The sequence below is a fragment of the Olea europaea genome, chromosome 11 (assembly GCF_002742605.1).
Source record: "Olea europaea var. sylvestris chromosome 11, O_europaea_v1, whole genome shotgun sequence".
Classification (NCBI taxonomy): domain Eukaryota; kingdom Viridiplantae; phylum Streptophyta; class Magnoliopsida; order Lamiales; family Oleaceae; genus Olea; species Olea europaea.
The window spans coordinates 33,260,431-33,322,543 of NC_036247.1; the positions used below are offsets into that span (position 1 = coordinate 33,260,431).

General features: G+C 31.2%; 3 protein-coding genes and 1 long non-coding RNA gene across 11 annotated transcripts; 2 read left to right on the forward strand and 2 right to left on the reverse strand.

Annotated features, from left to right (window-relative positions):
• Positions 1-14,104: 14,104 nt before the first annotated feature.
• LOC111404138 lies at positions 14,105-16,544 on the reverse strand. The gene is made up of 2 exons (XR_002704659.1): positions 15,139-16,544; positions 14,105-14,997 (listed from the first exon to the last, which is right to left on the reverse strand). It is a non-coding gene; the product is annotated as an uncharacterized LOC111404138 (long non-coding RNA).
• Positions 16,545-41,847: 25,303 nt separating this feature from the next.
• LOC111404987 (probable xyloglucan endotransglucosylase/hydrolase protein 32) lies at positions 41,848-43,715 on the reverse strand. Its single transcript, XM_023033706.1, has 3 exons — positions 43,356-43,715; positions 42,989-43,206; positions 41,848-42,456 (listed from the first exon to the last, which is right to left on the reverse strand). Exons 1-3 carry the CDS (start codon positions 43,656-43,658, stop codon positions 42,090-42,092), a joined length of 888 nt encoding a protein of 295 aa, XP_022889474.1. The 5' UTR covers positions 43,659-43,715; the 3' UTR covers positions 41,848-42,089.
• A 5,928-nt stretch (positions 43,716-49,643) lies between these two features.
• On the forward strand, positions 49,644-57,615 carry LOC111404139 (FAD synthase). Of its 8 annotated transcripts, none has more exons than XM_023032889.1 (18): positions 49,644-49,890; positions 50,013-50,077; positions 50,161-50,288; positions 51,353-51,398; positions 51,500-51,669; positions 51,835-51,952; positions 52,062-52,144; positions 52,767-52,826; positions 53,092-53,340; positions 53,936-54,032; positions 54,161-54,211; positions 54,356-54,436; positions 55,208-55,402; positions 55,844-55,906; positions 56,434-56,586; positions 56,747-56,804; positions 56,896-56,948; positions 57,328-57,615. In XM_023032889.1, exons 3-18 carry the CDS (start codon positions 50,188-50,190, stop codon positions 57,403-57,405), a joined length of 1,656 nt encoding a protein of 551 aa, XP_022888657.1. In that variant the 5' UTR covers positions 49,644-49,890; positions 50,013-50,077; positions 50,161-50,187; the 3' UTR covers positions 57,406-57,615. The 8 variants fall into 8 exon arrangements, with proteins under 8 accessions (XP_022888657.1, XP_022888658.1, XP_022888654.1 ...); XM_023032890.1 differs by having other exon boundaries at positions 50,164-50,288; XM_023032886.1 differs by lacking the exon at positions 50,013-50,077.
• Positions 57,616-58,095: 480 nt separating this feature from the next.
• On the forward strand, positions 58,096-59,091 carry LOC111404140 (thioredoxin-like 3-3). Its single transcript, XM_023032895.1, has 3 exons — positions 58,096-58,407; positions 58,505-58,530; positions 58,694-59,091. Exons 1-3 carry the CDS (start codon positions 58,261-58,263, stop codon positions 58,911-58,913), a joined length of 393 nt encoding a protein of 130 aa, XP_022888663.1. The 5' UTR covers positions 58,096-58,260; the 3' UTR covers positions 58,914-59,091.
• The last annotated feature ends 3,022 nt before the right edge of the window (positions 59,092-62,113 follow it).

The following is a 62,113-nucleotide window of genomic DNA, read 5'->3' on the forward strand; positions in this document are numbered from 1 at the left end:
TCATTCGAATCATATATTTTTTAAACGATTATTTTAAAATATTTTCATAATTTTGCTCTACTTTTAAATCACACACCATCCAAAAGAAAATTATTTTTCAAATAATCACTTTCATGAAAACACTTAGAGGGTATTTGGCGGGGATTAAAATTATATTTTTGATAAAAGTTTTTAAAATGTGTGGTTGAAAAGTTGTAAATCCCGTGAAATATGTGATTAAAATTTAATGTTAACTTTGAATTGAGATTTTAATCCGAAACAAACAAGTGCTTAATATCATTTTATGCATAAACTTTTTGGCTTTAACTTTTGCATCATCTTTAGCAAGATTTTATAGTGTAAGGTGTGACAAGTTGTGGGAATCAAGTATCAAATTTTACCAAACCTATCCGTAATAAAGTATTTTTCTATTTTAAATTTGTATAATTGTTGTCTATCATTCTATAAATGAAATAACGTGTAACTAGAAAATTTAGAGGAGCTTAATACATATTTTTCGGGTAGGCAATAAAAACATAATTTTTCAAATCAATAATAAATTATTTGTGGAAAAAGAAAGTTACATCCGTATGCTGAGTTCGAAATAGGGTGAGTTTTTTTTTTTTTTTATTGAACTTATTTCCTTTTAAATTTTAGCAAACATCATTTATCTGGAAAAAAGTGAGCACCTTAGATGATCAAAGTAGATTTGACCGTCTATTTCCCGTCTGGGCACAAAGCAGAGCATTTTCTCCAAGCTTGAGCCTGGACATGTCTAGATGGACTTTTAGAACACTAATCTTTAGTAGCGTAATCTACTATACCCTTTCTTCGTCTCATTTTCTAAGGAGAAAATGAGAAATATTTATTATATTAGAAGAAATTTCTTTTATTTATTAGCCAAATAGAGAGTCAAATTGTAACATTCTCATTGCCCTTATTGCTTTTCTCGTACATGTTAACTTTTTACTAGTTAAACTTTTATGTCTGCGTTAATTTCGTCAAGGTTGATGAGCATGATGACAAAAATGAAGAAGGCAAAAATGATCTCGTCAAAGTTGTTAATATGATGAAAAGGCAAAAAAACAATTCACTATTTAAATAGTTAAATATCTACTAAATTATTCTAATTTATTATTTGTTTATACCATAGTTATCGTATTTTATTAAACAATATATATAACTAATAATTTAATTGACATGTCTCTCATTATCCATAATATTACTAATAAAATATATCGAACAATGTATAAATTATCAATTGAATAGATTGACCATCAACAACAATTATTTTTAATTCACACTTGGGCATCCATTAAATACATAAAGAGAAACATAAAAAATTGCATAGTTGGAAGCTAAAAATTGGGAAGAAGATATAATGTGTATAAATCTATACATACACGTGTATCACATGATTTATGCATTTAGCATGTGATATGAATCATAACCTAATCTTACATGCATCTTCTTATTCAAAATTCATTGGAAGATAATAAATGCAGAGTATAGATATAATTAATCCTTCAATAAAAGTATGAATTTACATATCATTGAGCTAAATAAATAAAAAGATACTATTGAAATAATTTAAAAATTCGGATACAATCGTCCATAAAATTATTCTTATGCCATGAGCTTTTAACATGTTAAAGATATTAATAAGTCATGTTAAGTATTATTAATGATTAATTTATTTTTTTCTACGAAAAAATGTAAAACCTAATTCAATGCATTTTCCAGTTTGGTGAACTGTATGTGCAGAAGTGAAGGGTTTTGGTCGAAAATAGACACGTTGTTGCACATGCAAGGAAAGAAAGGATTGCAAAGTCGGATTCACTTTGAACAACATGATATTACAAGTGACAGTAATAATTTATTATTTAGTATTATCGAATCTGTGTTTGAAATATGTTTACACAAGAAAGGGAATTGTGAGGAAACGAACTACAAAACTAAGAAATCTAGGAAAATAACGAAAAGATGAAGAAGGTCCTAACACGCAATCGTTGTCCTCAAACGATATTTACCGACTTCAGATTGAATAAGATGTTTAAAATGATACTTGGCAAATGATTTGCAAGAATTATCAACCCTTGAAAAGGATTAATCACTCAAACATTAAGTGAAACCCTCCAAAACTTAAGAATGCAAAAGAGAGGACTGAATATGAAGAAGGAGATGGATGATCTTTGTGGAATGGGAATGTAATTTTCAAAATTTGTTTTTCTTGTGTGTTGTTATAAATGTCAATCATCGATTTATAGGCCTCATCAAGATACCACGAAGGGCCAAAATAGGTTGAAGAGCCACCAAAATTCAAACGATGGGCATAAATTGCCATTTTTTGAACACTATGCAATCGCATTGGCCAATCCTATATGACTGCATAGTTAATATTGTGGCAAGGCCTTTATGCCCTACAAGTGAGTATGCAACCACAGGTCGTAATGGCCTATGCGGTCGTATAGATATATGGTTTTGCCTTCGGTTCCATTTCCCTTCCATGCACGTCTCGTTTTATTGATTTCAAACAATCATACAACAATTCCCCACTTATTCAAAATTTAATAAAACCCTCATATTCAAAAGTATAAAATACTCACGCATCAGAATTAGATATCTTTCGATTTGAATTTAACTATAGTGTAATCCAAACAAAGTAATGTTGGAATCAAAGGTGGCATTGAAGTTTTAAACCAATTATTCCTTATAACAATACCAGTAAGAAAACACGCATAAGTATCATGTGTTTTTAAGTTTCTCAAACTCGCTTATCGCTAATATGGCTTTGCGCTTATTCTTTTTCACAAACTTTTAAGAGATAAACTCTAACTCTCTATTGAAGTAGCACCACCTCGAAATTTATCTAGGTGAAGTTCTTACAGTATCTTTGTTACTTTTCGAGTATGTTTGATTGCCAATATTTTCTACGGAAAATGTATTTTTTCAACCCAAATTCCTATTTTTGTATCGTTTGACTGATATTTTTTCCATGGAAAATATTTTTTTACTTTTGATCATTTAACCATATTTTCCTCAAAATCAAGGAAAATATTGTTTTTAGGGGGATTTTATTTTTCAGGGAATTCACTATTTATTTCTCTTTCTCATCTGCTCACCAATAAAAATCGGACAAGTATTATATTTTCTATGTTGAAATTAAATCAATCAAACATATTTAATTGACAATTTCTATATAAATAAGTTCTAGGCAATTGAATTACCTTTCTTTCCATACAAGTTTCATATTTGCAATCAAACACATCCTTAGAGATACTTGTACTTAGTACTGAATTTTATTAAGAGTTTCAAACTCAACCCTCATTTCAGTAACAACTAGCCTTATTTAATTAGAATAGGGATATTGCGAATTCTATAATGCTGAAACTATACGAAATTTGAATAATTTGTTGTTACCCTTTAAACCCGTAAATTACTTGTTAAGTCATGAAAAGTAGGGTTGCTATTATTGGTAGACCTTTTATTTCAAAAGTTTTAACCTCATTCTACTCGAAGTAAAACGTCACTAAATCTCTATTTAGAGGTTTAGCTAAAGGATCCGCTAAATTCTCAATTGACTTAACATAATTCAGGGAAATTATTCCACTTTTGATTAATTTCTCTATGCAGTCATGTCTCAAACTCATATGTCTAGATTTTCCATTGTATACTTCATTTTATGCTTTTGCTAACATGGCTTGACCATCACACAAGATGGTTATTGAAGATGTGCTTTTTGATCCCAAATGTATCTCATATAGTAGATCCTTAAGCTACTCAATATCTTTCCCAATTTCTAATAATGCTACGAATTCGAATTTCATAGTCAAGTGTGTTATACATGTTTGTTTTTTCATTTCCAAGAAACAGCTCCTTCTCCAAGCATTAACACCAAACCTGAAGTAGATTTACTTTCTCCCGTACTAGATATCCAACTAGCATTTGTAAATCTTTCTAATATTGTTGGGAATCTAGTATATTGTAGACTTAAGTTCTTGGTTTTTTTTAAGTATTCAAGAACTCTTCCAACGGTCTTTCCATGTTCATTGCTCGGATTTCTAGTAAACCCATTAAGCTCGTGTTTGGTTCTCATTTTTTCCTCATTAAAATAAAAAATATGACCGTTATCCATCACATCAAGCTACCAAATTTGAATTTCTATCTTTTGTGTGGGACCCGTAACGGCTATATTTTTCATTCTCATTTTTCCAAAAATGAGAAACAAACGGGGGCTAAATTTATTAATTGCAAATGTTATGTCTGATCTAGTGCATTGAACTGCATACATTAGACTCCCTAACACTTGCGTACTCCAATTGAGCAACTACCTTTCCATCATTTTTCACGAGTTTTAAACTTGGATCAATAGAGTACTATATTCCTTTATGTTCAAATTTTTGAACTTATTTATTACATTCTCAATATAATATGATTGACTTAAATTATAATCTCCACTATTTTTAATAACTTTGTTACCTAGAATGATATTCACTTGTTCAAGATCTTTCATCTTGAATACTTATAATAACCAACACGTGATCCTTCGTTTCTTCCATTCCGTTCATTTGATTACTTATAATCAACATGTCATCAACATACAAACAAATAAATATCACATAATTGTCACATAATTTAGAATACATACGTCTATCTAAACTATTATATTTAAAACCAAATGATATGATAGCTAAGTCAATTTTTTCATTCCACTTCTTAGGTATTTGCTTCAAACAGTATAAAGACTTCACCAACTTGCACACCTTATGTTCATTTTCAAGCAGAGCAAATCTTTCGGGTTGTTCTATATAAACCTCCTAATCGAGATTCCCATTTAAGAATGTTGTCTTGACATCAATTTGATGAATATACAAGTCATGTATCGAAGCCAATGTGAATTATATCATAATTGATGTTATTCTAGCTATTGGTACATAAGTATCAAAATAGTATATTTTTTTCCTTTTGTCAATAATCTTTAGCTACTAGTTTAGTTTTGGAAGTATTAAGAGAACCATCAATATTATACATTCTCCAAAACACCCATTTACATCAAATAGGTTTGGATACGGGTGGTAAATCAACAAGTTTCCATGTATTGTTTGGCATAATTAAATCTATTTCATCTTTAATTTTTTCTTTCCAAAAGTCGCTATCAAAAAAGGCCATAGCCTCTCTATAAGTCTTAGGATCGACTTCCACTTGTAGAACAAAAGAAATTGTTCTAACAAAATTCTTCTCATTTCCCTCTACTAAGTAAAATGAAATAAGTTGAGAATCAATTTCATCCGATTCTAAAGTCTTTTCAATTCGAGTTCTTTTGCTTCTTCGAGGTTCACTAGAGTTGTTAACATCTTTAGAAGATGTTTCATCGTGCATTCCACCAAAGCTTGGAATTTCTTTGTGAATTTCCTTGAATTCATTATCTGAAGATAGTGAATCATCAAAGAATTCTACGCCGTTGGATACAATAATCACATTGGTCTCCAAATTTAACAATCTATATGATTTACTATTACTAGTATATCCAACAAATGCACATTTAATGCATTTTGGATCCAAATTGGTCCTATTTGGGTTTGTATTCTTACAATAAGTAAGATATCCCACACTTTGAAATATCCAATGTTAGGTTTTCTACCTTTCCATAATTCATGAGGTGCAACCTTTGTAAATTTTAAAAGAATCCTATTTAGTATTCTACATATACTCAACAAAGCTTCACCCCACAAATCAAATGACAACTTAGCATAGGTTAATATGGCATTTATCATTTCAACTAAAGTTCTATTTTTTTTCTTTCAACTAAATCATTTTGTTCAAGTGCCCTAGGTGCTGACATTGATGGATAATTCCTTATTGTTTACAAAACAAGTTAAAATCACTAGAAAAATACTCACCTCCTCTATCATTTCTTAGAGTTTTTATTTTCTTACTTAAGTGATTTGCAACTTCATTTTTATATACCTTAAACATGTCAAATGTCTCATGTTTATGCTTTATCAGATACACATATGAATACTTAGAGAAAATATCTATAAAGGTAATTAAAATACCTATTTTCACTTTTAGTCAACGCGCCGTTTAATTCAGATATGTCCGTATGAGTTAATTATAGAATGCTAGATGTTCTTTTCATACTTTGATATGGCTTTTTAGTCATCTTAAATTCTACACATGTTTTTGCATTTAAATACATCATTTTCATGGTATGAAATTAAATCACATTAAAAAAATAATAAATAAATAAATTAAATCACATACATTCTTTTCATGGTACTTTTACTTATGTGATATGATCTAGCATATCACAAAGTAAATGAATCAACAATGTAAGTAAAATCGATTTTATTATTATTTAACTTGTCAATGGTACATAATTTGACAATTCATTCACAAGAATAGTCTTTACCAATAAATTTTACGTTTAGAGATAATACAAGTTTATTGGACTCATAAACATATTTGATGCCTAGTTTACCTAAGAGATTATTATTAACCAAATTCCAATTCATGTTAGGAACATACAGCACATTACTCAAGGTAATGGTCTTGCCGAAAGTGAAGATGATCTATATATTTCCTTTCCCAATTACTTTGAATTGAACTTCATTATCTATCTGAATCTCTTGTTCTCCATCCACATCATAATATGTCTTGGATAATGACTTATAATATGACACATGTATTGTTGTTCATGTATCATATTACCAATCAGGAACCTTTCCCTTGATAGCGTTGATTTCTCTTACGGTGGCCACAATGTTGTCTTTCTTGATGGAGTTCACCTTTCCTGATGGAGTTGTTTCTTTTCCAGTGTCTACATTCCTTTGTATAATGTACATATTTTTCACATACGAAACAGCCACCTTTGGTCTTCGTTTTGGACTTGTTAAAGTTCTTTGAAGGATTTCTTCTATTGGATTTGTTAGAAGGCTCAATCTTCTCCATGGCATTGGCCTTTGAAATGCTTTTATAAGAATTTACGTTCTTATCTCTTGCCCTAGATTCTTCCCCTATATGAAGATATTTATGTAATTGTTCCAAAGAGTAATCTTTAGAACTATTCATAATCTTCTTTTGATATCTCTTCCAAGCCCCCAAGAGTTCTGCAATAATTACTTCCACTTGGAAAGTTTTCGGGATTTCAATCTTGACTGCCTTTAACTTGTTGACAAGGACTTGCAACTCATGTACTTGGAGAAGGAGGGGAATGTTATCAAGAAACTTAAAATCAATTTTTTTGAAATAAAAAATTTCTTGGTACTTTTTTCTTCAGCTTTGTACTTACTTTCCAAAGCGTTCTAGATTTCTTTCGCCGAGAATGTGTTGGTGTAAAGATCATACAATTGATCGGACAATGCATTGAGTATATAGCCACGGCATATGAGTTCATCCTCTTGTTGCTTTTGTCTTTCAGCTTTTATGACTTCGATTCCTCCATTTGTTGGTTCCGATAGTGACGTCAATTTTGGATCAAGTATGTAGTATATTTTCAGCACCGTTAATAGAAACTTCAATTTATCTTGCCATCTCATGAAGTTGGTACTGTCAAAGATATCTAGTCAAACAAGATCTTGATTGTTTCATTCTCCATTGCGCAAAATATCGTTTGAGATTGTTAGAAATATGTTTACACAAAAAAGGAAATGGAGAGGAAACAAACTACAAATCTAAGAAATCAAGGAAAATAACGAAAAGATGAAGAAGGCCCGAATACGAGATCCTTGTCCTGAAACGATATTTGCCTCTCTAAAATTGAATAAGATGCTTAAAGGATACTTAGAAAATGGTTTGCAAGAATTATCAAGTTTTGAAAAGGATTAATTATTAAAGCATTTAGTGAAACCCTCCAAAATTCAAGAACACAAAAGAAAGGATTGAATATGAAGAAAGAGATTGATGATCTTTGTGGAATGGAAATATAATTGCCAAAATTTGTTTTACTTGTGTGTTGTTATGAATGTCTTCACCTATTTATAGGTCTCATCAAGATCTCACAAAGTGGTGCCAAAATAGGTTGAAGAGCCACCAAAATTCAAACAACAATGGCCATAAACTGTTATTTTTTGAACACTATGTGATTGTATAGACCAATCCTATGTGACCACATAGTCAATATCGTGGCAGGGCCTTTAGGCCTTGCATGTGAGTATGCAACCACAGGCCGTAATGGCCAATGCGGTCACATAGATATATGGCTTGGCGTCGGTTCCGTTTCCCTTCCATGTACATCACGTTTTATTGATTTCGAACAATCATACAACAATCTGCATTATAAAAAAGTAATTAATCACATGTCGATACTAACATTATTTTCACTGATAACAAATAAGAGATTGAGAAGAAGGCTTAAATAAATATATCCAACACAAAAGTATTTTAAAAGATAAGATCAAATTTTCATCAGGATCGTGAAAGGGAACGTTAAAATACTTTGTTCACAAGTATAGTGCAAGATTGATGTAAACCTTCTTGGCTTCTTGCTCATCGAATTGTCTGGTGCCATCTTTTTTTTTCTTAATTTTTATAATTCTTAGAAAAATAACTTTATAGAGAAAGACAAATCAATTATTTCTTTTGCCCTTCCAACAAGCAATGAACCGAATTTGATAAACATGATATTATAAATTTACAGTTGTCAACCCTCCACTGTTAATTTTAAAAAATAATAATAATAATAAACTAGACACCTTTAGGTAAATAAGTGGTAAAAATTCTCTCTCATTGAGAGATAGCAAAACTACCAAGAAATTGGAATACATATTACATCCACCACAATTATTTTACTATAATCAGTACAATAATTATATGTAATAAAAGGCACTGTGACAAGCCCACCATTAAATTTATCTAATGCAAATAATAGTTGTCATGATGTGCCCTTTGTCCACTTGCATAAATAGGACAAAAATTGCAATGTCACGTTTCGCTTTTCCTAATTTTTTTTGACAAATATGATATTGTCTAATGATTTGTTTAATGCTTAATTAATAATTTATCATCATTGTGACTAATAATATTTTACAGGGGATTATATACCTTGAACGTCTTAGCCGATTGACAAACCAATTAAAATTAATTATAATTTGCATATAATTCAATTAAAATCGGAATAAATAAAATGATACACTTATTTTATTCTTATGTCTATAGTTTTATAACTTACCATAACTTGACCCGAAATATCATGTTAAAGGATTTTATTTGCTTGTTAAGTAAATGCAATATCAATAATTGGTCAACATATTTGAAAATTGGTCATGTAATTGAGCAAAATTTGGTGCCTTGAATTTGTTTGGCATTGACACTATAATGAGTACATTTTAATTAGCATAAATGAATTCATAAAATAAATGCCTAAGAAGGAAAATGAAACTTTCCTATGGGGGAAAAAATGTCCAACCATTTTCTTTCTCCCCCAATATTATATTTTCCATAGCGAATCCAATATTATATTTTTCATAGCCAATGATTTTTCAAAACTTCATTTCTATATGTGAAAAGAAGCATAATATGTGGGGAAAATTTCATAAGTAAGAGCTTAAGTATGGCAAATTACAAAATTAAGAAAATAAGTTTCAAACTTCAAAAATAAGATTTTTATTAAAATTTATTTATAATTTAATTAATTATTTTATTAATTAAATATATTTAAGTCACATATCTATACAATTTGGTCACAAGTTAACAATTTAATTAATCACTTATTATTTTTTGATCACAAATAAGAAATTTTATATCAAAAATTATTTTACGATCACAATTCAAAAATTTTGTAGGTAGAGGTTTGTTAATCGGTTACAAATCAAAAAATTAATTGGTCATAACTTATCAAATTATTGTCAGAACTTATTTTTCGATCACAAATAAAAAAATTTATAGATCACATATTATTTTCAGTCACGAATAAAAAAAATTCATAGGTCACAGATCACAAATATTATATTTCAAAACTTATTAGACAGTTACAAATTATTAATTTTTTAGGTCACATATTATCTCTTGGTCACAATTTATCATCTTCATTGGTCACATATTGTTTATTGGTCACAAATTAACCAATTCACAAGTCATAATTAATCAAATAATGTGTGACTATCACTAACACTTACAACCACCACTTCAACACTGCCTCCAACAGCACCACCACCACTACCACCACCACTGTGAAAACCACGACCACATTGACCAAAACTTTCAATCCACTAATAAAATCGTTACAAACACCCACACTCAAAACCGCGACCACATAAACACCACCCGACACTGCCACCTCATAAACACCATCACCGTCACCACCACTACCACACAACACCATACAAAACACCATCAACACACCTAATTTCAGAACCTATACCAGTGGTTGTGACCAACAAAACCATCGCCTAAACCACCAACAAAATCAACGCCACCACTACAACCACCAACAAACCCTCAGATATGGCGTTCTAAACATCTATTTAATTAATATTCGGCAAGGGTTCCGGCAAGAATGGGGTTGACGCTGCTGTCAGCTCTGGGGACGGAGATCGCGATCCCGATGTGCGCACCTCATGCAGCGTTTCCTTTCTTTCGATTGTGAATGTCTTGCCGGAACACGTCGGGGGTTTATTCTTTGGGAAGCAAAAACGGCAACAATAGTTCATCGAGGAAGAAGAATTGTAGCGGCCGGAGAAAGGCAACAACGCAACTTCCTGCTATAGCGGTCGAAGAATGGCATAATGAGGCGTCTTCACAGCGGTAGCGAGAGGGTTGCGTTGTCACCGAAGAAGAGAGAGAGAGAGAGAGGAGCAAGGGAAAGGGAAGGAATGGGTACTGACGGCTAGGTAGTGGGTGCAGGGTTTTTATTTTTTTGATAATTAGTTTATTTAAATAATTAATAAAAAAATCTGATTTATGAAATATAAAACTTTCTACCTGATTTGGGAATTTTGAATACTTAAAACTAATTACACTAATATGTACCTTCTCCTTAAGGTTAGCTAGCCTTCTTCCCCCTTTTTTTTTATGCGTGATACATTATATTTTAATGATTAATACATTAAACTTTGTTTAACACCGTGTTTTAATAATCTTGATATATTGTGATCATTATATATCGGTTACATAATTAGTATAATGCTTTTCATGTATATGTTAATTAATTTAATGATTTTGATACTTTTAAATTATTCAATTCTCTAAAATGATTTCAAGTTTGTCATTTGATTTAAATGAAAAATTTTAGAGCAAACAAAACTGAATTTAGTATCCATAAATTAATAGTTTGTATCATCCCCAAATTATTGTTCTGGTAGACTTTATTAATTTAGCACTTGAATAAAGTGAATATATAAATGACGTTGAAGTTTTGTTAGCAGACATTTATTTACAAGCATATTAAAAGAGTGGTATTAATATGATTTTCAATGTTATTTATAATATTATCGTTTTGATGTTATATTACATGTTTAATAAGACTGATAATGTACTATTAAATTAATTAACTGAAAACAATATGCACTCATCGTTGTTCCTTTGCCAAAATAAATAAAGTACATACCAAAAGTACCTTGGATTAACATGTTCTATAGCTATTGTTTGGTCCTTGTGCATTAATTTCTAAATATTTTAGTACTTAAGTGTAATAAGGAAATTATATTTATTTGATATATTATTATCACAATATCTTTTATTTCACAAAAACTCGTATAGTCACATGCATAGTTTAAGTCAGTCGAAGTTGGGTCATTAATAATTCGTTTACTATTTGTCTTATGTTATTAGAATATTGGTTATGGAAAAAAAAAAATCCTCCATACGTTAATTATATTCTTGCCTTGCATTTTAAGTTGGGTGACTAATCACTGATGATTAAAAGAAAAAATAATAAATAATTATACACATATTGAAGGTTCTTAATAATTAAGTGATAATACTTTCAGATTTAAATATCTAGATTTGGGGGTGTTACAGAAATTGTAACAAACCCATCATGGTATTTATCTCATGCAATTTTCATAGATTTCCACACCCTTCATTTTACTTTTGATTAAAGAATGGCAACATTGAACGTTGGGACATGGTACGAGATGTTGGCCTTGTACTAGAAGAGTAGATATCCAACTAAAGAAAACACAATTTATATCTCACATCGAATTACTTATGTTGTTTATGATTAACTAAAGTTAAATTGTCCACATGTAACCTTTTGTAGTTTCAACGTCCAGAAAATAACTTATTGCCGTGATTAAATGTGTAAAATATTTCAATCCTCTAGATTCTGAAGTGATTTGATTCAAGATGAGCAACAAGCCTTATGATATGTGTATTTTATACACTCATTCAAGAGTATAAACTTGATTATTTATTGAATCAATTGGAGTGAAGAACATGATTTTGAGTTTAATTGAGTTGATTCGGAGCATTAATTCTCAATTAGATTGCATTCAATCAATACGGAGAATTAGGAAAGCAATCGGAAAAAATTCATAAATTTTAGGAGTTAAATTCGACATTTGAAAACTTATGATATGTGTATTTTATACACTCATTCAAGAGTATAAACTTGATTATTTATTGAATCAATTGGAGTGAAGAACAAGATTTTGACCTTAATTGAGTTGATTCGGAGCATTAATTCTCAATTAGATTGCATTCAATCAATACGGAGAATTAAGAAAGCAATCAGAAGAAATTCATAAATTTTAGGAGTTAAATTCGACATTTGAAAAACTTAAGGATTTAATTACAACTTCCAAAACTTGCAAGAGATCGATTCGGACGATTGCAGATTATAAAGATCAAATTGTAAGATTGAAAGATGAGGGACCAATGATACAAATAGACAGGAATTCGAACTAAACCAAAAGAGGAAGTCAAGAACCAACTTGTTGATGTGTCACCAGAAAGCAAATAACTCATACTGTATGATTGCAACAAATTACCTTGTCCGATCGCATGATGTTATCCAACCAATTCAATTCTGTTTCTTAATTTCATTCAACGTCCACTTGGAAAGAAATTAGGGAACGAGTTTTGGCCTAGTTTTGGGACTATAAATACATGTCTTCATCTGCAATTAAAGGAAGCTCTTGCTCTTGGGGGTTTTAGAAAAAATAAAAAATAAAAATCTTTTTTACAAGCTTTGAAGGAAGTTTTGATACAAAACATTTATATTCATACATTTTCGCTATGGTTGAAGAAGATATTCAAGGAAAATTATCAAGACATTTTTTCATGTTTTCTCTCAATCTTTAATTTAGGGTGATGTTGTATCATCTAATTTGTGTTTTTGTAATTATATCATGCTTGACTAATTGTATACATATTAGGACAATATTGAACCCTATGTTTTGATGTTTTGACATTAATTTCTAGATTGTGTGCTACAACAAAAGCTTTTTACGGCATACTGTTGAACACCATATAAAGCCATGCCGTAAATACTCACATCTTTTTATAACATGTATTGCATGCGGTAAAAAATCAAAAGTACACCCTAAATACTAACTTTTGTATGGCATGCATCTACGCACTGTTAAAAAGATGATATTTTTCAAAGCATACTTTAATGCATGCCAGATATGTCCATCTAATTTTTATAAAATATATATATATATATATATATTTGATCACCAAACACAAATAATTAAAGAATATAATCATATATCAATACATATATAAGCATGTTTTTCATAAATTCAATGAACGAAAGTATTGAGTATGGTTCAATACAATATGCCAAAATGTAGATTACTATTCCAAAATAACTAGTTAAACTATTACAAAATAATTATTCCATATATCAAGAAATTTACTTCTTTGATCAACATTTAATTAGCTATCTCAAATATAATCAACTCCCTGCACATCACAAAAATAAGTAATATACTTAGATGTATTTTCACTCATTTTGTCAAAATTTATTCAAAAAATGTGTGAAGAAAACAACATACCAAAAATTAAATCTAACTAAAAATTGTATATATGTGTAGCTTCACAAAAACAGGAACGACGAACTTGCTTCTTGACATGAGTTGAACATCACTAATGAATAGACATAATATAATGATAAACTAATTTTACCAACATAATCATAGATTTCCTTAAACCATATCCTCCTTAAGTAATGATCAACTAATTTTACCAACAAAAAGGACGAAAACTGCATGTAATAAAAGTGTCTTTGGCTTACAAATTAAACATGTGCTCAATTGCCTAAGGACTCAAGAAAGTGGAGACAGAAACTTCCATTATAGAAGTGTTTCGCGCGCGTGGTCGCTAACAATTAAAAAGGGATCAGACGATTATGTAAGGAACAAACCTCTTGAGACAAAGTCCCAAAAAGGAATGTTTTATTGGCGATGACTTTACAATTGGAACTAAACAGAATGCCTCCAAGTGGCGCAAGCACACGAGTACTAAAAAGAAATGTTTAAGTCTAAATTAAGAAATTAAAATTATATATTCTCTGTTTGAGAGTGTTTGATTCGGGGACCTTTCGCTCTATGTCTTTTCTTCCTTTTATATTCCTTTGATGATCTCTTCGTGATCAACCACTTAGAAACCGCTTAATTGCTTTATAACTACCCACTTTCTTCATGTTGGCGAACTTATCGTGGAACTGCCGTCTCTAACTGCTGTCACTACTCTTTGTCGTTCAACCGTTTTCAACTGAACATCCTTCAATCGTGGAACGTGATAAAATTACTTAATAACTGCTTCGATAACTGTACTTTTGGATAATCATAACATCTTATATTTGCTAAGATCTTGGGCGATTCGAAGGTTTGGACGAGAACAGGGTCATAACCCTAGGCGACTGCAAGGCACTTCATTTGCTCAGATCTTAGGCGTCTTGCAAGTTTGGGCGATGGTGTTACTGCATTCGTGGGCTTCCACTGCATTCATTAATAACCCTATTTGGGCCTTTATCCTGAATTGCCCAGTTGGGCTTCATTCTTTGGACTATTCGATTTGGGCTGCACTTTTGGCGTGTCAACAAGAAGACAATCAAGTAGGAAAGGATGGAAACTACATTCCAAAGATAATGAAATTGTCAAAAAAACTGAAATTGTCAAAAAAACTAAAAAAAGAAGAAGTTACTTATAGTATCTTAGAATGACAAAATATCATTACAAGAAATATAAAAATTCACTAAAACATGGCAACTACCTCGTCAAGAAGCCCATGGAGCCATCATGTCCCTGCTTTCTAATTTCATCACCTTACAATCTAACAATCTACTTAAACCATTCTAACATTACAATCAACAAATACATTGATCAGAATTTAGCCAAAAGACGTTAAGATAAATTAATAGCCAATGTCAAAACAACATAACAATTTTAGTTTCAGATGTAAAAAATTTCGAACCTACTGGAAAATTGGTGCCCCACCATAAGCAACCACAACCTTTACACTAGATTGATACGAGAACTTCTTTGCTTCTTCATATATCTAGAGATTTACAACACAAACCCGATCAAACAAATCAATGTTGAAATCATTAACATTCTAGTGAAATGTCATCCATCGTACTGAAAATTACAGTAAAAATAAAATCTTCACATATAATACAAATCATTACCTCATTACAAAAATCATAATTGATAAACCCAAAAAGAAAATGAAATGAGAAAAGATAGCCCTAGGAATTTATCATTATCCTAGAGTCGAACTAGATAGCATATTTGTAACCACTTTTCCTATAAAATGTAAAGAAACGTCAAAGTAAGAGAACGCTCAAGATCCAAACGAACAAATTCAACAATTTACCCACCAGAACCCACAACATTTTCAATGGAGTTTGAACCTTCACTTTATTGTAGATCTTAGATATTCCACTGCAACCAATAAATGAATTGATAGAAACCTAATAAATGAATTTATAACAATCAAATAACCTAATTTGCATTTCACAATATTTCCCAACAAAATCGATAACAACCCAACAAATAAAAACCAATAATGATACCTCTAAGTTGTCTCTGGCACTAACTTGGATCTTTAGGTTACTGGGATTGACGGATGATTGCTGATTGAAGGTAGTGAGACAATAATCTTGTGGCGCGTCGGAGTAGAGAAAGTTGAAGGGAGAAGAAGAAAGAAAATGTGGAGGGAGAAAGAAAAAGTAAAAGGAAAATAGGAGAAAAAAAAACAAGAAAGGGGAAAAAAAAGGAAAGGAAAAAAATGGAAATTATCTTTTCACTTCAAATATACATTTTGTAAGGTACTAAAAATAAAAATTAAATCGAAAATTTTCCATTAATTATTAGTCTACAAACATGTAAAATATTTCTGTAGGCAAACGATATATCTTGCCCATCAAATTTTTTGTCGAGTAAAAACACAAATTTTTGTAGGCACAAGTCTTTGGACTATTGAGAATTTTGAAACAAATTATAACCCTACAAAATGTCTTTTTTTTTGTGGGGGAGGGGGGAAGGTGAATTCCACCCACAAATTTGAATTTGTCTTCCAAAATTTTGTAGGCAGAGTACAAATTCCTTTAGTGAGGGACGATGAGGGGTTTGAGTGGAGGAAATAACAGGGAAGGAGGAAGAAGAAAACGTGGAAAAGAAGAGGAAAGAAAAAGAAAAGGAAAAATAAAAATCTGTAGGAGGAAAGAGAAATAAAAATAAAAGAAATTTCATTTTTTATGGCATGCTCAAAGGTATGCCGTAAAAAATCTTGCTTAAAAAATTAAAAAAAAAAATACCATTTTTACGGCATTCTTAAATGTATTGCACTTTTTATCTTACTGTTTACGGCAAGCAACATGTATATCGTAAATATATTTTTTTTTAATACAAACAATAAGAAATAAAATCATTTATGGCATGTTTGAGAATAATGCCGTAAAAATAGACTGTTTATGGTGTGCTCTAAATGTATGCCGCAAATACTTTAAGTAATTGAATTATTACAGCACATATTTAAGGCACGCCATAAAAGCAAACTTTTTATGGCATACCTAAAATGTACGTTGTAGATAAATTTCATAAAAAACAACTTTTGTTGTAGTGTGACACAAAACGTTTGCTTGGTTTAAATGATTGTTGTGATCTTAATGATTTTCAATTATTTGACCAATAATTAAATTAATATATGATTTTTATTGACATTCGGAAGGAGGAATACGAATTCAGTACGTAGAAACAATCATTATAAAGTTTGATAAGGAATAGAAATACACCGCTATTGTTTATATATGATCCTATTCAATATTCCTACGAATTAAAACATCTTCATCTGTTTGCAGTTAAAACAGGAATATAGTATGCTCAAATGTGAAAATCGAATTAATTCTACTTGAAAGATAATTATTAAATAAGATAGGAAGATTGACTTTCAATTCCAAATAAGTGTTGTCAAATAATGAAATTGGTATTAAGATTGAATGATATAGGGAGACTTAAAGTCCTAGAACTATCAATTAGTTGAGTTTTTTAAATACTTCCCAACGGATTAGATAGATAACTAGTTTAGTTACAGGTTTAATTAGTAAATATAATTCATCTCTCTATATAATTTTGCTATTTGATTAAGGTTAAGTTAATTAGAAATTGAAATTGATAATTAATACTCGTAAGATTGATACTTAAATTTATATTCACTTGATTATTTGTCACGATGTCATTCACTTATGAGATTGTCATGCGACACCTTACCTTTTTTTATTTTTTCATTAAAATAATAATTAGGTCTATTGGTACAATGTAATCTTGACAATTTCTAGAGGTGTTAGTTTGATATTGGTCTATTGAAACCCTTTTTTTTTTTTTTTTTTAATGTCAAATTACATTTAGCTTCTGTTTGATGTGATCAAAATATAAATTTTAATCTAAATGAAAGTAAATAATTAATTTTAGCTGCATGAATTTTATCCATATATTTTATTAATTTTTATAAAAATATACTAAAAGTCTGTCCTTTTTGGTCCACATTAAACAATGGTTTAACATCGTTGAATACATAAACTCAATCATAGGACACTGAACTCATGGTGCTATAAAATCAATTTAGGTAACTAAGTGATAAATTAATTTACATGTAGGAATATATTACTCATTTAATTAGGCAGATTATTATATCCCTTAGGCATTTGTTCGAGCACATTTTTCAAGATAATAAATTTTGTAAGAGTCATTTTTTAAGAATGTGTGGTCAGAAAATAAGATATTGAATTTACGTATAAAATTATTTTATTAGGAGAATGTGTAGCTAAGAATATGTAATTAAAAATTAATTTTTAAATAATGGACTCAAGTACAGACTTAATGTCATTTATACGAATATTTTAATATCACTGATTCTAAATAGCAATATTTAATACTTAATCCATGGTTCAACGTTGAAGTCACCCCAAATTTGGAACCAATCACTTGCTATCAACTGTTTTAAAATGCATTAAATTGTTCCTTAAAAAGCCTTTAATAGAGGCTAATCCACTTGCATTTCGCATGCCAAAACACCATAAGCTCCAAGATGAAATTTCGTGGCCGAAACGAATTTGAAAATGAGAATCACCCACTTACTAGTAGATAAGAACTTTGCCTAATAAAAGTTTTGGAATAAAATCTTGTTAAGATCACAAGTTGCTTTCCAGTCCTATATTTTCAAAGGCTCGTTTTCATGGATGGACTATTTTATTGTTTGGTAGAACTAATAAAGTGGTAGTCTCGGTCTTGTTTAGGATAAATTATAATAGGATGATAATGAAGATGAATACTGAATTTTACGAAATGTATGAATGATAAAAATATCTTCAAAAGATTATTTATTTTTAAAAAGCATCTTGACCATACATTCATAATAGAGAATGTCTTTAAAGTTAAAAATATGTATTTTGTACATATCAACAAACTCTTTATTTTTTGTTATTTATGTCACCTTTTGGAACAATTGTTTATTATTTTTCTGTCATTTTTAATATATTTATTCAGATGTCAATATTTCCAATATTGAATATAGTATGAATAGCTTAAGTAGTTGAGCATTGGAACTTGTAATTTTATTAAATGTAATAGTGATAAAATATAAATAAATAGTGGGCTTGATTCTCTAAATGGAGAGACCTTTTAATTGAAAGAAAAAAAAATCTCTATAAAATAGAGAAAATGCTTAAAAATATATTTCAAGAGACTTTCTATTTTTAATTTTTTAAAAGCATCTTCAAAAGAAACTTTTTATTTTAAATAGCATCTTTAATTTAGAGAGTAAAACGTTATACACTCCAACAATATAATATATTTTGATTCTTTTTTTAGTTTTTTCAAGAAATATTTATTAATTCTTCTTGATTTTTATTTAAATTATTTTATATATGTAAATGAACAATCAATTAAAATACGATTTAAATAATTTAAAATAGGGAGTGTGCTCTTTATAGATAGACAGTCTTTGCTCCAAAGTCAAACAGATTATCTGTTTTAAAAAAGTTAAAACAAATAGTTTCTTAGAGATGCAAGTGTGAATAAAATTAATATTTAGGGCTTGTTTGATTCCCATTTTTCTAAGAATGGGAATAAAAAATATAATCCCTACTCAAGAGATAGAAAATCAAATATAATGGCTCGATATAATAGATAACGATCATATTTTTCATTTTTGTGATCAATAAATGAGAATCAAACTGGGGCTTAACTTTAACATCAAATTATAAAGATTACATAACTTTTCATAAACAGGCAAAAAAAACCTAAAATTGCTCTTCTACAAAGGCAAACTATGGTGCCCGGTGAAAGGTTCACACATAGATGGACTAGTTGGGCCAGGTGTTTAGATAGGCCGGATATGTTTTTAAACTTGGGAAAAAGTCAAATTTCAGGTTTTATGTTTACCCAATTCAAAAGTCAGGAAATAGTTTGAAAATTAAAAAATCGGGTATGTATTTAATTAATTAAAAATATTTATTAAATAAAGATAATTAAGTCGCTGTTGGAAGATCTATCTCATGTCAGGTAATGCATGGTTCCCCTTTGCAAGAGTTCTTAATGGTCACAAGTTCATAATTATAGTTCACAAATTTATTTACTGGTCACATATCGTCAAATTAGTTGGTCACAGATTATTTCGTAGTCACAAATAAAAAATTTTGTAAGTTACAGATCATTCAAATTACAGGTCACATTTTATATGTAGATTATATAAGTCACAATTTATTGGTCACAAATTATTTTTGAGTCACGAGCATTTATTATTTAGTCACAAATCAGCCACATAGTTGGTCATAGACGCCTAATTGTTGGTCACAGACAGACACCCCACCCATCATCGTCATCGCTATCGCGACAACCACCACTACCATCATCAACAACACAACAACAGCTGGGCACCACCGTCACCAACACTCCAGCCACTTGCGACCACCCTCACTAGCACCACAACACCACCACCACCATTATCGTCATCTCCATTGTTATCTGCCACCACCACGATCAACACCTTTACCTGTACCGCCAACAAAACCATTACCAATGCCTCTACCTCCACAACTAACAAAAACACCTAAAACCCCCAACACCACCAAAACATCCCCAAGCCACTGCCTAATTCAATAAAACCTACCCAACTACTAGATCAACCACCACATCCATCACCACAAAACCCTCACTATACAAACGCCATCACCTCTACAGCAGTGTTTGCTGGTGAAAATAAAATATTACAAAAATTTGGCAGATCCAGTTGACTAATTCAGTAAATCGAATTATAGGAATTCTCTTCTCACAAATCCAAATAAGTAATTCGGTAAATCAAATTACAGAAATCCTCTTCTCATCGCTGCACTATGGAGGTGGTCTCCGGCAGTGGACTGCGATCTCCAGGAGTGAAGCATTGACAGTTTGGGTTCTTCTCCCCTATGTTCTTTATTCTCTTCTTCACAAATCGACAAATCAAATTATAGAAATCCTCTTCACATTGCCGCGTTGCATATGGAGATCTCCTAGAGTGGACGACGCCACCTAAGGAATGGGTTAAGTAGGGAGAGTGAGAAGGGAGAAATGAAGAGAAATGAATTTGAATTTTAGGGTTTATAATTGGATTGGGATGAGATAGGATTGATATATTTTATATTGATATTATTAATATTAATAGGTAAATCAATATCTGAATTGTGAATGAAAAATTTATACACCTTATTTTTGCATTGTGATCTTGAAAGTCTGGGATTTTGTAATTTCCTCTTTAAACTTCATTAATATTTCCTTTTAGGTAACTAATCATACCACTCAAATGTCTTTGATTTAATGTATAATTATATCTCATAAGGAGATTTATCGAAAAAGTCATGTCTGATTAAGTACAATTTGCAAAAATAGATTAATACTTCAATTGCAGTATTAGTGTATGGTATTTTAAGATCAATAACAATTTCTCCATCTTTAAGTAGGTGAAATGAATCTTTTTTTCCCACCAAATGATCGATTGATCATATGTAATGTCAGTGGATATGCTTTATCTATATAAAAACATTTTCATATTTTTTTATACATGAAGATTGATGAACATAATCTTTCTGAAAAATGTACAATTTGCAACCTTAGATAAGAATCGATTTTTATTTTTATTTTTTCAAATCTTTCATCTCAAATTCATTTTTCAACTAATTTAAAATTTTGTTGAATTCTTCAATAGAACTTATTTGATTTATATCATCAACATAACTAACACAATTGTGAATTCAATATTTGTTTTCTCTATGAAAACACAGACACACATTCTCATTTTATGATCATCTTTCAACAAGTAATCCTAAGACGATTATACCACACATGTTTAGATTGTTTTAATCTATATAATGGTATTTGCAATTTGATTGAATGCAAAGTTTTGGGGAACGAATTATTTACTTCTGGTACTTTAAATCCTTCAAGAACTTTCATGTATGTCACTATTATAAGATAGACAACTACTACATCCTCAAGTCTCATATGTAAGGCATGCAAATTATTCAAATATCAAAATTTAATGACATCCATCACAAGAAAATATTTTCTAGCTTTTGAATACTTCAAAATTTTCTAAGAAAAAGTCATTTGAATCATTAAGGAATTATATTTAAAATTTTCGAACGAACTACGGATCTAAATACTTTGTTTTACTCCCTAGAATTCAGTTTCTCCTACAGAGCTTCTTTTGTTTTTGGCTAATAATTTCTATGTCGCATTCTTTGATTAATATTACTTCAATATCTTTGCTATCATCAATAATAGATCAATATAAAACTTTGTCGATAAACATTTCCTTTCTTTTTCATTTTTTCATATACTAACATGACTTTATCGAGATCTCTTTGTTTTACAAGTTCCTGGTATATGAACTGTAAGTATTATACCCTAGGTCTAATAAATTTTGGACATAAATACTTTTGATATATAATTAATGCAATTTAATGGCAGATCTATTATTTAATTAATAGACAATTAATTAATAAAGTCCGTAGATTTAAATCTTCGTAATTTGTTAATCACAAGGAGTTGTAATTGTGAGATACAAATTACATCTGACTGAATCTTAAATCGTCCGTGGTCGTAAGTAATAACGAGATACGGATATCGTTATTACGGATAGACCATCACGTGTGATATTTCTTACTTATGAAGTAAGTAGCTGATCTCACAAGCTAAAGTGTGATGACACTTAAATGAACACTTGGATGTTTTGTTATAGGACAAAATATTGGAGACCCACCAAGAAATTTCACGTGGATAACTATTTGAGTGTCAATGATTAATCTCTAACGTTTGGTAGCGGAATTGGTCCTTTGACTTGAGGTCGTCATGGTACCTTATATGAGGACAGTCATACTTTGGCTGTGTTGGATGTTGCTCTGCAAAGGGCCGCTAATACGATATCGTTCGAGTACGTCAAGAATCGCATGAAGGTTGTGATTGACCAATAAAGGATTCGTCACTCTTAGATAGTAGGAAATTATGATCTGCGTTTCATTCAATTAACTCGATAACGAAATCTTTGGCCAAGGTGTACTCATGTGTCGAAAAGGAGTTGTCGACTTATATTGACTTAATAGTGGAGTGAAAGATATAATCGATATTCGGGATTGACACAATTCCATATCTCGTAATTGATCGGATCATATTGACGAAGGGATTATAGTTTCACGGTAAACAAATGAGTTCGGTTTTGTCATACCACATAACATTTTTCGTCACATGTATTGCCCTAACACATTGCTAGATGTCAATCTGAGACAGTGAATGTGAATTGATAATAAATTAAAATGGTGTTTTAATTTATCAATTTTGATTAGATCAAAATAATATTTTACGTCGTTAGGTATCGTAATCGGGAACTTGATGGGTCGTACACAAAAGAGAATTGAAAGATTGCAATTTGTCAATTAATTAATTTAACAATCGTTGGATTAATTAATTAATTGATTTGGTCATTTATAAGCCTGAATTAATTAATTGGATTAATTAATTTACGGACCGAATTTAATTAAATGGATTAATTAAATATTGAACCGGACTAGGCCAGGCCCGTTTGGGTTTATATAAATACATGGCTAGGGTTTTCAATCCACGTGTTTTTTTTCTCATAATCATTCTTGCTAGCACAAGAGGAGAAAACCCTGGTAGCTGCAATCTTGTTCTTTGTGTAGATTACAGTCGGAGGCTGAACAATTGGACAGCTGTGGGTGGCGAATCAAGATTGCTGGAACGAAAAGAATAGCAAAGAAGTTTGCAGATCTGGAAAATGTACAATCTTATCACAATTTCTATCTAAACATAAAGGCGATTCTTGGTGGGAATCAAAATCTATTTTAATTTTCGTTGTGCATGTTAAATAGATTCCCAACAATGATATCAGAGTATACTTTGTGTTTGTTGGAAATTGTTTAACATCATTGTATAATCAAAAGTTGATTATTTTGTTTCTTTTTCTAGTTTCTAGCAATTAAAGAAATTTAATTTTCAAAATTTTGAAATCTGATTTTGCATAGAAAATATTTTGGATCCGAATAAAATAAAAAGGGTTTTTGGTGGATCTACCGGCGGCAATAGCAGCCGTCGGCTAGCTAAAGGGGCGGGCGTTGGACGTCGTTGCACATCAAAGCAACGTCCGATGTCCCTATAATCAGCAGCGACAAGTCGCCGCTGCTGAATTGAACGGCGCCTCGCGCTGCTGATATGGTAGCAGCAGCACGGGGCTATGTAATAGCACGAGGCAGTGCCGGAATGAGGCACCGTCGCTATCTCTCCATTCGCGGTGCACGCCGTTGTATTGCCATCGATCGGAGTTGCAAGGAGAAAGAAGGGGAAAAATTTTAGGGTTTACAGATCAGGCTCTGGCGTGTTGGAGGTAGGGGCTTCATTTACAATTTACGAAATTGCAGGCCCTTGCCTGCAATATGATATTAGGGGTCCATTTGTTAAATTGTTAAATAAGGGTTATTTTTGCAAAAAAAAAAAAAAATTTAATATCAAGGACCCTGCCTGCAATTATATATAGGGTTTTCTGTGCAATTTTGAAATATCGGGGGCCCTTGTTAATTCAAATTTGGGTCAAAATGCAATATCAAATTTGTTTTGAATTTGAATTTGAATTTTAAAATAGTTTTAAAATTATATTTTAAATGGGTTTGACCCTAAATTCAAATTTAACCCATTTAACATTTTATTCAAAATTGATGATTTTTTATATTTTCGTTAAAATATGATTTTAATTTAAATATTAAATTTGACCCTAAATTGAATTTTATTTTATTTAGGAGTGCTATCCTAAATTAAAATATTGATTCAATTTAAATTAGAGTAGGACTCTAATTTAGAACGTAATTAAATTTTGATTTTAATTAATAATTCACCCTAGCATTTCTTGAATTTAGAATTGGATTCTAATTTGACATTTAATTAAAATTTGATTTTAATTAAATTATCTCTCCCTAAATTTCTTTTTGGAATTAGAGCTGGACTCTAATATGGTATTTAATTAAAATATGATTTTTGATTAAATAAATTCGCCCTAACTATTGGAATTAGAGTTAGACTCTAATTTTGTTATTTAATTAAAAATTGATTTTAATTAAATTCAACCGCCTTAAATTTTAAAATTAGAGTTTGATTCTAATTTGATATTTAATTAAGATTTGATTTTAATTAAATTATCCTGCCTTATAATTATTGAATTAGAGTTGGACTCTAATTCGGTATTTAATTAAAATTTGATTTTAATTAAATATGCCCGCTAATTAAATTAATTAATTAATATGATTAATTAATTATTTAATTGTTCCGATCCATTTGTCTAAAAGAGTTTAGACGAACTTGATGCTAGAAACTTGAAACTTGTTTGCATTTAATATTAGATATTATATAAGAATTCATTTATGTGATAAATGCATTATTAGTGGATGATTATGAACCCGACCATATGGATGTGTTGAATGATTTATTTTTTTTAATCTTGTCGTTTTATGAGTCTGCGAGCTCTTAATTAATTTTGGGTTTGCGAGCTCGTTATTGTTGTTATTATTATGAGCCTGCGAGCTCTTGATCATTTTGGACATGTGAGTCCATTATTATTATTGTTGCTATGGTTCTGCGAGTCCAATTTCATTTAAGTCTGCTTGCCAATTAGTATAGGATACAGGTTGTAGCTGGACTAATTGAAGAAACAAGAAGAGGAGGAGACCATAGAGATGGTGCATTGATACTGTTCAATGCTATCCTCCTAGGAATTGACCAACTAGTCTTCCTTATGGCTCGGGAAGACTAAATAGTAAAAGTCCATAATCGTCCACACTATTATTATTATATTATGTATATATGTTTATTTGTATGGTAGATGTATAATAAAATATATATGATTGTATCGTTGTTGATGAAGCTTTTGAATGCAAAAAAAAAAAAACCTCAATAAAATATTAAGTCATATTTTACTTTCGCCTTCCATCATTATAATGAAAAATCAGAGTCCCAAATCGTCTCAACTTGTTGAGTACACTCAAGGCTGGTCTATTAGGGATATGTTTGACACTATGAAATATTGGATATTTCTGAATGATGGGTTCAACTTAACTAAAGTTTATCTCTTGTTGAGTACTTAAGGAGATAAATTTTAGAGGCATGTTAAGCTAACACATAAGATATGAAATGACAAAGAGTTGTTAGCTTAACAATCTGGGAGTTGTATGTAGATGCAATTGATAATAGTATCTACCCAAATGTTTTATTAAGGTTTGTTGAGTACATTCAAGGTCTTAATTTAATAGATGGGATCCCAACCTACTGGGAGTCAAGTATGGACTCTATAAATTTATGTAAGAGGATCATAAATTTTAGTTAAACAATGGGAGCATAATTAATTTAATAAAAGTCTATGTTAAATTAATTGATGCATTTTATATATTATTCTTTTTTCTTTTCGTCATTTATATTTATTGAATCGTGAGTAACCATGTGTATTTGAAAGGCATATTGGATGCCAACAACCAAATTAAATCTTCTTGATTGACACTGCAATTTGAGAATTGTTCTCAAGTATTAGAAAGTTTGTTGTCCTTAAGTAGCCATTTTCCATAGACATTTGGTGATGACTCGATTAAGGAAGAGGTAGCTGCTATAATAAACGCAATGATGACAATAGTACTGCAACGTATATGATACCTGCAACTATGTCCCCTAAGTTACAAAAGTAATTTGAGAGTATAGATGTTAACACATAATTGTTTATTACAAAGAATTGTATGATAATAATCATGTGTGGAAGGATATGAGACTTTCAAACAACTATACCGATGCAAAGTGACAAAAGAATTTTCAGTCAATTCTCATGTACTGAAGATGATTGACATGAGAAGTGTCTCAATTGAGTTCAATCATTAACTATAAACTAAGTATTGACTTAGCTCTACAATCTCTGTCATAGAGTTATTCATACTAATTATGAATTATGATATGAATAAACTCGAATGCATACTCATTAAGTTACTTGACATGCTTAGGACTGTTAAGCCCTTTCTCAAAGTTGGTAGTCGGCAAACCATTGATTCCTCCAAGAGTGTTAAGAGGAAATCTAAAGGGGTTTTGAGAAAGCACCCAATATGGTTAAGACAGTCTAAGCGAAGAACAATACCAAATCTAATGACCTTTGGTTTCATTATAGAATGAAAGGTCATTGGAAGGAATATTGCAAGGCTTATGTCTATTTCATTAGCTTCTCAAGTATTAGATAATAGATGTGGATCTCATATTTATACAAATATGGAGAAACTAAATGGAACTAGGCCATTGCAAGTGGGAGAAGTTAATCTACGCGTTGAAGATGAGCAACTGTTGCTGCATTGCTTGTAGGAACATACTTCTTGTTGTTGCATTTTGACTTAGTAATGGAATTAGAGAAATGTTGTTTTTTACCCACCATAGCTGGAACATTAAAATGAATTTCATGTTCAAACATAAACCATTTTAATATTATGGACAATTGTTGTTCCTGCATATCTTGATTAAGATCTTAATAGTTATGGTAAGTTACAAAATAACATTTATATTCTAAATACTAAGGAGTCTATAATGAGTATAAAAATTATAAGGCGTAATTGCGATAATCTAATTATTACCGAAATCTGGTATGACAGACTTTGTCATATAGATGAAATGCAATTCCAAAGTTACATTAAGATGTATACTCAGGATTAATTGATTTTGACAAGTACAAATTATGCATGTCTGGCACAATGACCAAATCTTCTTTTTCATGAAAAGAAGAAATGTCAGCATAATTACTGGTCTAATGCATAGTGATGCATATGGACTCATGTCAATTGATGTCAGGTGATATTTCTCTTATTTCATCAATGATCATGTATATTTGATGAAACTCAAACATGAAACTCTTGAAAAGTTTAAGGGATTCAAACTAGAAGTAGAGAAACAAATAGGTAAAGATACCCTCACATTAAGATTCGATCAAGTGAGAGTATCTTAAAGATAAAATCTAGATTATCTAAGAGAAAATGAGATTCTCTTGCAATGGACTCCTCCATATACACTGCAGCATAGTGATGTATCTGAAAGGAGAAATCGTTAACTATTAGATATAGTGCGATTAATAAGAAGTTATGCAGATCTCCTAAAATTATTTTGGGGTCATGCATTGATTGCAGTGTGCAACACACTAAATCATGTCACACCTAAGTTGGTTAACAGAACTCTATACGAGTTATGGAAAGGCAGTAGTCCCAATTTATCTTATATGAAAGTTTGGGGCCATGACACTTATTTGAAGCGCCTTGAATCGGATAAGTTTGACACTAAATCTGATAAATACGTATTTGTGGGGATATTCAAAAAAGACATTTGAATATAAATTCTATTATCATGAAGAAAGTCTTCGTCTCACGACATATCGTCTTTTTAAATAAAATGCTTACTCTAGGGAGGACAGTGGAAGCAAAATAGAACTTGAAAGAGTTCAAAAGTCCACAGATATAGTTAACCAAGTAGATAAATCTGAGTTTTATCCCATATCTGATATGAGACATACTCTTGGTCAGGAACTAAAAACTCCTGAGGACATATCAGCTCTATGTGAATCTAGAAGGATCTTCGACCTTTAAGAAGGTGCGAATCCATAATTACTAATCAAGTATTACTGATCCAAGATATTGAACCTACTAGTTACAACAAAATAAAGTTAAGTGTTAACTTAAAAGAGACAGCAAGAGGCCATGAAACTCGAGATGAACTCGACGTATGTGAACAAGGCTTGGACCTTGGTCAAGCCTCCTAATGGAATAAAACCCACAAGTTTTTGTAAATAGTTTACAAGGAAAATGTCGATATGGATGAGAATATCCATATATACAAAGCAAGGCTAGAAGCAAAGGTTTAAGTGTTGAACTTGGTGAAACCTTTCTCTTGTAGCCTTGTTGAAGTCCATTCGAGTTTTGCTTGCAACAGTTGCATACCGTGACTATAGGTTAAGAGAAGTCTCTTGGAGCTGAAATCTTAGATTTGATGAAAAAGTCAAAATGTTTGATTTTATCAAATTTGAAGACGAATTGTGTGTTTACAAGAAGATAGTAGGAGCATTTTCGTATTCCTAATATTATAGAAAATGACATCCCTATGTTTCAATCGTTGAAATAATTGTTGTTAGAGGATTTATTCATGAACGATATGGGAGAAGCAACTTCATCTATAGAGGTAGATCTAGAAGATTGCTCAACTCATCCCAATTTACATAGATGAAATCTTGAGAAGATTTCATATGGAGAAATTGGTTTACTTTTAAGCGGTATGTTGGAAAGGTTCCAAACGTGAATCAACCGTTGATTCAATGGTAGAAACCTAATGCATGATTACTTCAGAAGTAGTAAAGAGTTGCAATCTGAATCATAATATTCATAAATGAACTTGGAGTAGTTCCTGATATTGTTGATCACATGCCATTGTATTGTGATAACAATAGAGCCATTGCGAAAGCGAAGGAACTAAGGTTTCATCAATGATCCAAACATATATTAAGGCGGTATAATCTCATTAGAGAGATAATACCTAAAAATGACATAAAGAGAAGAACAAATTCCAACATTTAACAATATTGCAGATCCACTGACAAAGATTTGTCGTAGCATAAATATGATCATCATGTAGACTAATGATATTGGATACATAAGTGATTGGATCTAGTTCAAATGGGAGTTTGTAAGTATTATGCCCTAAGTCCAATCAATTTTGGACATAAATACTTTTGATATAAAATTAATGCAATTTAATAACAGATCTATTATTTAATTAATAGGCAATTAAATATTAAAGTCTGTAGATTCAAATCTTCGTAATTTGTTAATCACAAGGAGTTGTAATTGTGAGATACAAATTACATCTGATTGAATCTTAAATCGTCTGTGGTCGTAAGTAATAACGAGATACGGATATCGTTATTACGGATATACCATCACGTGTGGTATTTTTTACTTATGAAGTAAGTAGCTGATCTCACAAGTTAAAGTGTGGTGACACTTAAATAAACACTTGGATGTTTTGTTATAGGACAAAACATTGGAGACCCACCAAGAGATTTCACATGAATAACTATCTGAGTTTCAGTGGTTAATCTCTAACGTTCAGTAGTGGAATTGGTCCTTTGACTTGAGGTCGTTATGGTACCTCATATGAGGATAGTCATACTTTGGCGATATTAGATGTTGCTCTGCAAAGGGCCGCTAATACGACATCGTTCGGGTACGTTAAGAATCGTATGAATGTTGTGATTAACCAATAAAGGATTCGTCACTTTTAGATGGTAGAAGATTATGATATGCGTTTCATTCAATTAAATCGATAACGAAATCATTGGCCAAGGTGTACTCATAAGTCGAAAAATAGTTTTCGACTTATATTGATTTAATAGTGGAGTGAAAGATATGATCGATATTCGGGATTGACACAATTTCATATCTCGTAATTGATGGGATCATATTGACGAATGGATTATAGTTTCACGATAAACAAACAAGTTTGATTTTGTCACACCACATGACATTTTCCGTCACATGTATTGCCCTAACACATTGTTAGATGTCAATTTGGGACGGCGAGTGTGAATTGATGATAAATTAAAAGGGTGTTTTAATTTATCAATTTTGATTAGATCAAAATAATATTTCACGTCGTTAGGTATCGTGATCGGGGACCTGATGGGTCGCACACAAAAGAGAATTAGAATATTGTAATTTGTCAATTAATTAATTTAACAATTGATGGATAAATTAATTAATTGGTTTGGTTATTTATAAGCCCGAATTAATTAACTGGATTAATTAATTCACGGATCGAATTTAATTAAATGGATTAATTAAATATTGAATCGAATCAGACCAAACCCATTTGAGCTTATATAAATATATGGATAGGGTTTTCAATCCACGTGTTTTTTCTCATAATTATTCTTGTTAGCATAAGAGGAGAAAACTCTGATAGCTGCAATCTTGTTCTCCGTGTGGATTATCGTTGGAGGTTGGACAATTGGACAACTGTGAGTGACGAATCAAGATTGTTGGAACGAAAATGATAGCAAAAAAGTTTGCAGATCTGAAAAAGGTACAATCTTATTACAATTTTTATCTAAACACAATAACGATTCTTGGTGGGAATCGAAATCTGTTTTAATTTTCGCTGTGTATGTTAAGTAGATTTTTAACATGAACCTCTTATAGGATTTTACAAGAAGTTAAGTCTTATGCTCTCTTGAAGACCATTTCTTCAATGGGATCATCTTAATTATTTGCTTCATTTTCTGCATTTCAAAGTTCTTTTTTTTCTTCTCTCTCTCTCTCTCTCCCGTTTGGAATCGATTTGTGTATGCATTGTTAGATTTACTAACTTTAATAATAATAAACTGTCCAACTGAAATATAAATAAATAAAAATTGAAACATTTATAGCTGTTTTATGTAGCTCTGTTAGTATTGCTTTGACAATTGATTTGCTATTATAGTGAACTTTTGGTTCACATTACCATGTGAAGTGAGAGCTATGGTGTTATTTATGTAATTTTTTTTTCCGGCTATTCAAGTTATCTTTTTAATAATAGGATAGTTGTATTATAAACAATGACATTCGACTAATCACACCATAAAATATTACTTTCCAATGATTATTTGTATATATGGGATTTAAGACCCAAGATATAATGTCATTCTTTGAAAAGAAAATGAGGGGCTAGCTAAGCCTAATTTGAAAGAGAAATTATTTGAAATTGATCCACATTAATTTTATATTCCAAATAGATAATACAAAATCATGATCTATCATTATCTTTAAGGTGCCTCTATTTACATACACAATTTTTATATATTCATCCCGCTCTATATCCATCCTTATTAAAATTTTAAAAAAATATTATTTTCATTCATGTCACATTTCAATATTGTTCTTATTAAATTCATTTAAACATTATAAATCCACACAAATTTACATATTCATCACACTCTAAATATATCCTTAATACAATTTCAAAAATTAATATTTTTATCCAATCACTATCAACATCTAATCTGAATCTTACTTTTCCTTTTCTATATTGCCATGCCGATGCCTTAATGTTTAGTTGCAAAGGTTAATGAATCTCTTTTCTTATATTTTTTAGATTCTCTTAAGATTACATTGCTCACGTAATCAAACATCCCTCATTGAATCATATGTTGGTCTCGTCTTAAGTATGTGATTCGTTCTCATGATTTGTAGTCAAATTACCTTTGTTCTATAGTTTGTCGCAATCCCTCTTAATGTGTCATTTCTTCCTACAATAATACCAAATCTGATTATTAAAATTTAACCTCAACTTGCCCCTTCTCAGATCACCATGAACAATAAGGCTTTCTCCATCTCTAACCTCAAATCCAATCAGATGCTTCATCTTATCTTTTGAAAACAAAGTATTATACGAATCTTCAATGTGCAAGAGTATCACAACTATACAAGATTGCATCTCTAAACGCAGTGGACAGCGAACACAAAAGGATTAAGGCCAAATCTTTTTTATCGTACTTTACCTCTAAAATCTCCAAATCAGCAATGATCCTCTTGAATATAGCCAAATGATCTTTCAAAGATCCACTTTCTACCATGCGATGAGAATACAAGCTCTCTTTCGAATGCAATTTGTTTGTCAGACTTTTACTCATGTATAATTATTTCAATTTCAACCATAACACAGCTTCTGTTTTCTCATTAAAACATCCCCAAGAATATTGCTAGAGAGATGAAGATGAATGTAAAAGTGCCTTCTGATCTTCCATTGTTTCTCCTCCATGTCCAAGTTGTGGACATTTTGTCAAATCTCAATAATGTATCGTCCAAATCCATCTGTGTAATACAGCTCCCATCTTCATTTGTCATAACAAGAACTTGTATTGCAATCAAAGAGCAAAATGTCATACTTCATAGCTATCATCAATAACAAAAACCTTGAACAAATTACAATCAATAACTCTGATATAACTTGTTAGGAAATGAAACAGATCGAGATAATATATATGACATGATATGAAGTATATGATCGTAAATAATCAATAAGATAAAAGGCAAAGAAACGAAGTATTTCATTCAATTGACCAATATGAAAAAAACAAATACAATAACTGTGCCTACACAATTATTCTATATTTTAATCATATAAAACTTGTGATAAGAGTCTAGTACTTACAAGGATCTCAAGTCAAACCTAAAAAATACTATAAAGATGGAAACAAGATAAAAAAAATTACGTAGAATGAATGAAAATATATTTTTGTCAAAAATTCAACATAATTTGGGTCAAAAAATCCAACACAAACGATTTCGACATTTAATTGAAGTGTGATCAAACATGAATCTTGAATTATTATTTGGATAGCAATTGCTTCAATCCTGTTCTTGAATCATGCATATTGATATTCAAACTTCGAGCTTCCAATCCTCAAAATTTCTTCAATATACTTTCAAAAAATAAATTACATTTCGGGAATAGGTGCCTCAAGAAAAAATAAATCAAGAACACCGACATTGTAGAATCAGACAAGAAAAGAAGATACCAAAAAAGGTTGAACCCCAATCTTGAGGGCCCCCACCGCCCCGCTCCTAAAACTTTGTGAGGGAGGTAAATTGTCGGATGTGCCCCAAATCTCTCTCTTCTCTATAACGTGGAAAAGCCTACAGCACCGCCCTACCCTAGCCATAGGCTACGTCTTGTTTTCCCCATTCCTTGAGTTTTAAGTAATATCTACTTCTACTTTGCCATTTTTAAGATGTAGGTCCTGAATTATTATTACTTATGTAATTAGGTTCAGAATTCATACTAAATCTATCAAAGGGACCTAATGGAACTTATATAATTTATGCTGCTATAATTAGAGTACAGTTGTTCTAATAGGGCCAAGTCGGCCCTGTTCGAATAGGTGGGGCACCACATCGATCCCTTGGATAGCATGATTCGCACTAATTATACATTGACAAGGAAATCAAACTATCCCATATTATTTTTAGTTTATATTATTTTTTTACTAATGACAAAAATTGAACTTATAAATTAATTTTATATTCAAATCGACTCATCATCTATATCTATTACCCTATTGAATATTGAATAATTAGATAAGGAAAAATGACTATTTTCCCCTTTTACTCATAGTTGCACTTGCAACTTGTATTTTCTTAAATTGTTTCTTCATGATACGATCACAAAATTAATGATTTGAGCCTTCCCAAATACATAGCTCAGATTTAACCTATTATATAGAGAAAACAAGAGAACGCATTTACTTATTGAACCAATTGATAAAATTTGAATGCAAATTCGTGCTCTATACTTCGATTTCTATTGACTTCTAACATATCGATGTGATGATCATAACTAAATGATATCATACATTTTCATATCAAAAGAACTATAGTTCATGAACAGTAACTATTATCCAGTAATAAATTAATGTAATTCATAAGATAGCCTTGTGTTATTAATTTTTTAGCATGGATCATTATAAACTAATTAACAATTTACTCGATCCATTGTCCTAGTGTATTGTCGTCATTTCTCTAAAATGGACAAACGACATGGTTAAAAGAAATCGTGTTTCCCAACTGGCAAAGTAACCATTCAATCCGGAGAGTGTCAACCTCTATAAGTTGGCCTAGGACAAAATCTTTTTCGTTTAAAATATATTAAATTTTCTGTATTTTTTTTACGCAAGTACATAACTTAAATTGTCACAAAGGTATTGATTGCCCTTAATAGCTTATTCAAATATGCAATGAGCAATTAAATCAAAATAAACAAAATAGTTATTTATAACAAATTAAACATAATATTATAAATTAAAGTTTGGTCCTAACATTATTGGGCACTTGTACCAACAATAATTAAGGTCATAATCCTTCATAGCTGATTATTGATTAAAAATTAGGAAAAATTGCAACAGCAGTCCCCAATGTTTTCAATTTTTGTAAACTTTATAATAACCTTCAATTTGTGTTAGTGAAGGTCTCGAATCTTTTATAAATATGCAGTAGACGTCCAAATGGATGAAAAGCGTCCACCTGACCGTTAGTTAATGAAAAAATTAAAAAGCTAGAAGCCGGTAGCTTCTTTCCCAGCTCTTACCCATAGCGGTGGGCACAAAGGCCGGTCGGCATAGCCGCCGACAACGTGCGTGGGCACCACCTCTCTAAGGCAATTGCCACAACCCAAATATCAAAACCAGAAGATCGATTCAAACCCAACAGGAACTGAAGAAATTGGAAACTCATTTGTATGTAGAATGGGTAGAATTTGAAGCCAAAATTGGAGCAATTTGTGATACAATTGGATCAATTGAGGGTATACCCATCATTCTCCAGTGTTGTTGAAGGATTTTAGTCAATTTGGTGGAAAAAGAACTCTAGATTCGTTAACTGGACGAGGAAGAATTTCCTTATTTCGCTTGCGATTTAAGGCAAAATTAAAATTAAAAAATTTGGTCAATTAGGGGCATTAATTGGAGCAATTGATGACATACCAGTAGTCGTATGATGCTGCTAATGATTCTTGTCTTGCCAATTTTATAAAAAAACCATTCCCAAATCCATTAATTGAAGGAGACGAAATTGCCTTGTTTTGCCCCGAGGCAAACCTGCATAATGGGAGTTGTTTTAGATGATGTCTCATTATGAATTGGAGCACCTAGGTGAGGCGAATTGGCTGGCAGAGATGCACAACCCTAGGTGTAATCGGAGTTGGTGAATTTGGGTGGTCGACGGTGGCAGTTTTTTTATTTTGAGTAGGTGGGGGTGGAAGACAAGGGATTTTATTTTTTAGATTTTCAATTCAATTTTTTACTTATTTTAGGGATGATATGCAAAGTTACAATTTTGCCATTTCTAATTTGGTCAAAATTAATTAGATTTTGACTTTTTTTGGTCAAGCAACGGTTTTCGTCCATTTAGACATCTATTGCATATTTATAAAATGTTAGAGACATTTATTGGCACAAATTAAATGTTAAAATAAAGTCTACAAAAATCGAAAAGGTTAGGGATCGTTGTTTTAATATGTTAGCTCCATTGCCAACTTGGTCTATCTTAGTGATTTCATCAGGGCCGACTTTGATATTTTGGGAGCCTTACGCCAACTTCAAATATTAGGTCCTATTGAAAAAAAAAATCGTCGTATTTTTACTTGACTCTTCTTATAGAGAGTTTTAATATAATCATGAATGATTTAATACAGACAAATAAGTCCTGAAATTAAAGAGAAAAATAATAAAATGTCAAAATTCAACATGCAATACAAATTAGAAGTAAAGTTTAGCATACAGAATTATAATGCAATGGCAAAATGGTCTTTTCGCTTCTTTGATCATTTTTTCACTGCAACTATTTAAAACAAAATTGAATATATATTTGAATGATTTATGTACAAAATCGGAGAATGTTGACTCCGAGAGATTGTATAATAAAATAATGAAAATGACAATCAAATACAAATGAGCTTCTAATTTTATATTAATTTATACTAAATTAACTTAAATATAAGAAGTATGAACACGGACAAATAATTATTAAATTCAAAGTACTTTTAACAAGCATCTAAAAATTATATTATCATGAGATTAAAACAAAACAATAATAATAAGAGCTTATAAACTTTGTAGTATATGTTTTGAAAATAAAGGAGAAATTGAAAAACTTGTAAGGCTGTAATAATCGCAGTGGCACCAAACAAGTCTTTTAAATTGAATTTTCAAAATTTTAATTCAACATGAAATAATTCAGTTCTTGCTTAGATGAAAAATTATGATGGATTACTGTTTTACGTGGATTTTGAAGAGACAAAGAGACATTTCTGTCTGATTAAGAAAAGAAAATGAATGTTTGAAAAATAAATGGTCATATTACTTACAAAGAGAGGGTAATGTTTGTGATATATTTATATGATAAATAAATGTAAGTGGTAAGCATTATGTCATTTATATGTTTTTTTAAAGACTTTTGTATTTTCAATTTTTATTAGTTTCTTGTGTTTGCATATTGATAATTCTATTTTAAAGAATTTCACAAATATAATTTTTATTTTCACGAATTAATCTTACATAATTTGAGGCCTTCACCAAAGTGGGTCTTTAGGCGATGGTCAATCCAATCTATAGTCAGGGTCGCCACTGCATTTCATTTACAAACAAGAAAAATATGAATATAAAAGTGGCAATATTGTTGATATTCATCTATTTTTTTTCCTTTAAAACAATATTATTGGTATCCGTCATACTGATATACATGTACTTGTCCATGTTATATAGTTGGAAAATTTGTCGATTGGAAACGAAGGATAATGAATGGATACCCCAGCTATGTTTTGAAAGGTCACAATCGGAGCTAGCAAGCTCAACAAATTTAAATGAAACCCTCATTAGATGCTAAAAGAAGAAAGGTACTAGGAAGGGTAGAAGCTTTGGACCATATTGTTTGGAAATATTATGCTCATTTTTGTTGTGTTGAACAAAATAATTGATTAAATACTTGTGTTTCTTTCTTTAATTCTAGATCATTGTACAATTACATAATTGAATAATTATTAATCGTTGTTTAAATTTTACACTACGAAATAAATCAAAGAACTATAGAAAGTTTTGAACGTTCCATTAGCCTCCCTCTCACTTGATCCAGTTTAGAACAATATCCAAAAAGGAGAAGATAATGATGGAGGTTCTAAAATACGGGACGGATCAAGCATATCTGCAAAATGTAGATTCACGATCCACATTTATATAAATAAATAAGGATTCATCAACCTATCGATTTACGGACTTCGAAGTATTCTTTCCATGTCTCTCCTTATCCTTTGAATTATTAGATTGCTAAAATGGACAAGGCCACGGAGGGTTGATGTGGCACCCCTGTTCGAATAGGGCCCTATTCGAACAGGGGTGCCACATCAACCCTCCGTGGCCTTGTCCATTTTAGCAATCTAATAATTCAAAGGATAAGGAGAGACATGGAAAGAATACTTCGAAGTCCGTAAATCGATAGGTTGATGAATCCTTATTTATTTATATAAATGTGGATCGTGAATCTACATTTTGCAGATATGCTTGATCCGTCCCGTATTTTAGAACCTCCATCATTATCTTCTCCTTTTTGGATATTGTTCTAAACTGGATCAAGTGAGAGGGAGGCTAATGGAACGTTCAAAACTTTCTATAGTTCTTTGATTTATTTCGTAGTGTAAAATTTAAACAACGATTAATAATTATTCAATTATGTAATTGTACAATGATCTAGAATTAAAGAAAGAAACACAAGTATTTAATCAATTATTTTGTTCAACACAACAAAAATGAGCATAATATTTCCAAACAATATGGTCCAAAGCTTCTACCCTTCCTAGTACCTTTCTTCTTTTAGCATCTAATGAGGGTTTCATTTAAATTTGTTGAGCTTGCTAGCTCCGATTGTGACCTTTCAAAACATAGCTGGGGTATCCATTCATTATCCTTCGTTTCCAATCGACAAATTTTCCAACTATATAACATGGACAAGTACATGTATATCAGTATGACGGATACCAATAATATTGTTTTAAAGGGAAAAAATAGATGAATATCAACAATATTGCCACTTTTATATTCATATTTTTCTTGTTTGTAAATGAAATGCAGTGGCGACCCTGACTATAGATTGGATTGACCATCGCCTAAAGACCCACTTTGGTGAAGGCCTCAAATTATGTAAGATTAATTCGTGAAAATAAAAATTATATTTGTGAAATTCTTTAAAATAGAATTATCAATATGCAAACACAAGAAACTAATAAAAATTGAAAATACAAAAGTCTTTAAAAAAACATATAAATGACATAATGCTTACCACTTACATTTATTTATCATATAAATATATCACAAACATTACCCTCTCTTTGTAAGTAATATGACCATTTATTTTTCAAACATTCATTTTCTTTTCTTAATCAGACAGAAATGTCTCTTTGTCTCTTCAAAATCCACGTAAAACAGTAATCCATCATAATTTTTCATCTAAGCAAGAACTGAATTATTTCATGTTGAATTAAAATTTTGAAAATTCAATTTAAAAGACTTGTTTGGTGCCACTGCGATTATTACAGCCTTACAAGTTTTTCAATTTCTCCTTTATTTTCAAAACATATACTACAAAGTTTATAAGCTCTTATTATTATTGTCCAAAATTTCGGCTCGCGAGCCGGCTCGGCTCGACTCGTTTACATCCCTAAGTAACGGTTTTCGTCCATTTAGACATCTATTGCATATTTATAAAATGTTAGAGACCTTTACTGACACAAATTAAATGTTAAAATAAAGTCCGCAAAACTTGAAAAGGCTAGGAATCGCTGTTGCAAATTTTCCTTAAAATTATTTTAATATGTTGGCTCCATTGCCAACTCGGTCTGTCTTAGTGATTTCATCAGGGCCAACTTTGATATTTTGGGAGCCTTATGCGAACTTTAAATATCTTGTCCTATTGAAAAAATAAATAAAAAAATCATCGTATTCTTACTTGACTTTTCTTATAGAGAGTTTTAATATAATCATGAAGGATTTAATACAGACAAATAAGCCCTGAAATTGAAGAGAAAAATAACAAAATGTTAAAATTCAACATGCAATACAAATTAGAAGTGAAGTTTGGCATACAGAATTATAATGCAATGGCAAAAGGGTCTTTTCGTTTCTTTGATCATTTTTTCACTGCAACTATTTAAAACAAAATTGAATATATATTTGAATGATTTATGTATAAAATCGGAGAATGTTAACTCCGAGAGATTGTATAATAAAATAATGAAAATGACAATCAAATACAAATGAGCTTCTAATTTTATATTAATTTATACTAAATTAACTTAAATATAAGAAGTATGAACACGGACAAATAATTATTAAATTCAAAGTACTTTTAACAAGCATCTAAAAATTATATTATCATGAGATTAAAACAAAACAATAATAATAAGAGCTTATAAACTTTGTAGTATATGTTTTGAAAATAAAGGAGAAATTGAAAAACTTGTAAGGCTGTAATAATCGCAGTGGCACCAAACAAGTCTTTTAAATTGAATTTTCAAAATTTTAATTCAACATGAAATAATTCAGTTCTTGCTTAGATGAAAAATTATGATGGATTACTGTTTTACGTGGATTTTGAAGAGACAAAGAGACATTTCTGTCTGATTAAGAAAAGAAAATGAATGTTTGAAAAATAAATGGTCATATTACTTACAAAGAGAGGGTAATGTTTGTGATATATTTATATGATAAATAAATGTAAGTGGTAAGCATTATGTCATTTATATGTTTTTTTAAAGACTTTTGTATTTTCAATTTTTATTAGTTTCTTGTGTTTGCATATTGATAATTCTATTTTAAAGAATTTCACAAATATAATTTTTATTTTCACGAATTAACCTTTCATAATTTGAGGCCTTCACCAAAGTGGGTCTTTAGGCGATGGTCAATCCAATCTATAGTCAGGGTCACCACTGCATTTCATTTACAAACAAGAAAAATATGAATATAAAAGTGGCAATATTGTTGATATTCATCTATTTTTTTTCCTTTAAAACAATATTATTGGTATCCGTCATACTGATATACATGTACTTGTCCATGTTATATAGTTGGAAAATTTGTCGATTGGAAACGAAGGATAATGAATGGATACCCCAGCTATGTTTTGAAAGGTCACAATCGGAGCTAGCAAGCTCAACAAATTTAAATGAAACCCTCATTAGATGCTAAAAGAAGAAAGGTACTAGGAAGGGTAGAAGCTTTGGACCATATTGTTTGGAAATATTATGCTCATTTTTGTTGTGTTGAACAAAATAATTGATTAAATACTTGTGTTTCTTTCTTTAATTCTAGATCATTGTACAATTACATAATTGAATAATTATTAATCGTTGTTTAAATTTTACACTACGAAATAAATCAAAGAACTATAGAAAGTTTTGAACGTTCCATTAGCCTCCCTCTCACTTGATCCAGTTTAGAACAATATCCAAAAAGGAGAAGATAATGATGGAGGTTCTAAAATACGGGACGGATCAAGCATATCTGCAAAATGTAGATTCACGATCCACATTTATATAAATAAATAAGGATTCATCAACCTATCGATTTACGGACTTCGAAGTATTCTTTCCATGTCTCTCCTTATCCTTTGAATTATTAGATTGCTAAAATGGACAAGGCCACGGAGGGTTGATGTGGCACCCCTGTTCGAATAGGGCCCTATTCGAACAGCTTTACCCATTTTAGTCAAAATTCAAAAGTGGCTTTGATTGCTTATAGAAAATGTGTCTTCTTCTCATTGTTACTATATTGGCATGGGTCCGCCTATACTTGCTTTTGTTTTCCCAAGTTTTTCCAAAAATTATATATATATTGTAAGAACATTTTCTTGGAAGTAACATGACAAATGTATTTAGTTTGTCATTCCGAATGTAAACACTATAGGGTCTAATTGGGGATGAATGGGGGCAATGGGACAGGAATTTTGTGAGACATTTTTTATGCTAAGAATCATGTCCATTATGACCTTTGATACATTTTTCCAAAATAATTTTATTTTTCTTCCATTTTACTTGATAAAAATTATTAATTATTAGTGAAAGAGGGTGGTAGTGAGATTTTAGAAAAGAAAGGGAAAGAAATGTTTTTGAAACTACCCAAAGGGGTGGATCCACGGTTAAATTTTGTGTGTGTACACATACACACACATTAAGAGACTACGAAAAAAAATTGACATTTCAAGAATGCGATCAAAATTTGACGTAAAGCATTAATGAAAACAATAAAATCTATTGCTTTATTAAGAAAAACTGAATTCACACTTTCAAACTTAAAAGTTGTCCCAAGTCCCTAATCTCTTCCCCCTTATTGAATTCTCTCTCACACTTTGTATAGTCTATTTAACTAACGTACACATAAGTATCACAAAAAACTGCAATTTTTTTATTATTTTATTTTTTTCCGTTTTTGGTGGCCTCGTATTGGCAAGAGGGGCCCATTTCAAGAAAAACCCCTCCCAAATAGAAGCACAAGTAAAATCAAGATAGAATGACGATACATAAATGTGCGTGGATCAAATTATTCTTGAATTAGTGCCAGCATTCTGGTGTTAGAGAATGATCTCTTTTATAGTCCTTGCAATAGTTATATACCAAGTGGTGTCTTTGCACCCATTTCATTGCCTTGTATTGTTGTCTGGTAAGGCCACCAGAGTGAAAGGGAGAGGCGGAGACTGGGCGGCACCGGGGCGACGCATAGGCTGTGCAGCCACTTGCTTTGAAGTTAGTGAATTTTCCGATGAACGGTTGGTAGCTATAATCAGCTTTATATTTTCCATTTTCAGTTGCCCATGATGAAGCATCCCATATTGACCCATACACCCACATTGGTCTTAAGGGAAATGTTGCTACACTTTTTCTTGGATACCTTCTTAGAGGTACATCATCGACAAAGAATCTGAAAATCCCATAAAATAAAATATTATAATAAAATAAAAACCAAACAAATTCCGTCACCCTAATGAAATTTAATAAAACAAAATGCAATGCAATGTTGAATAGGGAATTGATATTATTATTATTTTATTCAATATTAAACACTGAAGCATGGACCTTGTGATAGTTTGACACTTTCGGTGCTACACTTATTTTAATTCAATTGTGTTATGGGCTACCATTAATGGCTGAAAACTTGAAATGGCAACTATAATAATAATTCTCACAAATTGAATAATATTAAAACAAGAAAAAGTTAAAATTTTATACTCTATATCTTCATGTCTTATAATGCGAAAAAGTGATCTAATGTTAAACTCTTAACAGCTTATCATGGCTAAATTCAGCAGAACTCTATGTATCCGTACTTCATATGATATGACATAAGTAAGACATTAAATCAACCAAAATTAAGATATTTATTTTTACTCATCAATTTATATTTAAATATATAATCATTATTAGGAAAAAAATCTAAAAGAATATTATCTTACATGATTTCCTTGGGACTCCACAAAATGGCATAATGATGGAAATTTTTGGTGGGATCGAACCATAAGTGAAATTTCATCTCTCTCCCAACAATTTTACCATCCCCACTTCCTCGGATATACACATTGGTTTGCAAAGTATAAGGTTTCCCAAATGTTGTCCCGAGAAACTCAATATCTACCTCATCGTGATATCCTGGATGAGCTTCGCTGTTCGAAAGCTGCAATCAAATAATCTTTAATTAACCAAGACCAGATTCACACGTACAATTTTAATAATTGAGTGACGGTGACATACTCTACACCATATTAACGAACTTTTAAACAAGGTAATTCAAAAAATAATATATAACTAATGATAAATTCTTACATAGAAAGCCGTAATTACTCCAGCAGTATAGCCCGTTTGGAGCTTGATGGAGGCTCCAAAGTACCCGGATCGAAATGGTTTAACCGACTTGAACCCACTTCCTGAGATTCTATCAAGCCAAATAGTAATGCCATTATTGTCTATATTCTGATGACCCGGACCCCATAGGTTTCTGTAACCCTGATAAAAGCTCATGGACCTGAACTTAGAACTCGGGTAATAACCTGGGGAGGGTGGCCAATAACCTGCATTGGTTGAGGGGACAAAGAAGATGAAAAGAAATGGGAGAAAGAGGAAAGCCATGAAGAAGCTAAAAGGAATAGAATAGGCAGATTTGAGTGAGAGTTTTGGTGTACAAAAATGAAGGTTGAGACACGGAAGTGTGTACATGAAGAAAAGCATGGTTGTAAAATATGATACAAGTAAAAAGGTTGGTGGGGCGTGGGCCAAATTTTTGCAAGATACCGAGGAGTTCTCATTGAGTGATTAATTTGTGATCTACATTTAATATGGTAACTTTTTCACTAGTCTTGAAATTATTGATTATAAGTGATTTTTCAGGCTAAGAATCTTTATCCCATAAGAGAAGGGAATCATATTTAAGTTGTTAAGCAATGATTATATGTCGATTCTTATAACTTGTTCACATAATTCTTGTCAAGTGAACGTTAACACAGTCTCAAAGGTTCTACCTTCTAGCTGTCAAGGCCATATTCTATGAATTTATACATTTTTTTTTTTTCAGTTTAACCAGTGAAAAAGAATTCCATTAGTAGCATGTTTGAATTCTACAGACCTAGCCACTTTCGATTCTATCTCTAGTTTCGTCCTTGAATCCACTAAATTTCTTGATTGACCAACGAAGATGTAACTCGTTCAATCGTTGATATATAGTGTTGTGGAAACATTAACAATAAAAGCAAAAAGAAGAAGAATAAGATCAACAGATAGAAATTACATTCATTGTATGGCGTGAATAATTTACTAACTTTGAATAGGATTACAGTAGATTGTTTATATAATCATAATCTCGAAATTACTCTTATAATATCATACCGTACTACAGAAGCAAAGGCCCGCACTCCCAACTTATTTGCAAGGACGGGTCCAAGATTGAATTTAAGATTGGGCTATAAAATTTCAAGTCGGACTAATACGTGGAAAAAAATAAAATGCTACACATGAAAAACCGTTTTTACAAGGCAAAAACAAAGACAAATTCTTGGGCCTTGGTCCCCCCACCCCCACCTCCACATCTAACCTAATGGGTTAGTTGATTCTGTTATGGGTTCAGATGGCTTGTCCCTTCGGCTCCATTAACCAGCCCCCATATACCAAAATATGAGCCACCTAATCAATGCATTATAAGTAAGTTTTAGTTATTTTTAAGCATAGCCAAACACACTCACTAGCTAAGTCAGAAGTGCCGCAATTATTTTCATCCCAACTACTTGATATTCTTCCTTAATGAGAAAACTAGAGTCTGATATGGTTGCATGGTTTTGGAATAGTTAAGAAAAAGAAGAGATCTATTGCTATTAACTTGACCGACAGACGCAGTATGTATTCTGTGCGTTCAGTGCAAATATGACTGACTTTCTGCAGGATCTTGGACTTCACCAACGTGCATCTGTCTGAAATTTAAAGGTAAGATTTTCTAATTACAGTGTTCTGAAAAAGCGTAAAATGTAGTTTGGTATAAAGGCCAAGTTTCAAATTTTACGAGTATATAGACGAGGATTATAAGTAAAAAAGCTTTTTCTCATTTTTAATATTTTTTAAAAACTTAAAACTAAAATCAAATAAAAGACTTCTAAAAGAAGGAAAAGAGGCAAAAAATTAATAAAGCGCGACTAAGCACGTCTAGGCATGCTTTATGCGGTTAACTAGGCAATTGAGACTTAATTTCACACTCAATGTCAAGAACACTGCTCATTACACTCCCACTGCGAGTAAATTTTACCTCTCTTTGTTTCCTTTCAGTATTATGTCTGATATGGAGCATTGAAGAACCAAATTGTGGGGTCTGATAAATCAAGGTTGTGAGTGATGGTGTCACCAAAGGCTGTGACCTTTGAGCATTTCTCTAAATTCAGTGGGACACAGGTATCTTTGCAATTAATTACTTCGAAATATTGCATTATTGGTCCTCGACTTATTATGATATATTGATTATGGTTATATAATCAGTCCTCAATAATAAATACGTCAGACAACACATATACAACTTTATAGACTATATTTTAATTGCTTCCCAATGTGATTTGTGCCCATAATATTTTGAGTGAAACAGTTATTATTTATTTATTTTATTTTTTTGGAACAAGGACTTAAATACTTTTCAATTAATTAGTTTTGATTTTCTTTTTTGAAAGTTTATTAGTTGATAATATTGTGTTTAGATGTTAATTTGTTAATCAAATTTGCCCATATTTAACATGCAATCAATCTAATTATGTTATATCATCTCAATTTGATTTTCACAATTATTCCATGATTTTGATTGATGAGTTCGGCAGTTGGTTCTCACCTGGGCTACATAAAAGAATAATGTTACTTGTATGTAATATAGTTACATAATGATTTACGTACATGTGATATGTCAAAAAGAGAGTGGAAAAGTATTTATTTATTTATATTTTGCTAAAAAAATTCTGATCTAATCATATTTCACAATATCATATGTATGTAAGCTATCATATACAAACGTACATAAAAATTTCAGGATAATTCTACATATACATTATTATATCCATAAAGGCGTTCATAATGTACACGTAGAATTTCATGATTGGAGGGTTGAAAAAATTATTTTTCAACTCTCCAATAATGTTATGTCACTTGTACATTATAGACACTTTTATGGACATCATAATGTACATGTAATAGAACCCAAAATTTCACAATCATATATTATTGTGATTTTAATTTCAGAGTCATATACCTCTAGTTTGTTGGTCCCAAATCGTTGATATATAGCTAAGCATATAATATTTTGCTCATACAACTATAATCGCTTTTATGTTTCGTCTATTAACTTTTGATTGATATTTACATTAACTCAAGAATTTCAAGTCAATTCTTGAGAAGAAGTGCCTATGGATGAGATATTTATTCCAAGAGTAAAGAAACGGATTGAGTAGAGGAATTTTCAAACATTTGGCAATATCAAATGTATCTATTGACCCAATATTTCGATGAATCATTGCTTTTCTAGTAGTAATTTTCAAACAATATAAAACTTTGATTTCATTAAGAGTTTTTATGAAGATCAATCGAACATTTGTAAGGCCTCCCTTCATCTGCTTTCCTCCTTCCAGCTCAAACCTCGAAAGCCTATTATTTTGCTTTTAAGAGGGTGAATAAATCGTTAGTAGTCTACATTATGAGGAAACAAGGCAATGAACAAAGAAGTTGATGCCACAAACTCCTCTATAGTCCCCAAGTGTGAAAAAATTCATGGCACATTTTGATGCAATAAATGCCATAACCTACTTACCAAATAGCAATAAATAGGACAAGTTGTGACCTACAGAACCGATTGTACTTGATCAGCCAATTTTAGACCTGTTGTTCATTTCACTTACTTGAAAATTTGTGTTAGTCGTAGACAAATCTTAAATGAATACATGTAACTCCTATCTAATTGCTTAAACTTTTCAATAAAAGGATTAACGAAGTGTTACAAACACAGAAAATACTAGAATTGAAGTCTCACTGTCACAATTTATGAAAATTGTGCTCATATCAATTTTTAAGATTTCACACGATTTGCCAGATAGAAAGATTTGACTTTCTGGCTGTGTTTAGCTGCCATGGGTACAAAAAATATCATGCTTTATAGTGGAAGTTCAAGAAAATCCTTGTCTAGGTCAAAATAAAGGATAACATGAGAAATTTTACTATTGTGTCGGCCAAAATTTAAAATATAAATAAGCAGCCGTCAACAGATCTGTTTCTATTGGAATGAACCCATATTGATGCTCTTTTTTATTTTTATTTTAATTTTATTTATTTATTTATTTTTGGGTTGAAGGGAGAAATAAAATAACCATTTCTGCTTATTTCTAAGTCTGATATTCTTGAGATGCATATGGCGGCCAAACCGGAGTATATTTTTAACGCGATAAGAACATGTCTAAGACTGCTAGTTCGGACAGTATTTTTTTTATTTTTTTTTAAAATCATCCAATGAAAATCTGTCAATTATTATTTCTGTAAAATTTTTATTGATATTTCAAATTCTGGCTTTTGACAGGTGATATTATAAATCTATAATGCTACTTGTACAATATATTTTACAACTTGGTTTACAATGTATGACTTGACAAACATCACATCCATCTATTTGAAAAATTATTTTTAAAACCAATGGCCAAGATTTTTCCAATACACTTATTGTCAATCAAGTTATTGAAATACATTGTACAAGTGACTTTATTCATTATAAATTCGCCATATCATCCATCTATTAACTAAGTGAAAAAAGAAGATGTACACATAGCTTTATCCACATAATCAATAATTTTGCTACATGTACACCTTCTTTTATACCTTGTACACTTAGCGGTGTTTGTAAAGTAACAAAATGCAATAAGTGCATAAATATCAACAAAAATTTTACAGAAATAATGATTGACAGATTTTCATTGGAAGATTTAAAATAAATAAATAGAAGGCCCTATCGATACGATATCACCGGTCAAAAGCCATTGAAAATAGAACTGCACTACACTTACAGAAATGAATTGCACAGATCTCTTACAAATCGATGGGTGGTTATATTTTTTCAATATAATTATTTTGTGGGGAGGATTGCCGTTGAAAATATGGTTAACCAGGCATTAGGCCACATGTCAAGAAGGTACTAACGGATATGAAACTGACGAGAAATGTCCACAGGTCAAAGTCAACGCAAATAATGATAGTTGCCATTGGGTTCTAGGAAATTGCTTACCTGCCTAGGCAGGTAGGTTGTGGAAATCATATTGGATTATGAACCCAAGTAACAGCTTATTTTTATTTCATTATAATTTCGTTAAACAGATCAAACTTTAATTTTAATTATATTTTTTATAATTCATAATTATTATTTTTATCATATTATAATATTAATAATTTATAATAAGACCCAAACAAACACTTAGGTTATGCCGTGAAGCAAACTCCACAATATTTCCCTTACGATTTCTTTTTGAAGCGAACCTAAACATTTCCATAAATCCATTCTTAGTCATTTTCATTTCACAACTAATGATGTTATATTTTTCTTTTTAATTATTTTTTATTTATCTTGAAACAATATTTGACTCTTAAAATGTATTAAAATGTTCTTTTTTGTAATGTTATGTACTCCCATAACAATAACATATTTTTGTTTAGACCATCCCTTGTGCAATCTCATTAAGGGGTTGTTTGAATAAGCTTTTGGTCAAAATTTTAGTAGATTTTCATACAAATTAATAAAATATATGGTGAAAAATTAATAAAAGTTGTGAATCACATTAAATGTACGATTAAGATTAGAGTAATTCTATTGTACACATGGTGTATAAATAGATGATATGAAAAAGAGGGAGACAAAAGATAAAAAGAAAAATAATGATATTTTTACATAAAGAATTACATAATGGTTTATATACAGATGTGATGTCAAAAGAGAGTGTGGCGATTTTTTTTTTTAAATATTTGATTGAAAAAACTCTGATTCAATCATATCTCACTATATTATATATATGTAAACAATTATGTACATGTAGAACAATCACGAAAAAAGAAACTATGTTAATATAATCTTTCTCTTTCTTTTATGTTATCTATTTGTACATTATTATGTACACAATGATGTAAAAATATTATTACTCTTAAAATTATTTGTTAACTTTAACCTAATATCGACAACTTTTTAATATTTTTCAAACAAGCACTAAAAAAGGTTCAATTTTCACTGTCATTGTTCTCAAAATTAATATTAATCGAGCTTATCAAAAACTGTTATTGGTATTAGTCTATAAATTTAAAAATTGAATCGCAATTCCATTAGTGAAAGAAATCTTTATTTAATGTAATTAAAATAACTGAAAGCTGAACAATTTAAGCAAGTAAAGAAACCGAGATGGAATTCTCATGTTTTTATTCTGTCCATCCTAAGCAATTTCCTACGTTGGTCAATATTTTGATGTTTAAGGACATTTTCCCTTGATTTTTTCATACTTTTGCCTTTAATTTTATACTTTAAGGAATATTCCATTTTATTTATTAAACAAAATGCAATAACTGTGGTATCTAATTAAGAAAATTGTATGTCCAAATCCTTTTCACGATAACTAGTCCAACAAAAATCACAAGAAAAACGAAATCTTTCTCAAATTTTTGAGCCTGCCAATATCTGTGCTTCATCCCTTCAGCATAACAGCACAAAGGTGAAAATTTTCTTTCTTGAATCCTTTCAAACACAAAATCATATAGAAGGGTCGTAAATTCCCGTATGTTTTCTTGTTCTTGAATTGCCATTTGCGTCTTCCTTCAACCCAAGGTGAGTTACATTGTTAAAGCCTTTTAGAAATACAATCTTTCTTTATTTCACCTGAAGATTGATTCATTCGCTTGTTAAGATTTTCGATTTCATTAATAAATTTTTTATTGGGAAGCAAATAGATTGGTGAATCCCATTGTTAAAACATATCACAGAAAGATGATTTCTTGAATTCACATATTTTTATGTATGCAATTCAGTTCACTTCAAAAGGACTTTTCAACTGGTAGGTAAAATTTTATTTTATTTTTTTCTGGGTTTTTGATTCAGAAGGTCTCAAAGAATATATAGCCAGATATGGAGATTGATAAAGCAATAAGAGAAAGCGATGATCGAAGGCTGAAGACCAAGTACAAAAATGCAATCCATGTTATCCAAAGGGCTCTTGCTCTTTACTCGTAGGCCCCATTTCATTTTCTTCAAATTTGAATTTTTATCTGTTTTTCGGTTAAGGTATCTTTTTTTCCCCCAAAAAAATATAAAAATGAAACTGTTTATCTATTTATGAATGAGGTTTAGGGCTATAAGGTTTTGATTATTTTTTCATTATATGTTTTATGCTTGAATTAAGCGTTGTTATTGCTGAAAGGATTATTTTCGGTTTAAGAATTGATCTCTCCTTCTGCTAATATATTTCAAACAAATTATACTAAAAAGAACCAATTTGTTGTCTCAAGATTATGCCAATAATGGAATTGATCTGATTATAGTATGCAATCTCTTCCCGACCTATTGATTTATAACATGGTACATTTTCGCATGTTGAAACTTGTAAAAGTTTGCTATGTTAAGGGACGGAGTCAGAAATTTGATTTAGTGGAGATTTGATTTAAAAAATTACAAATAAAATGAAGTAGGTGAAATTCTAGCGGTACAAATTTATTGGAATGATATCTTTTTTTTTGGTTATTGAAAACCAACCAAGTGAAACAGAAAGTTGTTGCTTTTGTATCGCTACTCCTAGACGGTGTAGAGGATCCAATCGGTGTTGGCCATTTGCCTTGGCAACATGCATGTCAATTTAGATACTAGTGTAGTAGAATAAACCCCATATTTTTTATTGTTCAGTGAGTGACATACTGGTACTTATCATCGAAAGAAAATGAAGTATGCAAATTAGAAGGAATCTTAAGTTTGTAACAATGTTATAATTGCAGCTGCCATGCCTACTTCAACTATTAATTCATGAATTACCTTGACTGATACCCTTCTTAAAGTTTATAGAAGTTTTCTTATTGTTCCTGGGCTTGTTTTAGTTGAATTATTCTGCATCTACATGCTGTTATGTTTCATGAAATAAACGAGCCTTCTGTATGTATATTAGTTGTTTTTTCAGCTTTTAAAATGTGACACTATCGTAGAGATAGTTCGGAGGAGGTCAATATATAATGGATTTTTTTACCTTTCTGATCAAATTGACTCCAAGGAAACGTGAATTAAGCATTTAAATTCTTTTACCCAGTTTTGAAGAGGTTGCTTTCAGCTTCAATGGTGGAAAAGATTCAACTGTGAGTTCTTTTATGGATACTTTGTCTTTTTCCAAACTTTCAATGTCTTTTTCTCTCCAAATTTGAGAAAGCTCTAATTGTGCAAAATTCTACTCTTATAGGTTCTGTTGCACCTACTCAGGGCAGGCTATTATTTGTACACGTCTGGAAAATATCATTCTATTGGTGATCCTGATGACTGTGAAATCACATTTCCAATACGAATAATTTATTTTGAGAGTCCATCTGCGTTCCCAGAAATAAATTCATTCACTTATGACACAGCCACTGCGTAAGTGAGAAAATATGTTTCTTATGATGTTTCTGCTCATCCTTTCTTTTCGTTTTCCCATGATTTTTGGTATTCAAAAATTTGCATTTTGCTCTCTCCCCCAGTTGCTGTCCATGACATCTTACTTGCAATTGGTTTTTTAGACTAATAGATAAACTTTTACAGTTTCAAATTGCAAATGGACATCATTCGCCTGGATTTCAAGTCGGGTCTGGAGGCTCTTTTAAAAGCTAAGCCTATAAGAGCTATTTTTCTTGGTGTCCGAATTGGAGACCCTACTGCGGTATTTCATGAAATTTTATACCTTGCAAGTTAACATCTAATTTCAGCATAAGTACGTTCAAGAATGAGTTCTAAAGAGTTTGCTAATATGTCTGATATCAATTTTACAGGTAGGTCAAGAGCAGTTCTCTCCCAGCTCGCCTGGATGGCCACCTTTCATGAGAGTGAATCCAATCCTTGATTGGTCATACAGGTATGTCTATGCACATAAAACTCCTATATATTGTGTGCAATTGAAGCAACTTACTCCTTGATTGCAAATGAAGATTAGCATTTGATATGGCAGCATGCATTTATATTTGCTGAAACGAGCTTTACATCTGGAACCGGTAGTTGATGCAAGAACTATGTTTTGATACATACAGTGTGTCATGTAGGGCTATCATGCATTCTTTGATCATTGGGAAAGCATGAAGTAATGAAAATATGTTAGATGTGACATTTTGTGATGTAGCATGGATTGGCTTTGGTTTAATATCAAACCTTTGGTTGGAACTTAAAAAGGGTTTCTTTTCTGGCATATTACACAGCTTTTTCCTTCCTTTCTCCTTGATCCCACATGGTACTCAAGATCTATGACTTGAGTCATCCAATAACATGACCTCTCATCCAAAAAATGGCCATAAGCAAAGCAGCCAAAGCTCCTCTTTACATCTCTATACACAGTGTTAGAGACATTTTAGTGAACAAAACATATTTGTATTTGGTTTATTCATTCTCTTCATGGCTGTAGCTAAGTTGATTGCGATACTTTTCTTGCTTGGCTTGTATTCTGCATCAAAACAAAGGTTTAACCTTTAATGTGAATCTTGCAGAGATATTTGGGCTTTCCTCTTGACTTGCAAGGTTCGATATTGCAGCCTATACGATCAGGGGTAAATCGTCGTAGCTCAAATGGTTTGGAATTTTGTTCAATGGGAATATTAAAAAGGACAAATTCTTTTGTATTTATTTGAGAGAGATCATATCTTCTGGTTGGCTTTATCTTTTTCATTTTACTTGGGAGGTGATGTCAATTGTCATGATGATTTTGGATCATACAATAATTGTATATAGCAGTTTGTCTTCAATCATTCTGAGTTTCTTTGGGTTGTTTGGCATGAAAATTTGTGTTCATGTAAATTTGTTCAATTTTTGCAGTTATACTTCAATTGGTAGCATTCATGACACAGTTCCTAATGCTTTGTTGTCCATTGGCAACTACAACAACAGTGAAATAAAATTCAAACCTGCATACCTGCTTCCAGACGGAAGATTGGAAAGAGCAGGTAGAATAAAAAAATTATCTTCTCTTCCATTATCTGCCATTAGCAATGGTTTGAAAAGTGAGGATCCACATCGGAAATGCATGCTCACAGCCACAGTCATTGCTGTGGGAGATGAAATTCTGTAAGTTTGTTGTTGCTACATTGCTTTATTTGACAAGTTCCTCCTCGACTCCCTTTACCAGTCATTTCATGACCACCATGCCAATGTGATGTGATTCTCCATTAACATGTCAACAGAAGGGTCTAGTATAGTTGCATCCTGAGTGTTTAGCTATAAAATCCAACTTCTCTCTGCAACCCTATTTCCACCCAAATGTCAACATTATGCATAAATAGTTGATGCTTGCTGTCTCAGCTACACTGTATCTTCTTTTCTTTCCAAAATATAATCGTAAATTTCCATAGCATAAACTCCTTATCTTCCTTATCATAATGATTATGTGCAAAGGTTTAACATTTTTCGACGAACAACTTGTTAAATAATTTATTTCTACATTATTATACTCTGCTTTGTGTTATTTTTTGACTTTACAACTCAGTGACTTATCCTTGATATCCTGGCTTGAAAAATTTACATTAAAACTATGGACACTTCATTTTGCATATCTAATGGAAAATAGTGGACTGCATGAGTGATCGTCTAAATTTTTCTATGACTGTCATGTGTAATTCCTGTCATTTTGTATATGATATTTTCTATTGGTTCGATAGCTCAGGTTTGGCACTATTGAGGATCAGTTAGGATCAACTTTGTGTAGAAAGCTCCATTCCATAGGTTGGGCTGTATCCCAATTTGCTGTAACCCAAAATGATGTAAGTTGTATGTTTTAAATGAATTCGCATATTTGGTAATTGAAGTTGAATATTGGTGAAGTTTTACGGTGTGTCCTTCAACTTTGTGTTCTATGAACAACTTCATATGACATCCTCTTTGAATCCAGGTTGATTCTGTTGCAGAGGAAGTCGAGAGGCAAATGTCGAGAAATGACATGGTAAAAAATTGTATTCAACTACTCTGCGCGCTTATGTGTGTATGTGTGTGAGAGAGAGTTTCTCCTTTAGTGAGTTCACGTCATAAAGATATTATCAATGATTTTCTTTTAAATGTTGATAATCTTTAAGCTGATTTCTCTCAGGTGTTCATATATGGAGGAGTTGGTCCATTGCATTCAGATGTCACTGTAGCAGGAGTTGCAAAAGCATTTGGTGTTCGAATGGTTAGTTGTATCTATGTTAAAATATTTATCATAGCGTATTTAGCTAAGCTTGTAAAACAGAAAGTAAAAGTTACTTTTTTTCGAACATCTTTTTTTTTTTTTTTTAAGGTTACAAAATGCGTAATGCATGAGAAGGCTGAGCCTCAAGCCTTACAAGCTTAGGCATGCCTAGGGAAGACTTGGGGTCATAAAGCGTTTCCCTATTTTTAATATTATTTTAAGATTATTAATGATAATTCCTTTTATTTAATTTTTTATTTGACTTAAAAAATAAAAGGCACATGCCTTTTAGTGCCTAGGCCATATCATTAGTCATGACTTTTGCTGCCTAGACCTGCATTATAGGCCGTCAAAATATGGTTGACCACCTTTTCCATGCCTTTCCTATAGGTGGGGTGCGCTCTTCACTCCTATGCCCGTCTAGGCTCAACCTTTTCCCACCTTTTAGAAAATTGCTTTAAGAAAAAGCCACATTTTTTCAAAAAAATACATTTTTAAATAATGATGTGATATTATTTTAACCACACATTCTTCAATAAAATAATATTACACGCAAATTCAAAACTTTTCTTTATTTTTTAACCACACATTTTCCATCAATATACTATTTAAAAATTCATTCTTAAAAATATAATGTGGCTCAAACAATTTCAACTTTAACCCATTAAAAAAAAAAAAATGTTTAAAAACTTATTTACTGGTACATGAACTTTTTAAGCTTAGCAAAACATGCTCTTAGTCCTTAATTTTCGTACTTTAATGGTTCAACAGCTGGCAGAATGGTGCTTGACAATGTTTTGCTTCCCTGCTAAAGAACACTGGCGTACTCTTATTCTAACCGTGTGCACATTTACAAATACTAACTTTATTACCTTGTTCGATTATCTATCAAAGGCACCTGATGAAGAATTTGAAGAATATTTAAGGCATCTCATTGGTGAGAAGTGCACAGGGGACAGGAATGAGGTATTGCAAAATTAAATTGTTTATAAGGTTCAAACCTTTTAGTTAATATAATATTCAAAAATTAATGGACAGATGTTATTACGATTAATATATTAATATCTTAATTTAACAAGTACAGAAATGATACATCTTGATGAAAATAAAATGACGACATATTGTACATCACTTGGTGAAATGTACGAATGGGGAGGTTTCCAGAAAATGAAGTTAAGAGGTGTGCCAAATGCATAGTAGTTGCCTATTCTTGGCAGTGAGATGTTGAACTGGTATTTCTTGGAAGCATTCTGTGAAGCTGGGGACAAATGAAAGCCATGCCTGCTTATTTGTGTTAATATTTTTCCATTTACGAGAATAGAATGTCATTTTGTGGGGGGTATGTGGAGTTAGACTGGGGATATAATACTCTTCTGCCTGCTAATATTTTCTTGTTTTTTGGACCAGATGGCACAGTTGCCTGCGGGTATCACCGAATTGCTGCATCATGAACAGCTTCGTGTGCCTCTGGTACGTTGATGTAATCTGTTCATGCAAATTTTTGTTTTCTACTTACACATTGATATCCATTGCAAGTTATTTTGAAAAAGTGCTTTTGGAGCGTTTTATTGCTTTGTAATTTTTTATGTCCACACAGTTTAAAATGTCCACAAGGCATATTTTCAGTACTTTGTGATGCAGTGTGAACGGACCAGAAGTTATATTTTGGTTAATCAGTTTACAGTAGAAAGGTAGATGTAACATCCTCTAGGGAAGTCCAAATGGATTAATGATATATAGTTGTAATTCCTCCCCCCCCCCCCCCCCCCCGCGTTTTTTTTTTGCCTCCAAATCACTTTGTTATGCATTGTTCTGGTGCTAATTGTTCCTTTATATTTTTGATTTTTCATCCTCGAGGTCAACTTCTATGCACTGCTATGAATATTTTTTTCTTGCAGTTTTCTAATGCATGTTTCTTGCCATTACTTTTACCTGACATGTATGATCTCTGTCTTGAAGTGTAAGTGCGAATACTTGTTTATATTTGCCTTGTGTAGATCAAGTGCCAAAATGTGATCATACTTACTGCAACGAATGTTGATGAGATGGACAAGGAATGGGATTGTTTGATTGAATTTATGAGATCCAGCAGTCCTTTAGTAGCCGTAGAACCATTTGTATCAAAGCGACTGGCAACAACTCTTTCTGATGTGAGTGTCTATAAACATCTCTGTGTGTGTGTGTATTAGATTGCTATGCTAGATTCATCGATTATATGGAAATTTAATGTTAACCTGCCTAGACGTATGACATTTTATGCTGTTGCCTGTATAGAATATTTAAACGATTTACTGTGGATCCATGATGCAGGTGGAAGCAGCTCATCCTCTTTCAGAAATCTGTATTGAATTTCCTGATCTTTACATTGGTAAGAATCTTCTTATAATAATTCACTGTGCCAGTGGTAGTGTTGGTATTTCTTGTTACTAATTAATTTTACCCTTTCTCGGGATACAAAGGAGGTTACCGTGAATCAAGAAAAGGGCTTCTTGTTGTCACTTTTGAAGGAAAGGTAAAAGATTTTTGCTCAAAGATACTTAGGGCCTGTTGGTAAGGCTTTTGAAAAGTCAAAAGTTGTTTATGATATTAAGAAGCTTGCCCAAGCTTCACCTAGCCACGCTTTATGTTTTTTACACCTAAGCTCCGCCTCGCGTAGGCTCATAAAAGCTTGAAACTTGGATTGGCATCACACTATATATATTTTAGAACATTGGTTTTTGGACCTCTTTTGTTAAAATATTGGAAGTGCTTTGTCTAATTAAAAGAATTTTTAGAGGGTTCTGAAAACTCTTCTACAAAATGCAAAGCAGAAGCCTTGCCAAACTGGCTCTTAATCGTTTTGAGTTCATAACATTTACAAGAACTTTACAGAATGCCTGGAATTGTTGCAGGAGCAAGAGAGAATAAATGGTGCTGTGGAAGCATTACGCAAGAAGTTTCAGCCAGGATCATTCTCTGAAATTAACTGAACATGAAATGTCTCTGGTAGTAGGCCTCCAGATTGTGGCCTGAAAGTAATCACCATGTTTGGGGGTTAAATTTTGTGAGGAAGAATATTACAGGATAGAAAAACTATTCTTCAATCACTACAGATGAAATTGTGTAGCCATATCAACTACGTAAACTTGCTAATCTTCCCTTATTTTTGTCATCAATTATGGTTTATTTCATTATTTCTAGATATATACTTATGAAAATTTTCTGAAAAATGGAAAATAGGTATAGATATCTGGCTCACAGTATCTTCCAAGTATTGGTTTTTCCTTGGTCTGGAAGATGAAAAGGAGGTTGCACTCGTATTTGAATGTTTAGTATTGATCTCCTGCTCTTAATAGGCACGATAAAAACTTTTCACTGTTGTTGTGATAAGATGACCTTAATTATGTTTCTTTGAATTTTTGATCATTCTAGAGAACCATAGTTAAGGTTCTCTTGTCATGTCAGCGATAAAAAGTTTTTAGCCAATCCTCGGATCATGATTGTTTAAAAGCTGTAGCATTTGATCAAAATTCACTTTCGACCTTGTGGTTGTTCACATATTTCTTCATTTGATAAAGATTTTAATAAAAAACTTAACAAGTTTTGATAAAAATTAAAAAATATCTGAATTTAAATTAATAAAACTAGTTATTGACTTTCATCTTAATTTTTTAAGCTTTTCCAAACAAACGTTAAATAATATGTGAATTTTATTTGATTTATTTCTCTCGAGTCGCTGGTTTGGGGATATAAGATTAGGAAAAGGGAAATATAAAACCAGAAGAAACACTGTAAAGGAGGATCGGAAATAAACTGGGACGATAATTAGGAAATTTCACCAACGAATGGCCGAGCAGGGTGGAAATTCTAATGAAGAGAATGGAAATTTTGGTATTAATTTACCAAAAAATTCTCAAAGAACCGTCATCACAGCCACCAGTGATGATAACCTCAAGGAAATCTTTCACCAAATCAGAACATCTAAAAACCCTGTAAGCAATTATTCTTCAACTTGTGTTTCAGTGCTTAGATATTCTATTTATTTCATAAAAATCTCATTTGAAATTCTGAATTGAATGTGTCTTGCAGGCAGTTATCAATTACGGCGCATCGTGGTACGTTATTTACGTGAACACTAGGTGTTCGATAAAATGTCTGATCGAAGTTCCCCATGAAAATGTTGCAGTATTCGCTGATTGATATGTTAATCATTGAAATTTGGAACTTCAGTTGCTTAAATATTTCTTTCTAATTTGAATTAAATTTGTGGATTTTCAGGTGTCGTGTTTGCAGTCAGATCCTTCCTGCATTTTGCCAACTGAGCAATAAGTTTCCGAAGCTTTCTTTTGTCTATGCTGATATTGATGAATGCCCAGAAACGACGCAACACATTCGTTACACACCCACTTTTCATTTCTACAGAGATGGCGAAAGGGTGGATGAGATGTTTGGTGCTGGAGAAGAACGACTACATGATCGCCTTTGGCTGCACTCTTGAAATATATATATAGTTCGAGTTCTTAGCATTTTCTGTTGTGACTTTAACTTGTTATTTTTCTTCATCTCTGATTTTCAATGTTGATACGTAAACTTCAAATCAATGTTCCTGATAAATCAGCTTCTCATAAATCCAACAATCAATGAAAGCGGTTAACAAATGGAAAATGCTTATTGTACACAATTTCTTACATGATGTTTTAGACGTGTTCAATGCTAACTCGCTAAAAGAGAGACGGTGAAAGCGTGGTCATCAACCAAAGAGGAATTAATTGTTTCAATGATCATTGAACTTAGGTTCATGTTTTTTATTGGTCACTGAAGTTTAAATGTCAAGTTATTGAATTTGGGTTTATGTCTTTGATTATTCACTGAAGTTTAAGCTGTCGAGTTTTGGTCACTGAATTTTAAAAAATGTTGTACGAAAAATATTGTACATTACTCACTGTAAATTTGATATTTTTCAAAGTTCAACAGTTATGTTAGCGAGTAACGTACAATATATTCCAAAGTTCAGTGATTAAAAATCAACATTTTAAATTTCAGTGAGTAATTTAAGACATGAAGTTAAGTTGGGTGAGTAATCGAAGACATTGAACTAAGTTCAGTGATCAAAATTTGACATCTTAAATTTCAGTGACCAATCGAAGACATGCATCTAAGTTTAATGACCATTGGAACAATTAACTCACCAAGGAGATGGATTAGTTCCAAAATCAGATATTTCAACTTGAAATATGGAAGTTGTATCTTTTGAACCAATATTATGATTTTACGAAACTAAACTAGAATTGGGTCGAAATCATCCGCTGAAATCAAACTGTAATTATCTTCAGTTTCTGAATTTTCATGTCATAATTTACACAAATTGCAGATCCGTCTTCAAAATTTTCAAGCAGTTATTCTTACATAAAATGCACAATGAGATCTGCATCAAAAACTAATTCAAAATGGAGTTTTTAATGAGCACTGAGGATGTCCAGCCCCTCGCTTATTTCCCTACTATATAAAAAAGGGAATGTGAGGGTACTGTAGAAAGCAACAGTGTCTTGATCCATCTTTACTGTAACATTTTTGTTTTGGTTTTTGTTTTTTTTTTTAAATTGGGGGCAAAAAACGACGTCGTTTGCTTGATATATATTTTATTTTATTATACACTACCTCCAAATTTACTGCAACACGCAATTTTCATTCGCCCCCCACTCCGATATATCCCTACTATATAAAAAGGGGAATGTGAGGGCACTGTAGAAAGCAACAGTGTCTTGATCCATCTTTAATGTTGCATTTTTTTGTTTTTTTTCAATTAGGGGCCAAAAACGACGCCGTTTGCTTGATATATATTTTATTTTATTGTACACTACCTCCAAATTTACTGCAACACGCAATTTTTATTCCTCCTCCACTTCGATATAGATATATATAGTAGGGATATAAGAAAAAAATCACTTTTATAAAGAAAAAAAAAGATAGAGATAATATGCGACAGAAATTTTTTTACAACTTATTACTTGTAAGTAAAAAATTTGAAGAGAAAATAATTAAAGAGAATTTTAAATTGAAAAAAATTATAACGTAAAACTACACAGTAAAAAAAAAAAATCTCTCCGTGCATACAGCAAAAGCCTCTGTACATGGAGACATTAGTCTCCACGCACGGAGACATTGTCTCCGTGCATGGAGGGAAGAAACAAAAAACAAAAAACAAAATAAAAATTAGGAAGGACTCCGTACACCCAAAGGCTCCGTGCACAGAGAGAGAAATAATTTTTTTTTATTTATGTTTTTGTGTTCATTTTTAGGCTCATTACGAGATATCAAATGAAGTCGAAATATTACATTCTTAATATCGTTTTGAAGCACTCGCGGCATAGTATTACACGTCGTTAACGGTGCGTGAAACGGTCAATCGTAGCAAATATTATGGGACGTCAAAGTAAGCATTTTCAAACTATATTTCGAAATTTTCGATAACAAGCTAACTTTAAAAATTCATCGACGATTGTACGATAGTCGAATCGATAAATGTTTTACATTCTCTCAAAACTCATTTTGAGAACTATATCGTAGAGACATCGAATGATCTAAATAGATATAAAAAATAGTTAAACGGACATTAAACGTATGCGTTAAAAAATACGCATAAGTCTTTTTCTTAAAAAAATCAATTATTTTATTACTATTTCGAAATTTTCGATAATAAGCTAACTTTAAGAATTCGTCGACGATTGTATGGTAGTGGAATCGATAAATGTTTTACATTCTCTCGAAACTCATTTTGAGAACTATATCGTAGAGATATCAGATGATCTAAATAAATATCGAGAATAGTTAAACGGAGATTAAACGTATGTGTTAAAAATGCGTATACGTCGTTTTTTCTTTAAAAAACCAATTATTTTATTACTATTTCGAAATTTTCGATAACAAGCTAACTTTAAGAATTCGTCGACGATTGTATGATAGTGGAATCGATAAATGTTTTACATTCTCTCGAAACTCATTTTGAGAACTATGTCGTAGAGATATCAGATGATCTAAATAAATATCGAGAATAGTTAAACGGAGATTAAACGTATGTGTTAAAAATGCGTATACGTCGTTTTTTCTTTAAAAAACCAATTATTTTATTACTATTTATTCTTTTTTCGCAACAATTTTCTCAATGCATCATTTTGCTCAAAAAAATTATGTGGTATGACGAAAAAAATTTTCTCCATGCACGGAGTGAATATGTTTTTTTTTCATCATTTTATATATTGAATTATTACTAGAAAATTAAATTTTATCTCAAACTATTAAAAAATACTGATTAATAATAAAAAAATTGAAGAAAAAAATTAAAAAGAATTCTAAATTGAAAAAATTATTATTTATAACGTAAAACTACACAGAAAAAAATTCTCAAATCTAAGTTTCTATTTGGAATTATTAAGAGAAAAGAATTATAAATTGAAAAAAAAATTATAATGTAAACAACACAAATAAGAGTGATTGAGAATGGAGTGGTGGGAGGTATGAAAATTACCTGTTGCAGTAGTTTCTTACAGTATAATAAAATACTTTAAGGTAAATTTTTTTTTTATATATTTCGACTTCGTTTGATTATGTTTTATTACATTATAATAAAATATTTTAAAGTTAATATTAAGTTTTATTATGAAAAGAAAAGAATTAAAAAATTTTAAAGTAAAAAAAAAA

Coding starts and splice junctions, on each gene's coding strand:
- LOC111404987 (XM_023033706.1), bottom strand. CDS start 43,658: ATGGCTTTCCTCTTTCTCCCATTTCTTTTCATCTTCTTTGTCCCCTCA. Junction 43,207..43,355: donor GAGTAATTACGGCTTTCTAT/GTAAGAATTTAT, acceptor ATTTGATTGCAG/CTTTCGAACAGCGAAGCTCA. Junction 42,457..42,988: donor TGGAGTCCCAAGGAAATCAT/GTAAGATAATAT, acceptor TGGGATTTTCAG/ATTCTTTGTCGATGATGTAC.
- LOC111404139 (XM_023032889.1), top strand. CDS start 50,188: ATGGAGATTGATAAAGCAATAAGAGAAAGCGATGATCGAAGGCTGAAG. Junction 50,289..51,352: donor AGGGCTCTTGCTCTTTACTC/GTAGGCCCCATT, acceptor TCTTTTACCCAG/TTTTGAAGAGGTTGCTTTCA. Junction 55,907..56,433: donor AACAGCTTCGTGTGCCTCTG/GTACGTTGATGT, acceptor TGCCTTGTGTAG/ATCAAGTGCCAAAATGTGAT.
- LOC111404140 (XM_023032895.1), top strand. CDS start 58,261: ATGGCCGAGCAGGGTGGAAATTCTAATGAAGAGAATGGAAATTTTGGT. Junction 58,408..58,504: donor TCAGAACATCTAAAAACCCT/GTAAGCAATTAT, acceptor TGTGTCTTGCAG/GCAGTTATCAATTACGGCGC. Junction 58,531..58,693: donor ATCAATTACGGCGCATCGTG/GTACGTTATTTA, acceptor GTGGATTTTCAG/GTGTCGTGTTTGCAGTCAGA.